Consider the following 72,089-nt stretch of genomic DNA (forward strand, 5'->3'; position numbering starts at 1 on the left):
GGATCCAAGATAGTATTAGCTGTGTGTATGAACTGCCTGCAGTGGATGCAATAAAGACTCCTGTTCAATATACTCTGGCCTGAGGATGCAGTTACTTGGGGAGACAATGAGAAGGTTCTATCATGGGGACTGCCTCCAGCACCCCTGGAGCATGTGGTAGATGGAGGCGCTCGCATAACAAGAGAAAGAACCATGACGTCACATCCTGTCCTGTTTCTCCACAACATTGCGGTACCTCAGCATCTCCTGGACACCAACAGGTTCATGCACCTACAGACACAGGTAGCAAGTGCAAATCTCCCAGAGGGGGAAAGGTGTGAGAATGGGGGTGGGAGGTAGGGGGGAGAGGGGGGGGGGGAAAGCAGTGCTACACGAGTTTAATATTTTCAAGTACTGCCAGGTCCCTATGGGGTTTGCTGAATTTTAAGGGAGCTGGTGTAAAATTGTTCAAAATTGAGAATGGTGGGAAAAGTTTGGGCAGAATCTTTCTTTATATATTTGTTTTTCTTAAACACTACTTACAAGAATAACATTTATATTTACTGTATGACAGTTGATTGATCCTCAGACATACTGTAGCCTGATGTGTTTCTATTACCTCAACCCATGTTTCTTGACAAGACATACCATGTGAGATTATGGTAGAAAGGGGGGGGGTGATAGATAGCACTCTGACACAATGACTCAGCAAGGTTGCAGGGTGCACGGAACAGGAAGGGACGCTAATTCCCTTCAGAAGTACTAACAAACCAAAAGATAGTACCAGCACTCTCTGTCTCACAGCTACAGATATAAACGAATACCAGTGTAGGGAATATGAATAATTTAATGACACTAATAATAGACGGAAAATATAGCAACAATATAGCAACAATAGCCAATACCCCAATGCAAGAATATATATCACCATAGAGAAAGTAAAAAAAAAAAAAGGGGGTAGAGGGGAAAGAAGGAGAAGGGGAAAAAAACATGAAAGAAAAGAAAAAATCACAAAAATGGAAAAAGGAAAGCAAACTAGGGGGGCGATGTTTCTAGGGGTGACCTCTTCATCTGGCCCATTCCCCTGGTCCCAAAGGGTCCAGAGGTACTTCCCTAAGCCTTCCCTCCCCACTGTCAAATAATCCCACACTCAGCTAATGATATAAATCTAAAGTCTAAAGAGGGCAAATCACATAAGCAGATATCAAATGTGCCTCAACAGGGCACCAGGAGCTGTTGATAGAGGGTTTGCTTATACTTGTTCACTGATTTACATCTGATATCTGCATATGTTCTGTGTCTTTTACAATATTCTTGTATTTACATTTACTGTTTGATATTTGATATCTGCTTATGTGATTTGCCCTCTTTAGACTTTAGATTTATATCATTAGCTGAGTGTGTGATTATTTGACAGTGGGGAGGGAAGGCTTAGGGAAGTACCTCTGGGACCCTTTGGGACAAGGGGGAATGGGCCAGATGAAGAGGTCACCCCTCGAAATGTCGCCCCCCTAGTTTGCTTTCCTTTTTCCATTTTTGTGATTTTTTTTTTCTTTCATGTTTTTTTCCCCTTCTCCTTCTTTCCCCTCTACCCCTTTTTATTTTTTGATTTTCTCTATGGTGATATTTATTCTTGCATTGGCGTATTGGCTATTGTTGCTATATTTTCAGTTTATTATTAGTGTCATTAAATTATTCATATTCCCTACACTGGTATTCGCTTATATCTGTAGCTGTGAGACAGAGAGTGCTGGTACTATCTTTTGGTTTACCATGTGAGATTATCTTCAAGTCATCTTGATGGTACCCAGATTACTTCCTTCCTGAGACTCTGAGCACCTATCATTGTGTTACATGAACCCCATTCATACACTCCAAAATTGATAAGTGGGCACCAACATGGTCCAGTCCTAACAACATTTATTAACTCCTTAATTTCAGAAGAATATTCATTTACTATTCCCATACTCCTTATACACAAACACCCTGAATGCCGCAATGATAAATTTTTGGAGTTTTAATTAAGTAATAATCCCCACTATCTCTTTCAGTCAAGTCAAGCTACTGATCAGTATGCCAATAGTTATCAGTAATTGCTAGGTAATTATCCTGCTCTCATTCCTGCCAACAATTCTGTTGCTTTTCACAGGTTTGTGATAAAGCCATATGCTGATAATTCAATATAAGTAATATGTACATCATGCACGACCGTGGACTATGCCTCTGTGTTCAACGGCTATCAGATCATGGCCATTCAAAGGCTCTTGATCCATTAACTGGTGAACAAAAGAAACAAAGTCTATGGTGGTCTGTCAGATAGAGACACCCCTGTGTGCACGTGACTTGTGTATGTGAAAGGGGTTAATACATCCAGCTATCCTGCTGACTCATTTACCTCACCTTGACAAAGACTGCATATGCAGTCAAAATGTTGGAATTGGATTTGCTAATAAATCATCTTTTTACAAGACTGTGTGCCTGGTTGCTTTTCTCCTGCTCCGTGATTCCTCTGGGGTAGTACAGGATCTCCCCCATCTCCACGAGCACCGTCAAATTGCCTTTATTGCTGCCATTATCGTGTGCCTGTGACCCTCTCTGCATTCTCTGGACTCATTTAGCTCCCCGCAGGGCTCTCAAAATGAACCCTATCTCCCAAAAACCATCACACTACACCTCAATACGCTGCCACCACCAAGAATGATTTAAGGTTTTACATTAGGAGTTCTTAGTATCCTGTTTACTAGAAAAACATATGTACAGATGCAGAGGACGTTATTCGAACATACAGTGGCGGACGCCTTTATCCTAATGCGGCCGTAGCGGCGCAACTCTAATAACCACGGGCAGATGCAGTATGTATTTTTTTTTCTCGAAATATGTTCTGGTATTTTAGCGCTCGTAATATTAGCATATTCTTAGTGCTGTCTGCAATACTGCAATACCGTCTAAAAACTCATGTGGGTGTTCGCGAGCTGTTGTCTTCAAAGTCTAATACTGTAGCAGTTCAACCTACGTCAGTACACAGTCTACGTGTGCGTGCAGTAATTGTAAATTTGCATATTTATACATGCATGTATGTCTCATTTGAACATTGTTGAAATGCATAGGCGTGTACTGTAACAGTATCACATTTTGGCGTATATACAGTAGCGCTCTTCCCTCGCTCGCCCCCGCACACACACAGGATAATGTACTGCACTGCAGTATTTCAACTTCTTATCTACAGTACACCTCTCCCACGCCATTCCTTTGAACGGATGGCTTTCTGGTTTCAATCACATTCCTGTCATCACATTCCTGCGTGTATAACGTTCAGTTTTGATTTACTGTATTCTTCTGTGTTGATTATTAATGCTCATTGAGGGAAAAAAGTTCGAGTGACCAAAAAAAATATATTTAAATTTTCCTATTGTTGGCTTTGTCACCTCTCTGCGCCTGCGTGTAATCCTCTTTGGGAAGGGAGCTGTTGTTGATTATTACTGCGCATGCGTGAATTGCTTGCAAAGTTCAAGAGTGACCAAAAAAAATAAAAATAATTTTCTCATCATTTTTTATTATTATTTTCTCAACATGAATGAACATGTTCCTGCCTCAACCATCTGTGCTGTAGCTTTTGACTGCGACACTGTGCGTTTGACTGCACATGATTGATTTGTGTGATTTTGATGTATTTGGGGGTGTGGGGATCAAATTATTATGATGACCTGCCTGTTGAAAATATGTCATGTCTTTGAACTACAGTACAGCTAATCCTTCATGCAGCTGTACCCTGTACCCCCTCCCCCACGCACACACACACAAGGCTCGCTCAAGGATTTGAACCTCTTATCGACACCTCTACAAAATCATTCATTAATTTTCCTATTGTTGGCTTTGAGTCACCTCTCTGCGCCTGCGTGTAATCCTCTTTGGGAAGGGAGCTGTAGTTGATTATTACTGCGCATGTGTGAATTGCTTGCGAAGTTCAAGAGTGACCAAAAAAATATATATTTTTTTTTCTCGTCATTTTTTATTATTATTTTCTCAACATGAATGAACATGTTCCTGCCTCAACCATCTTGACATTACGATATTCAATCTGTGCTGTAGCTTTTGACTGTGACACTGTGCGTTTGACTGCACATGATTGATTTGTGTGATTTTGATGTATTAGAGGGTGTGGGGATCAAATTATTATGATGACCTGCCTGTTGAAAATATGTCATGTCTTTGAACTACAGTACAGCTAATCCTTCATGCAGCTGTACCCTGTACCCCCTCCCCCACGCACACACACACAAGGCTCGCTCAAGGATTTGAACCTCTTATCGACACCTCTACAAAATCATTCATTAATTTTCCTATTGTTGGCTTTGAGTCACCTCTCTGCGCCTGCGTGTAATCCTCTTTGGGAAGGGAGCTGTAGTTGATTATTACTGCGCATGTGTGAATTGCTTGCGAAGTTCAAGAGTGACCAAAAAAATATATATTTTTTTTCTCGTAATTTTTTATTATTATTTTCTCAACATGAATGAACATGTTCCTGCCTCAACCATCTGTGCTGTAGCTTTTGACTGCGACACTGTGCGTTTGACTGCACATGATTGATTTGTGTGATTTTGATGTATTTGGGGGTGTGGGGATCAAATTATTATGATGACCTGCCTGTTGAAAATATGTAATGTCTTTGAACTACAGTACAGCTAATCCTTCATGCAGCTGTACCCTGTACCCCCTCCCCCACGCACACACACACAAGGCTCGCTCAAGGATTTGAACCTCTTATCGACACCTCTACAAAATCATTCATTAATTTTCCTATTGTTGGCTTTGAGTCACCTCTCTGTGCCTGCGTGTAATCCTCTTTGGGAAGGGAGCTGTAGTTGATTATTACTGCGCATGTGTGAATTGCTTGCGAAGTTCAAGAGTGACCAAAAAAATATATTTTTTTTTTTCTCGTCATTTTTTATTATTATTTTCTCAACATGAATGAACATGTTCCTGCCTCAACCATCTTGACATTACGATATTCAATCTGTGCTGTAGCTTTTGACTGTGACACTGTGCGTTTGACTGCACATGATTGATTTGTGTGATTTTGATGCATTTGGGGGTGTGGGGATCAAATTATTATGATGACCTGCCTGTTGAAAATATGTCATGTCTTTGAACTACAGTACAGCTAATCCTTCATGCAGCTGTACCCTGTACCCCCTCCCCCACGCACACACACACACAAGGCTCGCTCAAGGATTTGAACCTCTTATCGACACCTCTACAAAATCATTCATTAATTTTCCTATTGTTGGCTTTGAGTCACCTCTCTGCGCCTGCGTGTAATCCTCTTTGGGAAGGGAGCTGTAGTTGATTATTACTGCGCATGTGTGAATTGCTTGCGAAGTTCAAGAGTGACCAAAAAAATATATTTTTTTTTTCTCGTAATTTTTTATTATTATTTTCTCAACATGAATGAACATGTTCCTGCCTCAACCATCTTGACATTACGATATTCAATCTGTGCTGTAGCTTTTGACTGCGACACTGTGCATTTGACTGCACATGATTGATTTGTGTGATTTTGATGTATTTGGGGGTGTGGGGATCAAATTATTATGATGACCTGCCTGTTGAAAATATGTCATGTCTTTGAACTACAGTACAGCTAATCCTTCATGCAGCTGTACCCTGTAGCCCCCTCCCCCACGCACACACACACAAGGCTCGCTCCAGGATTTGAACCTCTTATCAACACCTCTACAAAACCATTCATTTATTTTCCTATTGTTGGCTTTGAGTCACCTCTCTGTAATCCTATTTGGGAAGGGAGCTAGCTGATGATTACTGTGCATGACTCATCCATCCACCCCCCCAACCCTTTGAGGCTTTGTTTACGGTAACGCTTGTGATAATCCCTTCTCGAATTTGATATGTAAATCTGATTTGCACAGCACTGTGAAATTGAGAGTTAAAAAAAACATAATCTGATTCATGTTTTTGATACAGTAAGTTACCAATTTTTGTCATTCTTTCTTTTTCTTTGGTGTATGGGGTGTCAATGATTATGATTATCATGAATGTAAATAAATATTTATTTTATTTTATCAGGAACAAAAAATACAAATATACAAATAATCATTAATAATACAAAATGCAGTATTTATTCAGTTCTTCTGTCAGTTGAAAATGGAGGGCCGGTGGATAATCATGAATAATGCACATTGAAAATAATATTAATTAATAATATATAAAATATAATAATATATATAATAATATAACATTTTCCGTCTTTATCTTCTTCCTCATTCTGTGTAGTTCATTGAGAGAGGGGAGGTTTTGTGTCAATCATGACTGCACTTTAGATACACTTTACTATACACACAGTTCACACAATGTACACATTATACCCCCCTCCCCCTTTCCATCCTTTTTTTTCTCTGAAAAGACAAGAAAATAAAAAAATTGTGCAGTTAGGTGCATATTATGGCATTGTGTACTGTATAGCTACTCCATATTGGACTACAGTATGCAGTTAGTACTGTCAAACTAGTCTATACGGGAACTACTGTATACTGTAACTACTGTTAAATACTTTGTAACCAGATGGCTAGTGCTGCTCTCTCAGGAAAGAAAAAAATTGTGCAGTTAGGTGCATATTATGGCATTGTGTACTGTATAGCTACTCCATATTGGACTACAGTATGCAGTTAGTACTGTCAAACTAGTCTATAGTCTAGTCTACTACTGTATACTGTAACTACTGTTAAATACTTTGTAACCAGATGGCTAGTGCTGCTCTCTCAGGAAAGAAAAATCTGTGCCATACTGACCTGTATCATACAGTACTGTACTTGGTGTGCCTGTACTTACCATACTACCTTCCTGATGCTTGCCCATTACTCTCGATCACAATGGGCAACACAGTAGCAATATGGTCAATATATTTATTGCATTGTTCCACGGTGAGTACATCGTTCCAAAAACTCATTATGCCTTGCGCCAACTCATCCTTTTTGGAGGGTTTCACGACTTTTCGGATATGATCCTTCAGCTCATGCCAGACCATTTTGATAGGATTGAAGTCTGGTGATCTGTCATTGGAGGGGAAAAAAAAGGACAATTAGTTAAAGAGATACACAATAAAAACAGTGGGAAAAAATGAGACACGGTTACCACACTTACTCCGCTGGAGTCTTCACCCAGTTGATACCGCGCTCAAGAATATGTGCTGTTGACGCGGTGTGCTTCGGATCGTTGTCCTGGTAGAAACGGTGACCATCTGGAAACTCACGTGTGATGTATTCCACAATCTCAGGCACAATTTGCTCTTGGAAAAAAGCTTTATTCATGATTCCTATAACAAGAAAAGAAAAGTGCTCAAAAAACTGTACACTAGTACAGTACAGTGCATAAGGCAAAAGCGTGTGACTTAATTTACCTTCAAAGATGACAATGCATCCTGGTCCACGCCAAGAGGTGGCACCCCACACATGCATCTTCACGGGGTGTTTTGGACGCGGCTTCATAGATATGCGACCTTTTTTGTGGAATGCAAAGGTGGCAAATCTCTCAAGCGATACAGTAGACTCGTCAGTGAAGATGCAATCCTGGAAAGTTTCTCCACTGACGATCCATGCCTGGGCCTGGACCACTCTCTTGATCTTGTTAACGTCCCTTATCATAGGGGAGGCTCTGTAATGACAAGGAATAATTTTATAGGTACAGTACAGTTTCTTAAACAACACTTTAACCTCCTGTACTGTCCAGTACTAACCTCACACGTCCATATTTCCATCCAATTCTGCGTCTCATCTTCTTTATGCTGGTCTCGGATACAGTGAGATCGTGATTTTGCAGCAGAGTGTATTTGACCTTTAAGGCACTCTTCTCATCATTCTCTTCACTTATTTTGTCGACCAGAAGAGTTGTCTCCCTACAGTGTACAGAAAAACAACAATCCGGTAAGTTACAGTGCAGTAGGCCACAAGTACAGCACATCATTTACAGTAAACAATAATAGATGCAGCAATATAAACAATAATAGATAGATATACTATATTATATAGTAATATAAATAAACAGAAATAACCATAATGTTAGATAGATCTATACTATATAGTTATATTTATATGCAGCAATATAAACAATAATAGATAGATAAACTATATTATATAGTAATATAAATAAACAGAAATAACCATAATGTTAGATAGATCTATACTATATAGTTATATTTATATGCAGAAATATAAACAATAATAGATAGATATACTATATTATATAGTAATATAAATAAACAGAAATAACCATAATGTTAGATAGATCTATACTATATAGTTATATTTATATGCAGCAATATATACAATAATAGATATACTATATTATATAGTACTATAAATATACTTACGCGTTAGTTACCGTTGGTGTCCTCGTGCGTTGTTTGGTCTTTCCGTGTACATGATAGCACACGGTGGTTGATGGCACAATGAGGCCAGAAGCAGCTAACCAGCGTTGGATATCTGCAATTCGTTGTCCGCTCGTGTACATCTATATATATATTTTCTTTAACTGTGCACGCAATGTCTTGTATATAATGTATACCTTGTTCATTTATGTAACTGTACTTGTAACCATGTATTATTTGTTTTACTCTGTGCCCAGGACATACTTGAAAACGAGAGGTAACTCTCAATGTATTACTTCCTGGTAAAATATTTTATAAATAAATAAAATAAATAAAATCTCCTTAATTCTCATGCTGAGATCCTTTCAAATCTTTTTAACAGGCATTGCTGCGAGTAGAAAGAAATACAAGCACAAGAATGTGTATTCGATGTTTAGTCGATGTGTATTCAATGTGCAGTGAATCCACAAAATGGATGGTATATTTATACTTTAATGACTCACATTAGAGTACACCCACTTTTAATACTTGTACCTTGTCGCCATGCATAAAAGGTTACACAATTTGCATATCCCACCACTCGATGATCTATATCTGAACTTTACCTTGTCCAGATACTGCATTGTGCCATCTGCTTCCATGGATCGACCCTTATTCTACGGACGCAGGAAGCCACTCACCTCTGCCGTGCCTGTCACGCAGAAAAAGCGAAAGGCAGGAGCCATTTCCAAGCCAAGTCCATAGCGAAAGGCTAAGGCTAATAAAGAAAACCTTCTGCTGACCCCAAAGGCTAAGGGTTTCAATACACGTAAGCCTTATTATGTCAAGAAGAAATTCGGTGATGTACACTCAAGGCAAAACAAATGGCAGCCAACCCATCGAACCCGCAGGCCACTTCCTCGATTACGCTTCGACGACTCTGCCGCTGCTCTCCCGGAAATCCACAGCCCATCTTCTCCACTACTCGTCCACGATGCTGCCGCTGCTCTCCCGGAAACCCATAGCCCATCTTCTCCATTACTCTTCGATGACGCTGCCGCTGGTCTCCCGGAAATCCACAGGTCCCTTTCTCCATCCTTATTCGACGACGCTGCCGCTTCTCTCCAGGGAACCCCCATCTCATCCTCCGTAGCACCCATCCACCCAGATGTCCACAGCACCTCATGCACAAGATCCAGCTCGTTAGACCGCATGCTGAATGGGTTAAGTGTCGATATCCCCGGGAACTCTACTATGCTGGTAAAGATAGATCTTCTTTTTAGAGACCATGCTAAATATGGATCAACGACTGGAGAAGATGGATCAACGGATGGAGAAGATGGATCAACGGATGGAGAAGATGGATCAACGGATGGAGAAGATAGAGACTGATATAGCGGGGATACATAATTTGCTCGGAGTTCATGCCCCTGTATCTCCGACGCCGGAGCAGTAGGGTGGCATGGATGGGATGAATGGGACCTTCGACCACCTTCCATCACCAAGCGCACCCCCTCCACCAGAAGAATATGTGTATATGTATGTTGTTGATGACATGTCAACCCGGTCAAGACCACGCCAGGAGACAACACGGCGACCAAGACAGGAGGAAAGCATCCTCTCAGACAACCTACCCTCGCCCGCCGCCACAAGCCTCACCCGCTCCCGGAAGAACACCCGCTGCATCGATACGGTGCCTGACATCATCCTGCGCGAGCTGCCCAATCCACTCAGGGAGAAGTATAGGGTGATGAGTGCTGGTTTACCCCAGAAGTATGCCATGTTCATTTTCAAGCACCACGTGTCCTACTTGGTGTACTGCGGGTGGGCCAACAATGTAAACTACGAAGGAAATCGTGAAAAAAAGGTCTCTTCCTGAAAATTTAAGAAGGACTATTGTGGAGGAATTGCGGCGCTATTTTTCAATTACAGATCCTGTAATGAAAATCGTGAGAGACGCCATTAATGGCATTTTGCGTCATACAAGGCATCGGCCCTGGAAGGACAATCTGGTGGGGATCGAATTTGCGTGACTGTTCAAATGTTGTTTATTTTTTGACTTGTTGCTTGTTTTAACTTGTATTAATAAAGAAATGTTTTTACTTACACAAGACCTGCACAACTCCAGTCCTCGAGGGCAGCAAACAGGCCCGGTTTTCAGGATATCCTCAAGGACTGGATTGGGCAGGCCTGACTTACTGTACTGTGCACCATCCTACTGTAAATCTTTTGACTTTCTGTACTTTAATAAAAGAGATGTTGCGTGTTTTAAATTGTATTAATAAAGAAATGTTTTTTACTAACACCATACAGGCATACCCCGCTATAAGGACACTCACTTTAAGTACACTCGCGAGTAAGTACATATCGCCCAATAAGCAAACGGCAGCTCGCGCATGCGCCTGTCAGCACGTCCTGAACAGCAAAACCGGCTCCCTACCTGTACCGAAGCTGTGCGCAAGCGGGGAGTCTATAGAGCCTGTTACAAATGCGTTATTTACATCAGTTATGCATGTATAGGATGATTGCAGTACAGTACATGCATCGATAAGTGGAATAAAGGGAGTGCTTCACTTTAAGTACATTTTCGCTTTACATACATGCTCCGGTCCCATTGCGTATGTTAATGCGGGGTATGCCTGTACTGTTGTTGCTGTACACTTTTTGTACTTACTCCACCAATAAAAGAAAATGTTTGTTGAAATTGTTCCATTGTCTCCTTTTATACTGTAACAAAATACAGTGTTTCTAGAATATACAGTACAGTCCAGGCATACTGTACTGTATACTGTAGGCATGCTCATTAATGTACATCACAAGAGTATTAAAACAATACATGCTGTACGGGTAGTAGAATACACATATGTACTGGAAAACATGTAGAATAAATGCATACTTTTTATTTTTCGGGGTTATTATACAGTATATATATAAAAAAAGTATTGTATACGGTCTGAAAACAACAGCATACTGTTTCAAGTTTTTTATGAAGCTCTCAGTTATAGTATTCTATCCTAATCAATAGCAACGGCCACTAAACTGTTGACTCCGGTACGTGGTTTTTTAAATCCGATTCAGCAATGTATTGTATTGTATTGTATGTCTTTATTTATATAGCGCCATTAGTGTACATAGCGCTACACAGTAGTGTGCAGGCATTGTTACGCAAAGCGATATTATCCATCGAAATCCCTCCATGTGTCGTTTTCCGCATGAGATGACAAAGTTTTCTTTTCTGAGGAAAAACAAAAGTAAAAGTTTTTACTGTAATGGTCAGGCAGTCTCCTAAAGAAGTTCCCACAGTCAGTCCCACCAATAATTCTCGGGGGCGTCTCCTGTTCACATGCGCATGCGCCTACTGTCGATGTGATGACACGCATATGCGTTTAAAGAAGGTTCCAATGCGCATGCGCCTAGCTTTCCACCAATTGTTCAGTATCTACTGTAGAAGCTGCTCAGCCAATGATATTGCTTACAGGAGAATCGCTTGACTGTGCATTGATATTTAAAAAACAGAATAAAATATGGCAACATTACTCACCATAGACTTTGCCAATCAGCTGGCGCCGAGCCACTGCCAGTCCCGTATTCTCGATCATACACGTAGTTGACAGGTGACAGCGGGACTACTACACCTGTAGTTGACAGCTGATGAGGCTGGAAATCGCTTTGGTACATGCAAGCTTGCTGGAATCTGTATGCAAAATCCGGCTCAGGCTGCAGGTATCCGGGCGGGGACAGACAGCAAGGGTTGCCAGTCACGAGGTTTTCACTGACGGTCGGACCGTTATTGGAAGCTGGCGCATTGCTTGCCAGCGACAGACGTTTCTTAGTTGGTTTTAACATGACCTTTTGCCTTTCGAAGTCTCCATGATCAAAGGTACGGGAAAAATCTGGTGCTACACACCAATACCCTCCAATAACACCGGGATCAATACGAAAAAAACATGGATCGATACATAACTTCCTCCTTATTGCATGCTTCCACAGATGAGCATCTGGTGAAAATTTGTAAAAGTCATATTTTTCGATAAAATACTGATAAATTTGACCAACTGTTGCCATCTTATCATCTGTTGCATTAATCGTGGCCCATATTAAATAAGCGTACGTTACATCGGGTTTTGGTACACGGACTGCAGCGGTGCACTCATCTCGGGACTCTCAGGACAATAGAACACCAGACCCTGCGCATTTCGTTTTTAATATGAAAAGCCTAAATTGATACATGATTGTAACTTCTTCAGTACCAAGGTCAATTTACAATAGACCACTGTGGTATTTTTTTAAACACCTGCAAGTCGACACATTACTGAAGCGCATGTGCATTACAATTCATGATATCTGCCACCTGGCAGATACGCGAAGAATTGCAACCAATTAAATCAGAATCATTATCAATAAACACATCAATAAACACATCAACCGCGGGTGACACCGGCATGAATCCAACATGAATGCGACATGAACGCGGCATGAACGCGGTGAAGTGCGTGGCATTCGGAAAAAATCCCTGAAAAAAATCGGAGATGTTGGAGAATAAAAGGGACCGCGACTGTATCACGCGTTGTATATCTCGGATTACCCATGTCATGGCGCGTGATTTCTTCCAACCTTCCCGCCCCATCCCGCCTTAAGACGCAAGTGCAGAAAATGGCATTTTAGTGTTCTGGTTTTTAAACACCTGAAAATTGACACAGTACACATTACAATTCATTTCTGCCACGGAAATGCAAAGAATTGCACCCAAAGAAATCGGGATCAATAAAATTCAAACAAATCAACCGCGTGATTGGCCGCATGGAGTACAGCAGCGCATACGAAAACGGCTCAGTGATATGTTCGAATAGCGGCCGCTGCATCTGTAATTAACACAAAACCCAATGTAGCAAAATGTATATAACAATGCGGTTAATCATTTAAAAAGGGTACTAGGTTCAATTAGAGCCCAAAGACAGTACTTATTACATTTTAGTTTTAGATTTAATATAAAAAAGCAGTACAGTGATTTGTTAGAGAAAACAGAATATTACAAAGACATACAATATCTATATGCAGACAGTTCATAAAATAAACAAGGTATACAATCAAAGAACCTTCAGTACACATTACAATGGAAAAATATCAGTTCAATCTCAAAGAAGACTTGGGGATTGAAATATGAGAATTCTCGTGATGGGGGCATAACACTCCTCAAAGTTGAATTCTACTTTTGATATCCAAATGCCTGGTTTTTATGTCCAAACTTTGCCTCTGTCACAAAGATAAGCCCCACCTTCTGTGGGGTTGTCTTTAACTCCTATTCATCAATCTATTGTGACATTTATGGCTGGAAGAGGAAATGGTTTTAAACATTGAAAATGTCTCAGAGTATAAAATACCCCATAGCTCTCTCCCTATAACCCCTAGAATACGAACATCTTCAACATTGCATTTGTATGATTAAAATACATGTTTCTACAACAATTTGAATAGGGCTGATTTTCATCTTTGAGGGACAAATGGATATCTGCCAGGTAACTTCTACCAACCAATCATGTTTGGTATCGTTTCAAACGATTAACTTGGCTCACCACAAATATATATTTCTTATCCTATTGTAGGACATCATATTTTAATTATCTTGCATAGTAAATCTGTGAAGATATGAATAGTGTCCTTTTGTTCACCTTTTTGGCCCTAGCCAGAAAGGTTCCATAAATCTGTACACTGTCCTGCTGTCAACATGGTTGTTGTTTAATTGTTTTATTGCCCCACAAACACAGACCAGGTTAATCCTAGATAATCTCACCAGTTACCCAGAAATGTTTGAAAATGCACGTTATCCTCTTGTTTGTTGTATTGTTCACACAACTGAATAGTTTAAGGACATTAACAAGACATGATTCATTGATGTAATGTAATTTTGGATTATAAATGTATCTGTGTTTTTAAAGAATTAAGTGGTTCACACTGATCTAGGTCCCTGAGTGCTTCTTTTCTTATTTGCTTTGATAACTTTGTGGATCTTCATTCCATAGTGGCAGCCAGGAGAATCTAGAGGATTCCCTCTCAAAGAACATTGTTGAAGTTCTGTGAACTAATATGAAAGCCATGTGCTGAATCGTTATTGCTTTTAACATCATTTTTTTTAAGGTTCAAGTTAATTTTTTGGAAACTGCCATCTTTTCTGTGCCCAATGTAGCACTACATCTTTTCACCAAAGCCACATTCACACTTTTACTACAGTAACTGTGCATCATTGCTGGAATCTGACCTTTCATTGATCATTCTACAGCTAAAACGTACACACTTGGCCTTATCCCCTACTGCAATGAATATTGCAACATTTAGTGGAATATGTTCTATTTCCTTTCCACTTTACTTCACTGCTTTCTATTCAAAATGATACCGATGTATTAAGCTCTCCATCTTTTAGATCACTATATGCCTGTAACATTTTTAAATCAGTTTTCTCGCTTCCCATTAAACTTCTCTTTCAAGGCTGCACTATTAAACTTTTGCCTGAAGCTTAGCTGCTGCATTTTGATATAATTGTGTTATTCTACTAGACTCTGCTTAAGACTTTCCCATTTCTGACCTGCTTGCCTCTACTACTGTTTCATCTCTGAAGTGTTTTTCTTCTGCTTATATGGAGTGAATAAATTAAACTGCAATAGTGCCATTTGGGACACTATCTCAGAGCATCTCATATTCAAGTCAATGTGAGTTCCCGTGCGAGAACACACTAAATGCCACTATCAGAGAAACCTCCCCACCCACTCTCTTTGTCTTTAGATTTAAAGATGGTATAGTTTGTGGGACATATTTACTAAACAGTGCTAAATCATAAGACACCTTTCAGCACAACTTGGTAAATATAGCCCTTTATGACCCATTAACATATACTGTGTCTTATAGTAGAGAAAGACTTTTATGTACTGTAGTAGCACGTATTGTTTAATGTGGCTCTGTATATGTTTAACCAAGTACTCGTTGCACAAATATAAAGAATGTATCTTTGAATCAAATTGAAATATACTTGACAAACTTTAAGAAATACTGTTCTTTGGACATCATATTCACTTTTACTTTAAACTATACTTTGATATTAATACTACCAACGTAAGAACCCTTTTTATTCCTCAGTAATGTCCCTTCTTCTTTGTACTTTCCCATTGTTGTGATGAATTGCTTTCTCATTGTGTTCATTTTGATGACATCACCTGGTAGTGGATGTTAACGCACAGCAAAGACGCATCTATAATAATTAAGCTGCTATTTTCATTTGTGTGGATGTGTCGATAAGAACATCTGTGCATTTTCCCAGGGAGTATATTATTTTTAGTAGTTATATTGGAGCACTGGATATGAAGGTTGGGAAAGGTGGAATATTTTTTTTTTTTTGCCATAGCATTATTTTTTTAAATTAATCCCCCCTTCCCACCCTACTTGAAAGGTTCACTACCATCCTTTACATTTATCTTTCCTCTGATGTACTCTTGATCTTTTATGGTTTTATCTCAGCATGGAAGAAGTATCACACAGTTTCTAGATACTTAAAGGTTGAAGGTCATCTAGTCATCTCAAATGATTTGGCATGTATTCCTGCTTTGTATTCTCTGATTAGCTGATTATGGTATTCCATTAGTGTGCACATCTGTTTCTCTTATTCAGTAGGAGCTATAAAAAAAGAGCAGAAATCATACTGTACTTTCTGAACTGTTCCAAATGCTACCGGAACATTGGCCCTTATTCTATAAAGTGTGATAATGCTGATTTGGTGCTATTGAGCTGAAAGCCCTACTGAAGTTAATTGGGGTTTCCGTGGCATAGCGCCGAATCAGCGCTCCTGCACTTTATACAGTATATGTAAGTGCTATCTATAATGTGCAAAAGCGACAATCAGGTGTTACCACATGGAAAGCTCCATTAAATTAGACTGAGCCGGCACTATAGCACTTTATAGAACAAGGCTCCTTATTTCTACATGCAAATTACAATAGTGAATGTATAATCAAGAGCTCACAACAGTAACTGACTTTCTCATAAGAATTACTGAAATTTCTACAGTTCATATATCATTTTCAGGGGCAGATGTCAAAATGGACATCTGATGAATCCACTAATACAATTTAAAACAAAATTCCACTTGTCCTGATAAATTACTATATTCGTTCTGCTGTCATTTAGTGGAATGTCAAGTTAATATGTTCATTTTCCAATTCGTTAACTATCTGCATGACAATTAATCTCTCTAAAATGATGGTAATAGGATTGTGGATAGTTGAAATCGGTGTACTTCAATCAACTGTTTAATGTGGTTTTATCATCTATGCATACGCATATCATACAGTCGTATTAGAAGGAAACAAATAAAACCATGATATATATATATATATATATATATATATATATATATATATATATATATATATATATATATAGATAATTGCAGCAACCAGCACAGCCCTGAGGAAGGTTGCTCTCTGCAGACCAAAACGTTGGCTGATGTGCCTGTATTTTCTACAATACATACTGCCTTTGAATTTACCCCTGGTGTGCTGTCTCCTTATTACTGGACTTCAATCTGGTAATATTTTTTATGTATATATATATATATATATATATATATATATATATATATATATATATATATATATATATATATATATATATATACTGTATGTGTACATATATATATATATATATATAAATATATATATACAGTGTTCGACAAACCTATACATTTGCTCGCCCCGGGCGAGTGGATTTAACCCCCGGGCGAGTAAATATTGGCACAAGCAGCACACGTTTGGTACTAGGTGGCGAGTAGATTTTTTTGTGTGGCGAGTAGATTTTTTGGTGATTTGTCAACCACTGTATATATATATATATTTATATATTAACGTAGTGTGCTCCTGTCCATGAAGCACTGTAGCCAGATGTACTGTTCCCAATATTGGGACAAGGTACAGATCCCACCCACGGGAAGATATGATTTACCGAAGCCTGAAAAACGACATTCCCCCGTCGTGTATTTCTTTTCCCATTGCAACTTCAGTATCTGTTTGCCAGATGCCACAGTGAATATCTTTGTTTGTCGATGAATGCAGTGAGGCTGTTGCATGGTAAAGATACTTTACACTACCAGGAAGCCACACCCAAGCTTCAAGTTCTGCCTAGAGTGCATGGATTGCACCTAATTAACTCCTGATTAAAACTGTAGTTTAAAAGAGAGCCAGAAGAAATTTTGGCAGAGAGATTCACAACCTGCCAGACAACAGGTTCCCATAGGGCTTATCTGGGGAAAAGCTAGAACTCTCACCCTGCACCAAAGCTACTGTAACTATGTTTGGTTTGTTTGGCAGATTTATGCTGTTTTGTTGACTTGCACTGCTTTTCCAAGTGTACTGCAACCTGTTTTCCCAGTCCGGGAAATAAAGGACAATCTTTGAAGAAAGTTGGTGTGGGAACGCCTTACTGACCTTATCTAGGAGGCCACCATCACACACCCAAATATTTTGAATGCTCGGTTGCTGTTATAGGATTCACTCTAAAATCATACAACTTTTTAAAGGGTGCCGGAAGATCTGTTCCACGGTATATTCAGTCTCTCAATACCTTCAGTCTTGTCCTCTGCCTAAAGAACATTATTAAACAATACAATTCAATGCAATGTTGCATTCACAATGATTTATTTTATAAACCACATTATGTGTAACACATACTGGATGTACATTTCAGGGAGTTGCATATATTCTCTGCGTGCTTACTGTATGTACTGCACGTACTGTAAGTGTTTGACCGTGGAACTTCAGTATGTGTGACCAATTCATCTGTATTCATTAGAGAACTCAACGTAAATGACAGCAGGTGACTTTAACTAAAAATGTTGACTCAGACAGTGGGGTGTTTGTACAAACAAAGAAAAAACAAAAGAGGGACAACACAGGCATACCCCGCTATACGTTCCTTCACTTTACGGACACTCGCAAGTACGGACATATTTGCAACAGCAACATTCCCTGGTGTCCATACGCTCGCTTCGCAAGTACATACACATATTCAGCCCTACAGACCGCCGTAGTTCAGTGATGCGCAGATTTCCCTCGCTCAATTGGAAAACGGCAACTAGCGCATGTGCTCTACCGAAGCTGTACTCAAGCGGGGAGACAATAAACTGTGCCTTGGATGATCCTCTGCAAAGTATCCAGCTTCTTCGGCCGTCAGCAGCTAACCGTGCCTTGGACAAGCCTGTGTTAATGTCTGAAGCTTGGAACCATCCGGTTCCATACAGCTGATTGCGGATATTTCTGGGAGCTCACTCTGCTTCCTGGAGTCTGCGGCCTTACCATTTCTTTGCCTGGATCACACAGACTTCACTGGCGCTTTTCAGAGCCATCGAAAAGGTTTCTAAAATGCATGGAACATACTCCACATACTGTAGCTGTTCACAGCATTTGACCTAATTAGGTTCACTAACAGCCCTGTGGACTTTACACTACCAAAGACACCCCTGTATTATTCTTTATATGTGTCAATGGGTCCTCTTGCACATTGAAGTTCTACTGTATAAGCATTTATTCCACACAATACAGTATTGTTTTAACAAAGTCCCTTAATAAATGTATTGCACCATGATGACCTTACTTGTATTTTGTTAAGCACAAGCCTCATTAACAACACCTCAGAATTCCACATGGGCTGCAGGCTTGCCAAATGTTGATCACTCTTCTTTTTCCTGTATGTTGTCTTATATGTAATGGCAGAAAAAAATGAAACTCGGAAATCTATTACCTTAGATATAAAGCTTAAAATGATCAGTTATGCCCGTATATGATGATTGCAGTACAGTACATGTATCGATAAGGGGAAAAAAAGGTAGTGCTTCCCTTTAAGTACATTTTTGCTTTACATACACGCTCTGGACCCATTGTGTACGTTAATGCGGAGTATGCCTGTACTGCTTGTCATGTATCCCACTACACCCCTGTAATATAGTTACACTCTAATGCAACATTGTAAAAGTAATTTTGCACTCCGTATCCTTCCATAAGGGGTATACAAGATGTCGCATGCATAAAAAGTTGAAGAGATGTTGAGTCTGGATGCAAGGAAGGCGACTCAACATGCAGTGAAGTCTAGTAAAGATAAAGGAAAGTCCAGTCAACATACTGTAAAGGATCTAGAGACCGTGTCACAGTGGGGTGCCATGCTGCCAAACATGTTGCATATGCAGCATGCTCACCCTTTTTCCACTTGGCCCTGTTATCTATAAGGACAATACTGAGGCCATGTGGAATGCACAGGTTATCATGGTAACGTCTAACTTTACTGTGTGTGTGTGTGTGTGTGTGTGTGTGTGTGTGTGTGTGTGTGTGTGTGTGTGTGTGTGTGTGTGTGTGCAGAGAGTACTGTGATTCTTTCAATCTCTTCTGCAGCTTTTTACCATTTCCAAAAATGAGAAAATCAAAGCCAGTTTTAATTAACCTCTGATTTCTAAAATACACAAGTTTATGTTTGTAATATGTTTGTGCCCATTTTCATGTCATTTCCCATAATCCCTGGCTGCAGTGGAAACACTGTATGCTAGGAGATAATGGTGAAAAGCAGGGTTGCAGACCTGTCTGAGACATGTAAATGTGCTCACAAGTGATAATTTAAAGGAAGAAGGCTTGCTACAGATCTGCCTGAGAAGACTTCTTTTGATTTGTGTTTGTCATGTGAATAGAAAGTATAAAGCAAGACACATTTTTGTATATGATGTGCTACTAATATAACTCTGTAGTATATACTTTTTGTATATGTGATTGTCAATATGATTGGGTGAGAGATATCCATGTGGTTCCCTTTAAAGGAAATGTGTTAAACCAAACAGTTTTGTTAATATTATGCAGTCTAAAAAAAACTGGTTGGTTTTCTTGTAAAAACAAACTTAAACTCCTAATTCTTGCTTTCTCTAAATGGAGATTCGTTCTTGCCATTATACTATACTGCTTTATATACTGTTACATATGCCTATAACATATATTATCTTTAACTGTTCATGCAATGTCTTTAAATATAATAATAGTAGCATGTTCTTGTATAGCGCTGCTAATTTTTACATAGCATTTTACAGAGACATTTTGCAGATAGGTCCCTGCCCTGTGGAGCTTACAATCTATGTTTTTGATGCCTGAGGCACAGGGAGATGGGGTGACTTGCCCTTGATCACAGGGAGCCAACACTGGGAATTAAACCAGATTCCCCTGCTTGAAATTCAGTGCCAGTCAGTGTCTTTACTCACTGAGCCACTCCTTCTTCCCCTATAACCCTGTTTCGTTGATGTGACCATGTATTGTTATCATAACTCTGTGCCCAGGTCATACTTGAAAACGGGAGGTAATTCTCAACGTATTACTTCCTGGTAAAACATTTGATAAATAAATATAAATAATATACCAACATTAACATGTCTTCATTGTCTTAACAGAAGTAAATTAGTGTGCAGCACCCTACCTGCAAGCTTCAGGAAGAGTCCCCAGCCTTTTATTTTATTTTCTGAAACCGTTTGAAATTTAAAACAAAATGTTTTGTTTCTCTTCAGACTTAGGAGTTGCCTGCCATTAATTTTGTTAATGAAACCTTTAAAAAGATATATATTTTATTATTTCAGTACTATATGGTGTTGTCAATGTTCTAAGCATGTTCTCCCTAAAATGGTGTAGATAGCCTCACTGACACTGAAGGGGTTAAAAGTCACTTCATTTAACCCTTCAGTGTCTCAACATTCCGGATTCCATATTCCTCAGTTGGATATTTAATAATGTATTAGTAATAGTACACAGTTTCCAATTGTGCATCATGCTGTATTCTCTTTTGCATTAGAGATTGTTGGAGCAATGAGAGAACCTCTTTATTATTTTTCTTTTAAATTCACTTTACTGAGGTGTTTTGCATATTTCACTTTACTGAGGTGTTTTGCATATTTCACTTTACTGAGGTGTTTTGCATATTTCACATGCTATTTGGTTGGTGTTTTTTATATTTATTAGATTACTTACGCTTTTGTATTCAGGTAAGGGTTCTCACCCCCCTCGCTCCTACAGGGTTCTCATGGCGACGGCTAGCCAATTACATTTCTGCTCGGTGAGTCTACTGCCTGGGGCCCGGCTCCTCTGAAACGTCCGACATCACATCACGTCAAGCGGGCACACTGATGTCATCACGTGGGCGTCGGCGTCCCGGCGAATGGCCGCATCGAGCATGGTGGGGTGGGTACTCAAGAGATATAAATATCAGTATTAGTGTTAATGTCCTGTAGCCCTCACCTTGAAAAAGGCAGCTGTATACTGTTTTTTCTGGCACAATACATTTGAATGCTTAAGACTGTGTGCCTGCTTCCCTTCTCTTCCCTGACATAACTACACCCCCACAGGCATCTAACTATCCCCCTGGCACATAACTAGCCTTCCTGGCACATAACTATCCCCCCAATACACATAATAACCCATCTCATGGCACATAACTAGCCCACCTAGACACTTAATTACCCCCTCTGCACATAACTACCTCCCCCCCCCGTAGGGACCTCCAGTGTGCTGTGGGGTTGGGGGATGGGGTTTCTCTCTTCATTTGTCCTGGGTCCCCTGGGGCTCTGATTAGATGTATATTAAGGTCCTGCCCAAATAGAAAAGGCGGATATAGATTAAACCTAGGTTTGTGGCAGTGATTTTTTCCATCTACTGCTTTAATGATAGATAAATCAAGCTTCTACTGAATCAAGAACCTTCTCAAGACTGTACCAGTTATACTGCACCGACACACTTTATTCGAGCAAATACCCGGTATGTACCTGGCAGATACCTGGAATGCGCCGCTCCTCACCTCTGACAAGCCCCGTTGCATTTGCCTTCCCAGCCACGGTTCATGCCTGGCTGACGGGCGGCTGATCTGTTAAATGATAATGATTAGGATTTAATAGGCTGCAATGCTTCGCGTGTCTACCAGATGGCATAAATTCATGAATTGTAATGCAGTATATATATATATACTGTGCAGTATTGCAGCCAGAGGGAATAAAATGCTTCAATCCCTGCCTGGAAAATAACTCAATGCACTCGGGCAGAAAACAGTCACAAACCTCAATACACCCGGGTATACCCGAATTCGTGGGACTAGCCGAGCTCGAATAAAGTGTGTCGCCAGTGTAGCACTTTAAACATCCTAAATCCATAATTAGTACACCCCATTATCCTGTTAATGATTGCATGTGTTCTTCATTCATATCTACATATAGTAGAAAAGCACAATCTATTCGGACCATCGTTTTGAAGCATTGGAATACTCTATCCTTAGACAGAGGTATTGCTTCTATATCCATGTGTAAAAATGGTGTACATCTCTTTCTCATGCTGGCAGTAATCCTGGTAAGCATACAGGGGTGCCAGCAACAATCATGGAGGTTTGCCCTCAAACCCTGGTGAGGTGTCATATGTAACAAGGGAAGTGACAACATGCTCTGTGTCCACTGTTAGTGACACAGGGGGCTGTCTGTTTTTCCGAGTCTATATAAGACACAGCACTGCCAAAAGTTAGTGGTGATGTTCTAGTTCAAGGTGGAGTGTCTGCAGCAGTTTGAGGCTGTCAGATTCTAGTGCTAGCTGACTACACACTGTGTTCAGGGACCTGACAGATGGTGATTTCCCTTAGGGGAGAGGTGAACCCACTCTATTAAGAGGAGAAGGAACCTTCGGAAGGGGGGACCTCAACATGATGAGCGGCTGAGCACGACCGCGATGAGGGGCAGTCTGCCTGATCAGATGCAAATAAAGATGCCCTTGTTCACTTCATCCCTTCTGTGTGAGTGTGGAGCCATTCTGCAGAAGGAGGTACCACAGAGGAGTTCCCCAACAGATACATCCCCCTGCGGCCGCAGAGATCCTGATGGGGTGGACGCGCTGCATCGTATGTGAGTAGGACTCAAAGCACACTTCCTCAGATGCCTGTCATGCTGATATCCCCAAACCAACCCAGCGGGAGACTCAGGAGTCCTGTAAGCCAGCAGGTGCACCACAACATACACATCCATGTAATTGGGGGATTTTCTACATATGGGTCAGGTTCAGAAGGGCCCAGGGGAAACACTGTTACACTTCTATTATACAAGGTGGCCCCAGGTTTGTTTATAAAAAAGCAAAAACGCTGGCATCCCATCTTTCACCCAGTCTATTCCATTATAGATCTCTTGATTCTCATGTACGAGGTATTCCCAATGGTTTTTGTGCTTGCGGAAGATATTCTGTGTGCGTATACTGTATGCTAAATCAATTAAAACAATATCTACTGATAATAACAATTTTTGGATTAGGAATTTTATAAATTGCCATACGAGTTTTGTTTTTTATCTCTTAGAGTGTGGCTGCAAGAAGTTATAAATAGGTCGTACCATCAGATCTCTAAGGTTAAGAATACAAGATCATATAAGGTTAATTAAAAAGAAGGATTTAGTACAGCCGGTAGCTCGTCACTTTTCATCTTGTCCACAGGGGGGCATCGCTAATTTCACATTCTCTGATGTGGAACATGTCCCATCTCACCCCAGAGGAGGTGAAAGACAGAATAAACTCAATACGAGAGAAATGTATTGGATCTATACCATGAACACGTTATATCCCGCGGGCATCAACATTGAATGGGAACTCAAACATTTTTTGACCAATTAAAGGGTTCATGGTATATACAGTACATCACTGATGTTTTGAATTTAGGATTATTGCATATATTTATTGTATCCAACACTGTTAACTTTGCAGTCAATTTTGGGTCTGTTTATAATTGCCTGTTATTGTTTATTATTATTTTTTTTTACTAAACTATTATTCTTTTGATTAATATCTATCATATGATTCAACATGTTATTTACATTCATTATTAATTATATATTAAAATACACAGATTCCTAACAACCACATAATATATATATATATATATATATATATATATATATATATATATATATATATATATATGCATATAAGTGTCAAAAGGAGTGCTAGTGGGCGTGGCTAAATGTATACAACAAAAAATAAAAATGCCCAAAGCTACTTCCAATGTGACAAAAATACACAGTGCAATACCTATACTGTATATCTCTTGTAAAAAGGGTCAATTAGTTTAACCCTTTGGCCAAAGCATCTTAAACCTGCTGCCACTAACAAGGCATGACCATAGCAGGGCCTAACACTCACCTGGGTTAAAATTCTTATTTACTTGTATAATTACAGGAAGAATAATCACATTGCATCTGTCGTAACCTGGCAAAATGAAACTGACCTGCCAACTTGGAAAGTGGGGTGAGTCAAGCTTAAACCTTGGGGGGAGGGGCCACTACCCTCCCATAAGCAACTGAGACCAGCTGCAAACAGTTAACAAAATACACAGATCCCCAACAGTGTTAGGCCCTGCTATGGTCATGCCTTGTAAGTGGCAGCAGGCGTAAGACACTTTTTGCAACCGCTAGTCCACAAACTTCCGTCATACCTTAGGGACTCCACTCACTTACTTAATGCTCTTGAGGATATCACTTGGTCCCAGATTATTTTTGGGTGACCTTAGATGTCACCTCATTATACACTATTATCGATCACTCACAAGTTATCACAGCTGTTCAACATTTTCTTAACAATTTACAATTGTCACCTGCACAAATCACCTTTATTGTAGAATCCATTTTATTTTTACTAACTCACAATTACTTTCTATTTGATTCACATTATTATTTACAGACACGAGGAACAGCAATGAGCACATCATTCGCACCGTCGTATGCAAATTTATTTATGGGTGAGTGGGAGTTTAAACCCATTTTTAGTCACACCAACCCTTATCGGAATAATATTATTTTTTTAGCGTCGATTTATAGATGATTTGATTTTAATTTGGGAAGGTGATACGAAGTCACTGATGGAGTTTGTGGACTATCTTAATAATAATCAATTGAATTTACGATTTACATTTTCATATCATTTTCAAAAGATAGAATATCTTGATTTACAATTATACATCGATTTGGATGGCTGTATACAATCTGATTTATTTAGAAAACTAAATTCAAGAAATAAGTTTTTGAAAGTAGACAGTGGACACCCTAAGTCCTTGCTTAGAGGTATTCCGAAAGCACAATTTCTTAGACTAAGACGTATATGTTAAAATATGGACAATTTCATAAATCAAGCTAAAGAACTAGCTATAAGATTTAGCCAACGAGGATACAGGGAGACTGACATTCAGAGGGCCTTTGAGCAGGCATTCCATACGCCACGTAAAGATCTTTTAACTAAGAAAAATAAATTTAGAGATGGCAATCAGAATGCACCATTATGTTTTATTACACAACATAGCAGTCAGGCCCATGCAATTCGAACCATTATTTCAAAGAAAAGAAAAGTTCTGGATTTTTTCAATGGACAGTTTAACTCCCAATGGCATTAATATTGATTGGGAGATCAAACATTTTTTACAATAATAACTTTTTGTGATCTTCTTCTTCACACATCACACTTGAGACATTATAGGCTATTTTATTCGACTATAGTTGACTTTTGTTGTTGTTGTTGTCCTTTTGGTCATAATTCTTTTTAGTCATAATCTTTATGTATCATTTTGGTCCTATTGATGGGGATTTATTTGGCACACCAATGTCCAATTACATGATCCAATAAACTATCCAGCCTAATATACATTAATTGGACTGATTCACTTCTTAAATCATATTTATTTGATTATTTCAACTGGAGATATATTTGAGCATTCGTAGGTTTTTATTAGTAAAGATCTACATATTATTTAACACTAGTAGGTATATTGTACACAACTACGTATGATGTTATATATACATAAAGAATTTTTACCAACAAGTACTGCACCGACACACTTTATTCGAGCAAATACCCAGTATGTACCTGGCAGATACCTGGAATGCGCCGCTCCTCACCTCTGACAAGCCCCGTTGCATTTGCCTTCCCAGCCTGGGTTCATGCCTGGCTGACGGGCGGCTGATCTGTTAAATGATAATGATTAGGATTTAATAGGCTGCAATGCTTCGCGTGTCTACCAGATGGCATAAATTCATGAATTGTAATGCAGTATATATATATATACTGTGCAGTATTGCAGCCAGCGGGAATAAAATGCTTTAATCCCTGCCTGGAAAATACCTCAATGCACTCGGGCAGAAAACAGTCACAAACCTCAATACACCCGGGTATACCCGAATTCGTGGGACTAGCCGAGCTCGAATAAAGTGTGTCGCCAGTGTATTGCTCATTATCTCTAAATGTATCCAAATATGAAAGTTACTTATATGGTAGACTGTAGGATAATATATATTTGGACATTTTTGATGCTAAATATTTACCATTCAGTGATTAATTTCATTTGTCTGCTGCTTTTGTTATAATTCAGTTAACAAATACCTTTATTAAATGTAATTATGTATCACTCTATACATTATATATATTGGAGTTCAATTCCAGTATATATATCCATCTTCACTGAATTTGTCTATGGAATTTCCAATGAATTTCTTAATGAATACTTGTATTAATTTTCTTTTTTATATACAATTTGGTTATGTATTTCTACACATTTTTGTATATATCTTTATTTATCATATAATTAGTTAAAACACTTATTCAAATATATAGTGTAGTACACATTTTTTAGATGAGTATATTATTTCATTCTTATTATTGTTCATATAGATTCCCCTGGCATTTACTTGATTTTAACAGTGTTTAGTCTAGGTTCTTTATACACTTTTCATTATATATAATCGTCGGTAGTAGATATGTATACAATAGATATCAGTCTATGATTGATCACTTTTTCCCAACTGTTATATGCATATATGTATTATTGTTTACGTGTTTTTAATTCATTTATGTATTTGTATTCTTTCTGTGCTGTGTGTTTACCAGATGTGGGTTCCCACTCCGCATGTGTGTAGAGTTAGAGACCTGATCCCCGGCGTGCATCACCTCATGACTATGCGAACCGCCCCTATCCCTTCTGAGAGGGTTGTACTCTATGGAGATGGACATGATGTCACTTCCGGTTTCGGGTCTCTACTTAAGGTATGTGTGTGTAAGTATTATCACTCTATGACAAAGCCCTATTAGGGTGAAACGCGTTAGAGCACACAGGGGATCCTGTCCCCTCTTTTTATCCTATATTTGTTTCTCATGGATTAAATAAAAGCATTTTTGTTTAGCACAGTCCAGCCTTCATTTCCTGCTTGCAGTTCTCGCTGATTCTCTTTCCCTGCAGAGAGGCCTTTTTTTGTTCAACTACATTAACAGCTTGGAGCACGCCTATCCGTATATTACTTCATGAAGTAAGTGATCTCTATTTCAACCTCCCAGGGAATTTAGCCATTTATGCGGGGTTCATGCTCATAGGGGTCAGTTTGTGGTCGAGAGACCAGCTCCGGTCAACCCTGTCCCCATCGCTAGGCACACTTTTTTGGGGGGCCCATCCTCCCCAATTGTTCTTTCTCATTTTTTAGTTTAGGGATTTAATTGTATATTTTAATTAATATTTTCAAGTTTATTACTTTATATCTACATATTAGTGTTTATGATAAATTTCTTTTTCCCTATTTCTGTTGTCCTTTATATTGCCATATATTTACTGGTTTTCTAGTGTTTGTTTTATGGATATTCATTCAAGTTGCTATTTATGTTATTAATAGCTGTTTTTAAATGTATGTCTTTTATGTGTTTGAACATATTGTTTTTCTATTTTTCATGTGTAGCCATTAGTGAATTATTTTTTGATTTACTCAGTTATCTATGTTAGGAGTATTTGAAACCATTTCTCCTATTGCATTATTTGGCTTTATTATGCATGAGGTGAGTCTTTGTTGACACACCAATTACTTTCTGAACCAATTAGATACTGAGTATCACCATATAAGTAACACCTGTGGCTATATCAGTTACTCTTTGACAAAGTCCTATTGCCAGGACGAAACGCATCAGAGTTACTTTGTGGCATGTTAAAGATTTCTAGTGCAAATTAAATGTCTATGTTTTACTAATTGCGCTTGTTTTTTGACCATATCCCAACGGACGGTGGTGAACCGACATTTCAGCATTTTTTTCTAGCTATTCAGGTAGCTTCGATATGTACTTCGCGGCTGCAACGGCAAGCAACTCAGGTTCTGTTCTCGCCACCTGAAGGGTGGTGAGATGGGATCCACGATGTGACTCTGAAGAAAAAAATGTATTTTTACTACATCGGATAGAAGCCGGGTGTGTCTCCAGGAGCCGCCCCAAATTAATATCAGCTCCGGAGACCCCCCTGCTTCCATCCTATGTAATAAAAATACATTTACAGGCAGCTTCATTACCTTAGCGGCTAACTGCTACTATAAGGTAATGAAGGCGTTAAATACCAATACCAGGTTTCTTGGGGGTAGAGGGGATGGCAGAAGGTGGTATTTGGCCCTTGATGGGTGTTTGTCTACAGGTAGGGTTGTGGGAGGAGTTAACCCCTTCATTACCGTAGCATCTTATTACTGCTTAGGTAATGAAGGGGTTAACCTCTCCTGCTACCCACCCAGTAGGCATAAACACCCACCCATGGCAACTCCAAGCTGCACCCACCCCATCTACCCACAATAAACATTAAACTGCAATACAACAACCAATACTATCCAATACACCCATTGATTGCCAGTGTGGTTACCTATGCCCTAAATGGGAGCAAACTCTGTTAAAGTGTCAGTTTTTTTCTTCATAGTCGAGGTCAATCTCTCCTGTGCTGCCACCTGCTTTTCCTGATTTCCAATAATGACATAGAGGACAGTATGTTTCCTTCAGGGGCTTTTTAATGTCATCCACATCGACTCCAAAAACTCTTTTAAGTTCCATCTGCTCCCAGAGGTATACTTTTTGTTCTGGAAGAAACACTCATCGGGGTCATCCAGAGTTGGCTGCAATATTTCAAAATCAGAAGTTTCAGCTCTTTGTTCAGGCACAGAAGATGCCTCCTCCCTTTGCTCAAATTGCTCAGTATTTTCTAACCCATTGAAGAGCACTGGGGACAAACGTGGTGAGCATGATAATGGTGAGTCATGTCATGATGCTCCTGGTCAATCAATAGTAGGACAAGGTTAGTAAAGGTTGATATACAATTGCCTGTAAATGCTCTTATCTCTGCATGAGATGAGAAATGTAAATGCCTTAAATTGTACCAATGAACAAAATGTTGTATGCTTTTTAGACAGCGAAATAGGTCCTTATAATGTTAGTGAAACTCATTGAACTAACAAATAAGGTAAAGTAAAAATGTGATCCCAAAAATATAAATACTCCTTTTTTGTTGTTCTACTATAACTAATTGTATGAGTATCAAAATGAACAAAGTTAAGAACTCAACTAATGATGCCTATAGTGTCACCTATAATGGCGACGTTGCCTTGCATGCTGCCTAGCTAGGCCAGAATGCCAATGTGAGGACAACGTGGAAGGTGGGTGGTCGCTGATTGTCCAGACCCAGCACTGGTCACCGACATAGATGGTCCCGATAGTTAGAAGTGAGGCCCCATCAACTCCATAGTCTACTGCATGACACAAACCAGCTTTTGTCGTAGATCGTTAGGGCATTAACTATACTGCAGAACAAGGTCATTAGCTCTCGTTGATTATGACGGAAGTTCTCGAAGATACACTGTAGTGTGGAGATAATGGCTTTGGCGAAATCACTCAGAGCAACACCAGTGCTGCGCTGACTTCCTGCCTCTACTGGTTGGTGGAGGTGGCACTTCTGAGGCAGCCCTGGGTGCTCCAGCTGGTGTAGAAAAGGATGAAGGCAGTGGAGCTGCACAGGGTGGCTCTACTAATTCTGCCAAATTCATAACCTCCAAACTTGGCTCTAGAATATCCACTGATAGCCCTATGTAAAATTAAGATTTAAAATAGGAATATTGCTACTTAGATGCGTGTATGTAAACCTAGAATTACCAGCAACATAATTCAATTACTTAGCTGTCCATTGTATGGTCTAACATGTTGTGCTCCTGAATATATGGCCCTTATTAATTTATGTGTGCAAAGCTTTACATAGTACAAACGGATATTGTTTGAAATGTGAGTTTGAGACTTGAAACCCACAGCACACCCTTTAGTCAATATGGTGGAAAGATGTGTGTTTTAAAGCTTCTCATTCCATAAACTATGTGTTCCCATGAGCACTTCAGCATCTTGAATTTTTTTTATGTAGGACTGCTACATACATACAGTGCAATAGCATCTATGCATTTATGTGAGTGTATAAGTTCTATTAAAAACTATGTGAATGTAGGTGAACTAGTGGCAATATTTCAATGTGATGAGTTTGTAGGTGATACCACAGTACTGTACATCATTCAACATTGTGTTGGCCCACACTGTATTGGGACAAAAAACCTTTGTAACTTGATCATGTCATAGTACTCACCTTGCTTTGGTTCAGATCGATGTATTCGATGGCACTGCCACCTGGCAAGCCAAAAATGTCCTCAGGGCTTCTTCCTTATCGGGATTCTTCTTTATAGGGCTCATTTTAGGGCTGAGAAGCATGTCTGTGGCTGATGGCCATCTTTTGGTGGACCTTCCTATTAATATCTGAGACTTTTTTGCAGTGCTCGGGGAAGTAGCATGATACTCCCAGACAGGATACATGGTAACAAATCTCCTGCTAGATCCTGCTCTTCTCTGAGGTTTTGGTCGTGGCTGCAGATAGGAGCAGAAATGTTGAGATCTTACTATACTGAGCGATGGATTATCGTGGATGTTTAGCCAGCTTGGCGACTATCGAACAATGACTTGCTCACTACACAGTACCTCATGGTAAGTGTATGTACTGTATGCTTTTTATGTTCTTCAATACAACTACTTTATTGCAACTTTATACTTACCTCCGGTGCGCTCCGTGTTCTTATTCATATACTGTAGGTTACTCTAGGTATACAAAGTGAAATGTTTAAGGAGCAGAAATGCTATAACTATTGTATCATGTATCAATGTGTTAATATTAAAAAGTGGTGTTACAGCGCTCCTAATATAGAGTGTTGCTTAGCGCTTATTAAATAATAGTAGTACAAAATGTACAATAAATGTGTGATATAATATGAAATAATACAAACGTGCAAATGAGAAAACAATAATAAGTGATAAAAATGCTGCTCAACCCTCTTGAAGAAAGGTTTCTGTTTTCCTCTTCTATGTACTTGGTTCTGAATTTTGGCGAGCGCAGGTGTCACCATAAAAATAAAAGAATAGAAGACTACATAGTGTAATCAGCTTCCCACAATTTAGATCTAGGATATCTGCCAAATGGAAACTCACCCTTTTCAGGATGTAAAAAAGCCTTTCCCACTTTGTATGTGGTTTACGCAATGAAGTTAAAGTACTCCTTTAGCAAGGGTCTTGATAGTGATGGTCACTGTGTGATGTGTCCTCGGTAAGAAAAATAGCACAAATAGTGTAACTGTATGAAATCACATCTATATTGAATACAGTAACGCACTTACATAAGTCACAAAAGTATTAGGCACGTAATAATTATAGGTGAGTGGCTCGATCGGTTTCTCCCCTGCCCTAACTAGATCAAGAATATGCTTTAAGGACAGCTGCATTGGATTAAACATAACTGTAGAGAAGACAGTGTATGTATTCAACAATCCGAGATTCTTATTAATAAATTTAGGGAACTCAATTATAGTGAATCTACCATAGGCAAAGCCATAGAGAAAACCAATAGGATACAAAGAAGTGAACCTATTGGCAAAATAATTAAACTCCAGGATGATCATCAAAATAATTTTAATATGTCATTTATAACCCAATATAATAGAGAGGCGATGCAAATTAGAAATATTTTATGCAAACATTGGCATATTTTAAAAAAATGATTCCATACTGAAAGATCATATACCAGAGAAACCAAGTGTCATTTATAGTAGAGCACCAAACCTTAAGGCCGTGCGTATAGAGCCCGCGACGGAGACGCGACGTCGCCCAAAAACAAATACATTGCCGCTGCCGCGTGCGCTTATAGTAAGCGCGACGGCGACAATACGACAGAGCGACGTCGCGCCGCCAACTTTGGAAGCTGGCAATATTTGATTTTTCAAGGGCTGTCGCCTTATGTGACAGCCCCTGAACAAATCAAATGCCAGTACGCCCGCGCCACCGCCGCAAAGCAAAATATAACTTTCGCTAGCGGCGACGGTGACGGGTGACGTCACCCGTCCCGTCGGGGGTCGCGGGCACTATTCGCGCGGCCTTAGAGTAGACTGCCCCCCACCACTTTTAAGAAGAAAAAGATAGATAGCAACCCCATTTGGCCCAACAAACCTAAAGGATTTTTTTTGATGCATTATGTGCAAGACATGCACCCATAAGAACAAGGATAAATTCAAATTCAGCTTCAACCATACCGGAGAATTGTTCACTATAGAAAGTTACATTAATTGTAAATCCACATTTGTTATTTACATGTTGGAGTGCCTGTGTGGCCACCAATATATAAGGCGTACTTCTACACCCTTACGGGTCCGTATCTTAGAACACCTAGGGAACATTAAAAAAGGTGTACTCACACTCCATGGGGACTGTTCTAGTAGCTTTGATAGCAGCAAAGCTATCTCGAATGATGTGGCATGTTCTCACCAAACGGTTTGTCATTTGTGTTATCACGGTATTCAGAAAGAATCTGAAACCATCTCAAACCGTGAGGTAGGAAAAAGCCACTACCGCTCAACATAGAAGTAACCTTATCTCAGCTTTTTTCTAAGTTCTCCCCCTGCGATCTTCACACAATCTGAGCTGTGTAGAGAGCTACACAGAGAGAGCCACATCTCCCTGCACAGCCCTCATAGGGGATCGCACTGTTTTTATTTCAATTTGAATACTAGTGTATTTCGAGTGTCAAGAGGTTTCTGCTGTTACTGATGGACTCTGAATCGTTGGGTGAAGATGACAAAAGTAAGAAAAACATTGATTGTATTTTTTTCAGTGCGTATTTTTGATTCTTGTTTTTTTTATTGTATTTTTTTTTCATCTTGATTTTTGCTATTGTGCTTTTTTAACTCTTGATTCTTGTTATCATCTTTTTTTATTTTTGTTTCTTGTTGTGTTTTTTTTTGATTGTTGTTATTGTGGTTTTCTTTGCTGATTGATTTTTGTTATTGTGTTTTTTTGCTGATTGGATATTTTTCTTTGTTGTGTATTTTTGGTGCTGTTTTTTTATTTGTTGTGTATTTTTGGTGCTGTTTTTTTTTTAGGTTGCCCATTGACTGCTATAGTGGCTAATCATGCCCATATTATATTGCCCTGGGGAGGGTGGTTAGACCTCTTGGGTAGGTAGCGGGGGTGCAGGGTTAACCCCTTAATTACTATAGCGGTAACTAACCGCTAAAGTGATTAAGGGGTTAGTGGCCATTAGTTTGTATTTTTATTGTACTGTTGCTGCCTACAGAGGACATGGACGTGGAGGATGGTGATGAGGACGGCCTTTATCCTGGCATTGGTAAGTACAACTTTTATTTACTTTATGCTGGCTGGATAATGTTTTATTTTTAATGGGCAAATGAGCTATTATCCAGATATGCCCATTACTGTACTCTATGTGTTGGGAGGAGGTTGTTAGGAGTAGCGGGGGTGACAATTAATTCCCTATTGGGGTTATTTTTGCTCCCATTGAGGGCATAGGTAACCACACTGGCAATGAATGGGTGTATTTGCTAGTATTATGTTTAAATGTTTATTGTGGGTAGCGAGGGTGAGTGAAGGTGGTATTTGGCCCGTGGTGGTTGTTTATGCCTACTGGATGGGTAGTTGGAGGGGTTAACCCCTTCATTACCTTAGTAATAGTAACTGCTGAGGTAATGAAGGGGTTAACTCCTCCCACAATACCCCCCGCAAGGCCTTAACACCCACCATGTGCTAAATTCCACCTTCAGCCACAAAAAACTGGACAATAGTATTTAATCCCTTCATTGCCTTAGCGGTTAGCTGCTAAGTTAATGAAGCTGCCTGAATATGTATTTTTATTGCATTGGATTGAAGCCGGGTGTCTCCGGAGCTGGTATTAATGCATATCAGCTCTGGAGACTCCCAGCATCAATCCGATGTAGGAAAAAGACATGATAAGCTCGCTCTTTCAGAACCCCGATGACATTCTCGAGGCTACAAGAATAGTGTGATCTTATCGAAATGGCGCTATTTTGCTTTTTGAGCTCCCGCTCGGTGTGTTTGGCCAAGAGCAAGACCACTTGGGAAAATGCACTCCCCGTACAAGTTTGGCAAGTCATCAATGTTTTCGGAATAGCAAATCTGACAAATCATACAGGAAGGGCCAAAGCTCGATTATTTAGTTAACAAATCTACTATAATAGGCCCCCACGTCTCTAAGCATTTTAGTTCACATCACCAGGCTGACCCTAAATTTGTATCTATTAAGGGCAATGAACAGATATCCATAAATTGCAAAGGGGGCAATAGACTAAGGGCCTCATGCAGTAAGCGACGATTATGTGAAATCGGCAAGCTTATCGATTAGTCATGTTATTGGCGTTTTTCCCTCTCCGTATGCAGTAAGTGCCGAATACATTCAAAATCAAGCCGAAAACAAATCCGCCCACTCTCACGATGATGAGCCGATCACACACAGGTGTATCGGCGTGCGTGGCGGGGTGCTGTTAGGTTGCACAATCACAAATCTTGCTGAATCAGGCGAAACAAGCATGTATTTGATTGCGCGCCATATTTAAAGGCAACGTGTACTGCTAATCATTCTCTGTGTTGTTGGGAGTGAGAGAGAGAGAGACGCACAGAGCTGGACGATTGAAGATTTGCATATTGACTGAGAGACTTGTTGTGTATTGGGAGAGCTTTGTCCTTTGTTGTTTTGTTTACATCTTTGTCTTGTTTTATATGTGGAAGTGCTTCGTGTGATTGCCTGTACATTTCTTGTCTGTTTTTTGTGAGTGCTGGAAGTATGCCCGCAAAGCGTGGGAAGAGTGATGCTGGTGGGAGTGGGACTGCTACTCGTGCGAGTACGCGTCGGAGTGAACGTTCTGTTCAGGGGAGTGATGTTGCTGGTGCACCGAGTGGTGTTGCTGGGAGTGGGAGTGCTGGTGCTGCGAGTGGTGTTGCTGGGAGTGGGAGTGCTGTTGTTGGGAGTGGGAGTGCTGGTGCTGCGAGTGGTGTTGCTGGGAGTGGGAGTGCTGTTGTTGGGAGTGGGAGTGCTGTTGTTGGGAGTGGGAGTGCTGTTGCTGTGAGTGGGAGTGCTGGTGCTGGGAGTGCTGGTGCTAGGAGTGGGAGTGCTGGTGCTAGGAGTGGGAGTGCTGGTGCTGGGAGTGCTGCTGGTGGCGCAGTTGCTGATGGGGTGTCTGGTGGTGGCGTGCTTGCTGGTGGCCAGCTTTTGGAGGCTCTTCCATTGGAAGAAGGAGAGTCCAGTCAGCACCAGCCAAGCTCTGACCCTAAACCTGCTCGGAAGAAACGTGTGGAGAAGCCACGTAATCCTCGCTTCAATGACCAGGAAAATAGGGCTCTTGTCACTGGCATTCTGGAGCACTATGACAGTCTCTATGGACATTTAGTAGGTAAGTGTACCTTTACATTTATTATTCAAATACATGTGATCCTAGGTCATCTGAGTTTTGTTCATATGCAAATATGGGTACACAATATCTTTCTATGTTCATTAGTGTGGAAACACAGCTTTTTATCATGCCTTACAAGGACAAATAAACACAGGCGGTCAATTTGCCACAACTGCATACAATATGAATGCAAGCTTGCTTACATGTATAGGTTTAGTAGTGAATGCTCATGTGCTTCATATATTACACATAAAACAGCATGTTTGCTATCTCTTGGAACAGCTAGCAGTGTAGGAAACTGGTGCTTATATTATTATTAATTTACCTCATATCTTTTATATGTTTTTCAAGGGCGGACAAGTGCAGCAAGCAAAAAAGAAATGTGGGACACAATAGTCATTGGTGTCAATGCCTGTGGGAATAGTGTCAGGGACAAGTATCATTGTCGGAAAAGATTTGATGATATTAGGTCCAAATTGAAAAAGAAAATACAAGACCAACGCGTGCATGCTACTGGCACTGGAGGTGGGCCCACACCACAACGTCTCATATTGACTCCATTGGAGGAGCTGCTTCGGCCAAAATTACTTACCGTCGTCGTGGAAGGCTTGGCTGGTGACCGTGACATTGGAATTTATCCGTCACAATTTCCAGCAGGTGATAAATATTACTGTACTAGGCGTGTTGTTGCTTACATTTATTTTGCATATTTACACTGCTTTTTATACTGTCTTCACAATATAAGCATACCTGCATCTATATATGTATATGTCTGATTCTGTGTATATATATATATATATCAAAATAGACATATATGTAGTAGTCCTACTAAAAGCAGTAACTAATATAGCACGTGCCATTGCGTGCTCATTTACATGTGAATTCCCAAAATGCATAGCTGCAGTGGAAGCAATTGATGGTGGGCGAAGATGGGGAACAACAGGGTAGTACACATGTGTAACACATGTTTATGAGAAATTATTAGTAGCTACAGGTACAGAACAGAAATATGTATCATATTATTGTGTATTTTATTTATTTTACTCCGACAAACATGACATTACTGCCTATTTTAAGCATGCATCAAAGAAATTGCATGTAACGGCCTACAAACATCACTGGCACTAACACATCTATAGTTGGTTATGAAAAGGTCCATTTTTGCTTTATGTCATATACAGACAGCATAATGAGGCACACGTATCATATGTTATGTCATTGTTTTCATAACTTAAACACTGCAGATGACTACTTAGCTCATCTACCATTGTGTTAAAGCAGCTGCAATTAATATCTCATCACAGCATACACTTCAACAGAGGGGGTGGGGTTCAGCACACACACTAATTACAGCCTCATTTCACGGTCAACTTAGTTCACACCATTTTCACCTGTTTCAAGTAATTGAAAGGTGTGGCTGATTAGGCTTTTTGGGGAAGGGAATACCTTTCTTACAACCTGAATAGCACAACTGAAGTTAATCACACTCATTTGAAAGCTTAACTCTAGCTACTAAATGCCCCAACAACTCATTACTTATCAAAGCGTACGTCACACATTAGTTCACTCATATCTATAGTTGAACTACTATCAAAGACACATTATCACACACTGCATGTGTTGTCTTGTTGAGTCACAGCCACATTCAGGTGTGCCACATCTTCGATTAATGTACCACACATATCCTCTACCAAAAACAACACTTTTTGCAATATGACCACCTTCATGATAACCATTGTGAATGGTCATCTCATGATAGTTATGTACATTATGATACTGATATCACTACACAACATATGATTTTTAGATACAAATTTAATCTATTTATCCTCACGCATTACTGCAGAAACATAGTATGTTGTATGTTAGGGAACTCAAAACTTCTAAGTACACAGGCATGTACAGTGTTATTACAACTATTTATGTTCACTTTCACACACATTTTCGGTTAAGGAACTGATGTTGTTAGTTAATCATAAATACAGAACATACAATAAGTGTTTGTTCAATATTTACACATGTAAATGTAAAACTTATGTTATTGTTATATATAGTTGCCCCTGGAGGACATGTGTCACCTGAGATGGAACAAGTGTCTTCACCTGGGTCAGCCAGCTCAACACAACTAGAAGGTGAGTGTATCATTTGCTGGCCATATAATATGTGCTCTTCTATATGTTATGTTGTCATGTTCATTATTTGTTTTGCACATCTTCTTTAAATAGGATTACTTAGTGTCAGTGAAAATTAAGTGTAAGGCAACATGTATTGTGTTAGTGATGTGAACTATCATGTAGGACTTCTGAGTTTAGAGCAACTTTTCATTCATTCATATTTCATACTGAGTCCAAACATTATTCGTAAGTCAAGGTAGTTTTTAATGTGAGGTTATAAAACGTATGCTAACATGTTAGGTGTTACTTAGGACACAGTACAATTACATAGTAACACAGCATACATTAACATGCCATTTAATAATGTGTACATTTCTTTTTAGAACATCATGGTGATGAGGATGATGAGGATGATGAGGATGACGCCGCAGAAGAGACTGAAATTCAATCATGTGACCATGAAGAGGTGCCAATAGAAACTGTTGTACCGCCAAATCGTCCATCAACTTCCACATACGATGCAATTGTAGCTTCAGAGGGAAAAATAGTGGACGCAGAAATTAGTCGCCATTCAGACATGATGACAGTGCTGGAAAGGATGATTGGACTGCAGGAAGAAACAGTATCACAATTGGCACATCTCCACAGAGTCTTCATTGAAGTGCCTAAACAGTTGCAAAAAATCAACACCTCATTCGAAGCATTAGTTGTTCAGCAAACCCAAGCTAATTACTTGAGAATGACTAATGTACCCCAATTCAACACCTCACAGGCTGGATCATTACATGCTGGCAACTTCTCACCACATTCATCTGATCTTCAGTCACCAGGTCCCAATGTTACCGGTCAAGTAGCACACATTGGTGTGCAGGTTCCTGACGACATCCTACCGCTGCCATCTGTACTACATCAGCAGCTGACACCTACAAAGGAGGCCACAAAAAGAAAACACAAGCAGTTACTACTGACCAGTTTTTGGTCAAAAACAAAAAAAGACTCACATGAAACAGACCGACCATCACTTGTGCAGTGTCTACCAACTTGCTCACATGTGTCAGTGGGCACAAGCCCTGTCGGTGAGTCACTTGCCACAAGCCCTGTCCGTGAACAGTCAGTACCCACAAGCCCTGTAGGTGAGTCACTGCCCAAAAGCCCTGTAGGTGAGTCACTGCCCACAAGCCCTGTAGGTGAGTCACTGCCCACAAGCCCTGTAGGTGAGTCACTGCCCACAAGCCCTGCCCGTGAAGTGCCAGAGGCCACTCAAAGTGGCTCTGTTGTGGCTAAAGTTGGTGGCAAACGAAAAAAAAAAATGCAAGAGACAACAAGCAGGCCTGTTACTCGCTCACAAAAGGAACAAAAAAAATAAATGTTATAATTCACTCAATATGTCTCTGGCCTTGTTTTGTTGACTTCACATTATCTAATTAATATTGTATGTATGCTGAAGACTGTGTTGTTTCCAAACTTTCAACTATGTTCTTGTACACGTGAAGTTTTGGAAATGTTAACACTCATAAATATTTATAACACTATTCATTAATTATGTATTAATCGTCTGTTCAGTAATGGTCCACCTGGAACCAGTTGCAAAGTTTAGAGAAGCTGCCATTGACTTTGCAGCAAAACATTGCATTTGGGTGTGTTAATTGATGTAAGAATTGCATATGCATATTAGTCACATGCAATTATAAAAACACCTAAGTAACTGCAAACATCTTTCTTGTACGTGTACAGCAGGATTATGTGTAAATTATTACTTACCTTTGCCTTGCTTGGGCATTCTAATTTTGTCCTTTAATCATTTGTGTGTTCTTGTTTCAATAACATCTCAGAATGTATAATAATATATATACACACACACACACAGTGAGTGTGAGTGTGAGTGTGAGTGTGTATATATATATATATATATATATATATATATATATATATATATATATATAGTACTATATAAACTGGTATACATGTATTTTACAAACTAATACACTTCATGCTTCCTTGTGAAAACACACTATTTTAATAATACAGGCCTAATGTTTGAGAAATATCCTAAGTATGAGACTCTAACACTATTGTGCTTAAACAAATGTTTATTACTTAATTCAATCATGTTTCTCACCATTTAAATAGGTTTCATACAAGGTATACTTACTGCCATCAATGTTGTGTGTACTCCTGCAATATTAAAAAAAAAAATATATAATATATAAATATATATATATTTTTATAAGAGAGATATATTTATATATATATATATACACACGTATTTAAACTCATGCAGACAGGGAGTTAACCAGACTTTCACATACACACAGAAATGTAAGCGGGGAAAAAACATTTCTTTTTGCAGGTGTGTGTTTATACTGATATGCCTGGCTAAGAACTATTTTCACACAGTGTTCTTTGTTAGTTTTCAAAAAAACACTATGTGAAGGAATTCAAAGTGTAGGGATGTTTTTCACAAACGAGATAAAAGAAGGAGAAATGTTTCTCCCACAGTCCCATATCACGAACCACAAATGTTAACCCAATTAGAAAAACAAATCCAATTGGCGTTTGAAATAAGGAGTCAAAGTAGTTAGTTTTGTTGACCTTGACAAGGAAAAACAGGAGTTTGTTAGCCATTCAGCACATTCATTTTGATGAGCAAATAACACAGACCTGCACACAGCTTTTGTGCTACTCAGACATGGCTGATGAATTCGTTAACAATATTAATCCCCTTTTAGGGTATAAGTACATGATCTGTGAAGCCATCTTGAACAGTCGCGGACAGAAAGCAAGCACACGCCAAATCGATGATTTCATTCGAGCAAAATATCCTTATTACCAAGACCGTAAGCATGCACGGAATTTTAATTCCTCAATAAGATTCACTTTATCAAGTAATGACTTTTTTGAACGTGACCAGGATAAGCTACAACACACCTATGGTTTCTGGAAAATTGCCCCGGAAAAACAATTTCTCCTGAAAGACGGCACTTATATTGTCGTGAAAGGCATATTTATTCCTAATGGCAATAGCAATGTATCCGCTACTACTGATCCGTTTGAATCGATACGTGCTGCAATATCTGCAGCCTCCATTCCTGAAACCCACATTGTACAAGAACAAAAGTACTATGATTATGTACCAAGCCTTTCAGCTGAAAATGCATTGGAATGGGAACCCGAAGAAATGAACCTACCTCCCGACCAATTATTTGAAGAAAGCAGTGGCGATTCCTATGAGCGCATCCTGGAGGAGATATGTGTCATACTGGATTCAGCGGTTGGGTCAAGCGTGGATGAAAATGCCTTGCATTTCTGGAGCGACCAGTTGCAGCCAGGCGAAGAGTTAATTCTAGAAGAATGGTAAATATAACAATCGTTATGCGTTGACTCTGCGTTTAAATTTTTTTTTTTTTTGTAACCACCATTTTCACTTTCAATGCGTGGATACAGCGTAACATTGCAGACTGCATAACATGTAGCGATCACAAACAAATTGTTTCCTAATACAATATAGTAGAACCTGAAAGAGTAGTACACATTGCTGACGGAATAAATATACGTACTTTCCTATCCCTTTAAACATATTAGCAACATTTATCCATAACTCTAACACATACCTGTTTTGTTATCATGCAACATCTACAACATTGAAAACCGGGTCCACCACGTATGACGTGGGACCCTTGTCATGGCCCAAGGCGTCCTTAAAAAGGATTACGGATGTAAGTCCCGCCCCCAAGCGACGTGCGCGCCTCAAAGCCTATTGGCTGTCATGTTTTGTTATAGTAACGGTAACTGCAGTGTGTGATGCGTGCGGCTCAGTGTTTGTAGGCGTACCCTGGGCGTTAGCCGAATGTTAATTGAGTGGGAGGAGTGTTAGCGTGCGTTTCACGCTGGCTTAACATGACGTCACACGTATTGCATTTGCGCATTGTGTTATCGGCCGTGCTTTCTGTTCAAACACGTCTGTTTAAAAAGAATACAGATGTACTCGTTTAGAACGAATGTAGTTTCGTCTTCATTGTATTTGAAATAAAGATGTTATGTTTACTGGTATTTTCAACATGTATTGAACGCACAACGTACGCTTTGTTTTGCGCATGCGCTAACAGTTAGTGGAGCCAAGCGTGAAGTGCGTGCGCACACTAAGATGTGCGCGCACATCTTTCAGTATACAGGCAACGTTCACTTCATATACATAGTTATGCCTGCTACAAATTTAAAGAAACATTGCATACTGATGAACACTTTTACTTCTAACATATAAGTGACTGACGTGTGTATCTACACAATCATATAGAGCTGCGTAACGCGTTGTCACGGATACATATCTAGTAAGGTGCCATCTTTGACCATCATGTGTTTGCTGTATTTCAGAGATGTCGGGGAAGATACAATCGGATGAATGTATGATTTCAGAAGAGTCTACCTTTATATGAGATGATTGTGAGGAGGAGCCACCGACTACTATACTACATATGGAACTAATTTTATATTGCTTGCAGCGCTTATTAACAAACAATTAAAAAAGTGATACCCTTATGCCTATATTGCATAAGCACTTAATTAACATAATGATGTTGCAAAATAGTGCCTCTTGAATTTTTCCTGAGTGTTCTTTAATGACTACTAACATTTTATGACATGGTGTGTTTTTTATATAACAACCATTCCCACTCTGCTAACACATTTGTGTATTCTATTGTGTAATGGAACGTATGACTGTCGAAACTATGTAACAATAATAATAATAATAATATGAGCATGTTCATGTATAGGGCTGCTAGTTGTACGCAGCGATTTACAGACACATGTTTCAGCCTGAGGTCCCTGGCCCGTGGAACGTACAAATGTTTTTTTGCCGCATGAGGCACAGGGAGATAAAGTGACTTGGCCAAGGTCACAAGGAGCCCACACCGGGAATTGAACCAGACTCCCCTGCTTCAAACTATCAGTGCCAGTGTGTGTCTTTACTCACTGAGCCACTCCTTCTCCCAATGTAAAGGACACTTACAACCAAGTAGCCATTTATTTTTTAAATCTCTTGTTACATGGGTATGTAGATAAAATGGTTTGGGACTGTAGCAAATAATGTTACTGGCCAGATGTTATGGTCCCCTCCAATGCATGATGTTCTGAATATGACATCACCATCATGTTATGAAGTACGTTTCTGTGTATATTTCATTAACCTAACTAACTATAGTTTACGGTGTTTATTAATCGTTTAAAAATACATAGTACAGTCAATATGATGATATAAGCTACCATAATAAAGCTGGTGTTATCATTTGTCGGTGTTATACATGGATCCTACACCAATTGATAGAGACACAAACAGTTGTCTTAAAAAGTGTGTCTATGCTAGTGATGAATGTGCTCCCGTAAGTAAACAAATAAGTATAGTTATCCCCTTTTCTCCAAACACCTCTATATTACATTAATGGAAATTATAAGGAAACATACATAAAATGTGATGAAATGTGAGTAATCATTTTCTAATACAATGCACATGAAACCTCAAGAGTAGCTAAATGCATATACAGTACATGATACAGAAAGTACATATATGTAACATTTGTGTTTAAACCAATATGTTGGGTTTTTATTTCCAATAATTATAGGAAGATTGAGGTAGCCACATCTTATGAGAGATGTCAGCAAATATACATACCATGATCAGTCATACTGCAAATATACCTATAATGCAAAGGAACAATATATAAATTGCAGTACACATGCTCACTCTGACTAGGTGCAATCAAAGCAACATGTGTGCAATCGATTGCACCCAGCACAGATGGTATCCCTGCTATATTATAAAAGCCAGTCCTGACTTCCAGCCACTCTGTTGCCTCTGTAGGAAAATGAATATAATTCCTAGCGCGTCTATTGAGTGCATAGAGAAACTGGGACAAGGCCCGCGAGAATGTAGATTGCGAGACCCCGCCCACTATGCCCACAGTTGTCTGGTATGACGCAGAAGCAAGATAATGTAATGAGCACAGCATTTTAACAAGCCCAGGGACTGCACGACCTCTGGCTGTGAAAAAATCTAAATCCCCCCTTATCTCCTCATAAAGAGATAAGATTGCTGCTGAACTCAAACGATAGCGACTTACAATCTCCTCCTCACTCATCCCATCTAACAGGGTTCTCTCCCTGTACAGACGCGGACGAGGCACAAGTTGTCTCCTCTGTCTTCTCCTCTGATCTCCTGTCCCTCTACCTGTCCCTCGGCCTGTCCCTCTCCCTGTCCCTGTCGTATCCGCGTCACTGTCACTGTCCCTCGGTGTGTCCCTACCTTGCCCTATATCATTCTCTTGATCAGCAAGCATGTCATAGAAAAGAATGTTCCTGCGTCTCCTAAACATTCGCAACATTTTGAAATGAGTAGCTGTGAATGAGCAGGTAATGTGCGTCCTTTAAATAGGTATGTGATGATGTCAGGTGACATAGTAAAATGCAAGGTGTTACATTAACATAATAAAGTACTTCTGTGGCAAGCTGTGTGCACTTGTTGTTCTAAGTATTTGTTGTGTGTATTCTGCAGGGAATGATGATATTTGGCAATGATGTGACGTGAAGCTTTGTACAAAGATTGCTTGCAAATAAATAGTTGCATGTGCAATGCATGTAACACTTGTGAACGCAAGAGTCAGTCATGTAATGAGACAAAAAGGCTGAGATTGACGTGGGAAAAGTTAAATAGTATTTAGTATTTTCCCTTGCCACATCATCACATGATGAGTAATGTGACCCGCAAATGCTGAAAACATGTAAAAGTCGAATGTTATGCAAATAAGACACATCAGCTGTGACACAATGCAGGGAATGCCCCCACACTGTAATGCAAATCCCCCTTGTATTGTGAGCAATGAAACGTAAACAGTACTATACTGTTATACGTCCCCGCTCCATTGACTTCCATTGATGTACAGAAGATTTTTTTTTTCTAAGTGCCGTTCCGGCAGCCTTAGCGATCGTTCTCCCGTCCAAAATGCCAACTTTAGTTGGCGGGAGAAATCGGCCATAACATCTCAATTTCGTAGTGCCGATCAGCCCCGATAAGCTGTTTTTTTTTGTTGAATCCAGCCGATTTAAAAAAGTGGCGATCAGTGTCGAAAACAGGCTTATCGGCAGGCGACTGGCCATAACCAAATTATCGGCTCCGAAACCTGGCGATATGAAGCACTTATCGGCGCTTACTGAATCTCAAACCCAATTTTGGCTATAAAATGGCCATATTTCCCTTATCAACGCTTACTGCATGAGGCCCTAAATGACTTAGCCAAACGAGAAACGTTTTGGATCCACAAAATGCATACATTAGTCCCCAATGGACTGAATATTGATTTTGACATTGGGGCTTTTAATATTTAAGTCTTATTATATCTGATTTTAGATATATTTTAGATTCATATAGGATTTAATGGATCAGTACCTATAGGCTACTCTGTTTGCACAAGTGAATTTTTCTTAGAACTCAGATTCCGATAATTGATATTTTTGGATATATTCACTTTCATTGGTGTATTTTTTCTTATATTCTCCTTTTTTGTTTCCTCCCCTTTCTCTCCATTTTAGAGTTACGTAATTTTTTGATGTGTTGTTTATTTAGATGTGAATACAGTAGATTGATTGTTACTGTGTATTTATTTATTATATTACGTTAGTCTTCATATGTATTTTTAGGACTATAACTGTATATCTATAGTCAATTGACTTCTATTATTACCTTAAGACACATTTTTAACCTGATGCATCATTCCATTTAAATATACAGTATAGGATTTTTGGGAATACCACTATGTAAAGACTGATATTGCTTTTAAATTATGATAGCATCTAGCATCTACATTAATTTAATGACAATTTAGATATTTATACAATTGTGTTGCTTGACTAATTAGGGTAGATGTACTTATATACCACGATTTGGTGAGACACGACATGACTCCTGAAGAAGCTCTGGCGAAACGCGTAGAATCTGCTCAGAGAACGGGAAAACTGAGTCCTGGCAACCGGACTGGCTGTCTAGCCGCTTCCGCCCTCAGATGAGACATCACTGAAGTGACGTACAGTAGGAATGCATAAGTGATACGAGTACCGACAGATATCTGGAGAGAAACGCCATGGACCCGCAGCTCTTACCTTGTTAATACGCATTATTCTTGTGCAATTCTGTACACTTTGTTACTTCATAATACAGTTTATAGACAAACTACACTATTTGAGTTTTCTCCGGCACAGTCGAGATCAACTGGAAGTCCACTGCAGCATCTTGAAAGAATAACACACTGAGGCAAACCACCATTGCTCCCATCAGAGAGAGGCTGCATCTCTTACATGTCATACTTATAAAGAGAAACTTGTATGTGGAATAGTCATATCTACACACATATGGGCTTATTGTGATATTGGTTGCACTATTGTATATTCTTTCTATTTATTTTTTCCATACATCAACGTTGTGAATTTCTTGCGTTCCCCTCACCTGGAAGACATCACATTTTTGCATAGACCTAGGAACGGTCTATGTAGGATTTTTGAGCTGCTTTACATTACTGTATATTATTGCACACAATTGACACTTTGGTGGTGTTTTAACACTTGCCCTATTTAGTCACATTTTGTGATAGCACCACTGTGTTTAATATATGTTCACTTCACTTTTACACATATATTCTATTCACGTTTATATCTGAACTGACTATACTGTAGCACTGTAAGTAAGTTCTGCACTAAAGTAGCACTTTAGCCCTATTATTCACCAGGAGCGCCCAGTTAGCTTTAACTTTATATTATCTATAAAACTGCTTATGAAATGTCTTTAAATATAATGTTTTACCCTGTCCATTTAATGTAACCTTTTACTGTAATCACAACTGTGCCCAGGACATACTTTAAAACGAGAGGTAACTCAATGTATGACTTCCTGGTAAAACATTTTTATAAATTAATGATAAATAAATAGTTCCATTACACAGACATCTGTTGCCATTTTTTGGCTGTAAATTGAACTAAACGGGAAATAAGATGTCAGAAGGAGGGAAAAATTGCAAGCACTGAAAAGTCACGTATTTTGTGCATATTAAGTAACATTTTAATGAAAAAAATTAAATAGTAATTTTGGATGCTTCTAGAACACATTGAAAATTGAAACCTTATTTTAAAATAATCTCGTAGTGCAGAAGAGCCCTACTGTATAAACCTGAGCACACAACTATAGTAGCTGGGATTCAATGTCTGCAAAGTGTGATTGTAAAACACATATTTGTATACAAGTGAGTGTTTGTATAGGTAGTGTAAATAGTTTTTTGTCCAAAGTAAAAAAAAAAATCTTCTGTTTTTTTTAATTTTTTAACCTTATTTCAAGTCTCGAACATGGTTTATCAAATACAGAAATAGAACAATTGCTTCTTGTTCTGCAGGTTTATTATCCCTGCACCAAAAGGGAAGCAGTCCAGATCGGAAGATCAGCACGAGGCAGATTTTCAAAAGAATAAGACGTTGCCACCAAAAAGAGTTCTTCCAAATGATACAACATGTTATGATGGAATCAACCACTTTTCATAAAACTTAGACACACCAAATCCTCCTATCCGCAGTGATTCTGAATGCACAGGACAAACATGTATGGTTCTGTTTTTGAGAAGTACCTAAAGATGCTCCACTTTTTCTAAAGACAGAATTTTTAAAAAAAAAGTTTCATTTGAAGTCATGGGCAATGATGTAATGTAATAAAACAGTTTATTTGGAAATGTGTTTTTGCCCGTTGAGTTGCAAGTAACACAATTGTGGAAATGTTTTTGCCCAGCGAGTCATAACTAACATAATTGTGGGTGTAATTATATTTTCTATAATTATTTAAAAAATGTAATCAACTTGGTAAAAAGCTTCATTAGGTGCCCACTGCTATAAAATAACCCCCAACTGAATTTATTTTAGCATAGAAAATAATTAATGACTGAATAGGTTAAATATAAATGGCAGTGTTAACATTCATTTGAATCCAGGACAGGAAGGGAGCTGGATCGTCAGGAACACCCAGAAAAAAACATACAATAACAAATCATAGTGTAGTTCTTAAGGACAATTATGGGTCAGATTTCAGGAAGAACTTGGCTCTTACGGATCGCCTACTTACAAGAAGCAGGATAAAAAAAATCCTTCGAAGGATTCGTTCCTGTTACAAGACTTTCGCTGGTTTCTTTGGTCTGATAGCCTGCTCCAACCCCAGAGGCACTGCTGCTGCGGCTCGGCGAGTCTTCCATACCCCCTGATCTTCCCGTCCTTACCGGGAAGGCGTCACTCCGAGGCCAGGAAGTGACGTCAGACGCCATCTATCCGGACGAGGGGGCACCCTCGAGGAGGGGATTTCTGAGTGGAGTGGAGGACATTTCCAACTGCCAAGCCGTTCGTGTAGCTGCCTGATATTCAAAGAAACCTTTATGTGAATGTGCTCACACGTTGCATTGTGAGTACACATTTCTATGCTTCTTTTATAAATTTTTAGTGTTACCTGGTACACACTATGTTTCCCTCTTTCTCTGTATGAATGCGGTTGCTGTTCTGTGAGAGCGAAAGCCCCGGCGATTACACTATCCAGTTTACAACCATCAGTGACTGCTGTATGCTGCTATCTTAGGCGGAGGAATATATTATTCAACTTTATTTACAAAAACGCTGTTTTTTATCCTGCTTCTTGTAAGTAGGCGATCCGTAAGAGCCAAGTTCTTCCTGAAATCTGACCCATAATTGTCCTTAAGTACTACACTATGATTTGTTATTGTATGTTTTTTTCTGGGTGTTCCTGACGATCCTGCTCCCTTCCTGTCCTGGATTCAAAGTTTTGTGAGGGAATCAGTGTATATTCCCTGGAAGGTTGAGAGTTTCTTTCAGTTACACAATATATTATTTACTATTATTTAAATATCACTATCACTGTGTTTTAGCGCCAGACTGAATCACTGGGTTTCACAGTGTTAACATTCATGCCATTTCTTTGTTTTCTTTTTTTTTTTTGTTTAAACATGTCAACCTTAATTTTTACGCTGTACGTCTGTTACTGGTGTTCTTATCTGATAAGCGAATACCCAGGTGATCGTGATGTCTAACCACATGGTCAACCAGGACTTCATTCACCTTGGCGGTAAATCGTAGGTTACGCATCCCTGACATGTTGTCAATATGTCGCATGATGTGACGCAACAGGCGGAGCCTCAACATTAGAGCTTCCAGAAATGTGCTGCTCACTTTCCCTGCCTGCCTGCACTCTCCGCCCAAAGCCCTTTAGCCGCTCCTATTCCCACAAGCCCCTACTGGACTTCCCTACGTCTGTTCTTACAGCTGCCCCTCCAGGCTTCTTCACCTCCACTTCTCTCACCTCGACTCCTTTCATGCCCAGTCATACTGCTCTCATGCCCACTCATACTCCTCCATGTCACCCATTACCCAAATTAACGTACAAACAGTGAAAAAAATAAAATAAAATGGAAGATACACTACAAGAAACCACACTGACATGACAATAACATTTGAAAAAAATAAACAAATATAAGGATGGAAGATAACTCACTCAAAATTCGCCAAAATAAATCGTACCAAATCCCTAGTCCAGTCTCTATCCCTTACTCCCCACCGCACTGACACACGCTGTCTAAAATGGCGACTTAATATATTGTGTTTGATATGTTCTAGCAAGGTTATGTTCCCTCTGCTTTAAAACAAAAGTACAACACCCGAGGATTGGCTGTTTTACAGCACAGTTTGTCATGTTGTATAGATGTGGTTTAAACGATACGATTTGTAATATAGAATACGACTAGTTGTCAAATTTTATTTTGCTACCTACTGTATGACCATGTGAAATCACGTGGCGTGACAAGGACAAAAGCCTAAGTACTAGAATATACCCCTATGTTTCTGTACTTGTCGTTAAGTTATGTCATAATTTTACAGCATTGAATAAGTGAAGGGAAGATGAGAGATGCTTAAAACAACTGGCACTTTTTTCATCGTAGCAAAAGCCTCAGAATACATTCAATTTAGCTTACCTGTACACTAGCTTCATCTATTCTTAATTAAATGAACTACAGAATCCGCAAGACACTACCAGGCAGCCACAGTTTAGCCTAGACTTTCCAGTCTGTGCCTCCCTGCCTTTTTTCCCCTCCTGCACGTGCCCACCTCCTTACCTTGTCTTCGGCGGAAAATGATGCTGCGGGGTCACGTGATGTCACGTTGCCACGACAACGTCATTTGACGCCGTTTTGCCAAGGCAATGCGTTGCCGAAGACAAGGTAAGGGAAGTTATAAAAGCTTCACGCGATCCACCGGCATTTAATTGAAATGCCTTGGGGAAGAGCACAGGGTCTCTGCAACCGTCACTCCCCCCTGGAAAACCTTGCGCCCCCCAGTTTGCGCACCCCTGTTCTACATCATGAGGCTGCGGCAGCAATTAAGTGCTGAGGCATTTCACGTTTCTACAAGTGGCCATGGGAACAGAAAATCTGGCTACATCATTCTATGAAGAGAGAAATGGCAGCAGGCAGCCCTCATATTTCTGTATTTTGGAGTATGTTAAAAGGAGTTAATGTTGTAAATGGCAAGTCCTAGCACAATAAAATTAAGAACACATTTTTGGTGTCGTTTGGTATCATTGACTGAGCCTCTGATTGAGCCACCTGTGCTGATGCAGGAATATCTTTAAAACCTGATCTGTTAGCTGCTCTTGAGGACTGGAGTTGGCCACTCCTGGCATAATACAAAACACATTGACACTTACTGTAAAATAATTTCAGCAAGGACTATCCAAGCCTGCAGGAAGGAGGTCACCTAAACGACAAGTGCCTAGGCCATTTCTCGCTGTAATTAAGAACTTTACAAAGTTGTATTGAGAAATATGTAAAAACTGCTCTGGAAGTTTTACAACCATTATTATTCTCCTTTTTAGACAAGTTGTAAAGAAATGACAAATGGCATACAGCAATTATAAAGAGAGTAATGTGCATGTCTTACACTCGGGTCTCGTTTAGCTGTCATATCACAGTAGAAATTACTTTTGTTTCACAAAGCAGTATTCACCATCTACCACCACCCTTTATTTTTCAGCTGTATTAGTAGGCAGAATATTGCCCCGGCTATCATCAATGATTATCTACCAAATGTTTCTGCGGCGAGAGGGATGAGGATAAGCTTCAAACATGTTTTATTTCACCAGTACAATCATACATATTATATAACAGTGTCTACATATTTAAAAAAAAATTCTATGTTCTTTAATGTTTTTATGTTGCAGTACATACATATCTAGCCTGGGTTCCTCCTGGTCCCCTGGTTGTCCCCTTACCTCCTGGGCAGTTGCGGCTGGCAGCGGAAGCTGGAGAGAGTGAGGGGAGGTGATCAGGTGCATCCGGTGAGTGCTGGGGATGTGCAGGGTGCGCAGTGGCAGGCGGGCTGGCGATCCGGTCACCGGAGCTCCGCCTAGGGCGCCACCATTTTGAATATATGTGCACATGCGCAATAAAGCCTAGCGCATGCCCAGAAGGGTCCCGACAGCCGGCGCCCATCTTGGTGCACCTCGCGCATGTGCAGTAGCAAGCGTGAGTGGTGGCCATTACAGATAGGTACCTCAGGGGAACTACAGCCCCCAGAAGGCCAAAGGGGTAGTTAGTCAGGTGGCTAGCTTAGCAAATCGCGCGGCCAGATTCCCCAGCTTCCACATGGATACATTTGGTGCTCCAGAGACCAAAACCAGTCAGAGCTGGGACATCAGAAGGGTAGGTTGTGCGTGTGCAGGGTGTCAGTGGCCCCTGTACTAGGCCAGAGATCCCCTTAGGCCCCAGCTAGGCCCTGACTCACCTCAGCTTGTGGTTGCTACAGGGACATGCCCATCAGTTAGGGACACTGCCCCTTTAATACCAGTGTGAGGGACACAGCCAGAACGTGGCTGCAGAAACGTGGTAACTGTGGTGCTCAACAGTTATGACCAATTCCATAAACGACAAATAAGAACATCATAATGCCATGATTGGTAGTCCATGTAACGATGGAGTGCCCCCACTAATATTGAAGAAACTGGAAGGGAATAGTGACTAGAGGAGTCTGCCTGACAACGACATCTGCGTACACTGTAATAAAAACCCAACCAGCTATATAATATAAAGGACAATGTCCGTGGTAACCAGGAAATATTGAAGCACTGCGGCTCTTTACCTGTGTTACTCCAGGGGCACTCTTGACATCATTGGCGTGCAATCCATCCGTGGTAAATTCAAGAAGGTAGTAGGTGTAGATGAAGCACAGCCGAGGAAATCCTTCTTCCAGTATCCAGATAGGAAAAAAAGCTAGGCCACTCCAAACTAACAAAAAGGGTTAATTTATAGCAAGACGAACATACAGTGAAAAAAAGGGACTAATAGAACGCACCTACGCGTTTCGTACAAGGAGTACTTTATCAACGTGGCTGCATCCTGGCCTCTGGTGGTCTGGGACCAGACCATCAGCTACATATGAGAGACTCTCTTCAGTGTGGGACCCTCCAGCTGGATACCACCCAACGTTGCTGGATCAGTGGATCCTATCCGTACATTCCGGCGTTACCGGGTGTTGGAGCACCCGGCAGATACCTCACCTCGACAAGTGCACCAACTGTACACACGCTAGTGGGGCAGCGCTGTCTCACACAATTGGGTGGGTGGCTACTTGTGGACACCGGGGTGGTGGGGTGCCCAAGGGCCCCTGGGTACTGTGGGGACTGAGTTACCAGGTGTGGACAGTGGGTTGGAGGGTACGACCATGCATGGCCTAGTTGGTAGGATTGGTACCATTGTTATTCTATGCATGCAGTAAACTGTTACTTTTATCGGTGTGTGTTTTATTGCATGAGATCCTGTAACGGGGTTATCCCACATAGTAGGATCCCATACAGGTAGAGGCGCTGTCACCCGACGGATCAGGCACACCCCAGGCTCCCAGCAGCGGAGGCTCGGCCCTCTTGTGAGCAACAGGTAACACACCACATACACAATAGCCGCCATATCTCCCTGGGGGTGGGGTGCTATACATATATTATAACAACACAACAATTTAATTTCATGAGTTTATAATAAACTTATTTTTAGAATGTAATACACACATAAGTCGTCTCACTTCTTGAAAAGATTGACATCATCCCCCCCCTGCAGCCAATGTGGGATGCAATTAAGAAATATAGCATTACTAATATTTTCTAGTCCTAAAAGATAAAGTACTGTGTCAGGTTGCCTCGTGTTTAGATCAGTAAGACATACTCACACAACTTATTTCACAGAATACCTTTGTTTATTTAGGCAGACAAGCGAGACGTCTTCTCTGGCACTTAAGTGGACAGTGCAACATCAAACCTGTTTCAGTCCTTACTTTAACATGGAGATAACTTCCTCCTGACTCCTTTTTTTTTGCAGGCTGTGGAGTCTTGCAGTTCCTAGGAAAATCCCTCTAGGCAACTTGAACCCTTCTGCTCTCTCCAGCTCTCTCAGGTTCAGTAACAGGAAGTACAGTACTGTACCTAAGCAACTGCCTGTCGTTTAAAGGGCTATGGGTCTCAGGACCTTCTGTGATTGTCAACAGCCTAGCAGTTCACAGCCAGGTTGTGGTCTCCTGAGCCTGCACAGTGAGGGAATTAACGCTTCACTCTCTCACATACCTTTCCCCTCAGTGTAGTTCTGCCTACGCTCAGCCATTTACACCCCCACCCCCTGCTTTTCGGACAAATATTGGCTTTGTAGCTGAGTGTTCTGGGCTGCGTTACGGGCAACAGCTCCCCAGACATGTCAATGCCATCGTCCAACTTCAACTTCTTTTCCCCTTTTTTTTCTTTTGACTTCCAGTCCATCAAGTCCTCAAACTTCGCTTTAATCCTGTTTGTGTCTTTTACACTCTTGGATAATTTCTTAGACTTCAGACAAAACCCATGGAGTTGGTTCTCCTCTTTTCTCAAGACCATCTTAACTCCTACCAGCAAATTTGTTTTTCCCCTTTGGGGCAATTATCTGGTACTCGGGACATGAAGCATAGAAATTCACTAACTCTTTATCAGTTCACGGCCGTTACATGTAGTGGTGGTTGAAGAGGACACCGGTCACAAAGTCATTGTAACCTGTACACTCCAACAGTGTCTCTTCGAGTATTCAGTCTAGTTCAGCACACTTTCCCCATTCTTCCTCCTCTCTGACTTTCTTTGCAGTTAACTCGGCCATCCACTTTTGCTCGAGTTGATTGAACCACTGCTTTCCCATGATACGCTTAGCTTCCTCAACCATGTGGAGGACTTCTCGCGTAAGCTCATATTTCCATTTCTCCAACTCTTCTTCTACTTGCTTGGCAAACAACTTTTCCACATGTTGTGCTATCCCCTCCTATATGTCACTGGCAAGATCACCTCATGCATGGTGCCATTCACATCAACTCTGACTATAACGAGAGGCATCTCTCTTTTGCAGTTGCTAAACCTGGTTCTTCTATTCTGCATTTTGTGGAAATTAGACTGTAGAACTGCATGCAGATGCACTTATAGGAACGCATATCTAGCTTGGTACTGACGTACGATATATATCCGGACTGAATCACGCAATCTTTTTTCACATCCCTGTAGCATCTTTGTTGCTGACAATTTCTAATATTTGACTAATATTTGACTGGAGCACAATCACACATTGCTTTATATGTCCATACTTCTTCCTTTGTTATTGCATTCTCCAAACTGACTGAAGAATGCAGGCTGCTTTATTATGGCGATAAAGCTGAATGCCTGTATGCCGAAAGTTGTGGAACGTTTAAGACAATAGCATTCTCTCTCCATTCTTCATTGGATATAAGCTTTGTAGTATTTCTGAAGTGTCAGAATGCTTTTCTTCTTTCTTTCAGAGTCCGATTTGATCTGAGAAAGTTTTAACTGAAGACATAGGATTTGCTCATTTCATGCTCCAAAGCGCCCTCTGCTTCTTACAGTGCTATTTACTTTTCTTGTTCCACTTGTTTCTTCATCTTTTCTACTTTGTGGAGCTTCTCATTTCTTTCACTGACCTGGTAAGTTAAAATCTGACATCTCCTCTTTCAGATTTCTGTTCTCTCAATTTACAGTCTCTAAAATGTAGACTGTAGACACATCTACATTTTGGCACACATACCTTGACACTTTACTTTGAACAAAACATGGTTGAAGACGAGTGAAGAAGGGTCAAGTGGACCCAAAATGTTATGGATTTGAAAATGCACTGTACACATTAACCCATTTGACAAACCTTTGAAACTGATTTGAGGATTTTAACCCCCAGGGTAAGAAAACCAATTATCTTTCAATTATATTGCTTATAAGATTGCTTGACTGAAATCAGCATGCTAGAAGAGACAGTCTGTTTTTTTGATAAAACCATAAGTTCTATGTGTGATTGCAAATATAAATAAACCTGCTTTAGAAAGGGCTTTAATTGATATGCTGGGGCCTTCCATGTTTTGTATTGATTTTCCTTTTGTGGTTGATAGCCCCCTGGTTTTCATGAGCACTCTTGATACTACTTTTTCATTCCCTTTATTTTTATTGACATTTTGCTTTTTATTTTCTTGGTATGTGTGACAGGGTCTTTCCCTGGTTTAAAAAGGCATCACATGTATAGCCTGTCTGTAGCTGATGAGTCCAGCAGGGAGCTGGTTAATTTCAGCTAGAGTCAATTATCCAGCCTCCACCTGGCTCATCAGGTAGGTTTAAAAGTGTGCTGCACAAACTGCAAGGAGATCTTGGGCACAGAGGGACTGTGCTGCAAGAGAGATTTCTCTAGCATTGCGGAAGTGTGTGCGGCCAAAGAGAGATCCCAGGGAACCAGGTCCTCTATTCCAGGATGCAGTGGACCTTGGAACTCAGTGCCCTCCCTTCCCACGGACACAATCGCAGACCCAGACTGATAGAAAAAGCCCCTGCTTACAGGTACCTCTTTGGACTTTGTGGTCAGAGGTTGTTAAGAGGCCTAGCTTCTCAGCCCTGCAGATAGGGACTGGGAAGTATGAGTTAGCCCTTGCAAAGGGTTAGGCAAATTGTATTGGTTGTGCATGCTGACATGAAGCTTTACAGTTTAAAGCCGCAAGCTAAATAAAAGCCAATGTTTATTTTAAACATCAATAAATGTAGTAATGTATGTTAAAAGGAAATCTGTTAAGGAAGTCACTTACACCTTCAGATTTACCATCCTCATTGTTCCTAGTAATAACAAAAACCTATCCCATTACAACTCATATTATATCACAGAGTTTACATAATCTCCAATGACAGTGATGGTGCAGAATATCCAATCATTTCCCACCAGATGTATGTATGTCTTTATTTATATAGCGCCATTAATGTACATAGCGCTTCACAGTAGTAATACACGTGATAATCAAATACATAACAAATAATAAAAATAACAGATCATGGGAATAAGTGCTTCAGACATAAAAGTAACATTTTGGAAAAGGAGTCCCTGCTCTGAAGAGCTTACAATCTAATTGGTAGGAGGAAAATACACATGCGGCCGGGCTAAATCTATAGCGGCTGCCCCCGCAGTTTAAAAATAGCAGCGGGCGGCAATCGGCTGTCTTTGGCCGTTTCTGGCCGGTTTTCCCGCGCCTCGGGCACTTTCAATAGTAAGCGCCATTAGCGCTTATCTATTGAAGCGGCCGCTGCGCGGGAAACTCCGTTTTTAAATGGCGAACAGACCCGCGGCTAGCCCGCTATGCACCCGGCAAGCTTTAGAATAAAGCTTACCGGGACAGTACAGATACAGTAGGAGGGCATACTGGTAAATGCGTCGGTAAGGGTGCAAGCTTTATGTATCATGTGTATAGTATTAGCCACGGAGCTACTCATATGCTTCATTAAGCAGGTGTGTTTTAAGGTGGGTCTTAAAGGTGGATAGAGAGGGTACTAGTCGGGTATTGAGGGGAAGGGCATTCCAGAGGTGTGGGGCAGTCAGTGAGAAAGGTTTAAGACGGGAGAGGCTTTAGATACAAAGGTGATAGAGAGAAGACACCCTTGAGAGGAATGCAAGAGTCGGGATGGTGCATAGCGAGAAATTAGGGCTGAGATGTAAGGAGGGGCAGAAGAGTGTAAAGCTTTAAAAGTGAGGAGGAGAACTGAATGTGAGATACAGAATTTCATAGGTAGCCAGGAGAGGGATTTCAGCAGGGGAGGTGCTGAGACAGATTTAGGAAAGAGTATATAGATTCTGGCAGCAGCGTTTAGGATAGATTGTAGGGGAGACAGGTTCAGAGGCAGGAAGGCCAGACAGCAGGAGGTTACAGTAATCGAGATGAGAGAGAATGAGGGCCTATGTCAGAGTTTTAGCAGTCGAGCAACAGAGGAAAGGGCGTATCTTTGTGATATTGCGGAGAAAAAAGCGACAGTTTTTAGATACGTTTTGAATGTGAGAGAAGAAAGTGAGAGAGGAGTCGAGTGTGACCCCCTAGGCATCGTGCTTGTGTTACTCGGTGTATGACTGAACTTCCAACAGTAATGTGGAAAGTGGTAGTGGGGCCAGGTTTGGGAGGAAGTATGAGCAGCTCTGTTTTTGCCATGTTAATTTTAAGTCGGTGGAGGGCCATCCAGGATTCTCTCCTAGACCCTCTACAATCTGGCTTCCGCACTGCTCACTCCACGGAAACAGCCCTCACTAAAATAACTGACGACCTCCATGCTGCCAAAGACAGAGGTCATTACACTCTGCTCATATTACTCGACCTCTCTGCAGCATTTGATACTGTGGATCACCCTCTTCTCCTTCACATTCTCCATTCTCTTGGTATTCGGAACAAAGCTCTATCCTGGATCTCATCCTACCTCTCCCATCGTACTTTCAGTGTCTCTTCTGCTAACACCTCCTCCTCCTCTATTGATCTTTCTGTGGGGGTACCCCAGGGCTCTGTCCTGGGACCTCTTCTCTTTTCTCTGTACACACTCTCTCTAGGTGACCTAACAACATCTTTTGGGTTTAAATATCACCTCTATGCTGACGACACACAAATATACTTTTCAACACCCGACCTTACACCTGCTATACAGACCAAAGTTTCTGAATGTCTCTCTGCTATATCATCCTGGATGGCCCTCAGTCGCCTTAAACTCAACATGGCTAAAACAGAGCTCCTCATACTTCCTCCCAAACCTGGCCCTACTACCTCCTTCCACATTACTGTTGGAACTACGATCATTCACCCAGTAGCCCAAGCACACTGCCTAGGGGTCACACTCGACTCCTCTCTCACATTCGCCCCTCACATTCAAAACATTTCTAAAACGTGTCGCTTTTTCCTCCGCAATATAACAAAGATACGCCCTTTCCTCTGTTGCTCGACTGCTAAAACTCTGACTCAGGCCCTCATTCTCTCCAGTCTTGATTACTGTAACCTCCTGCTGTCCGGCCTTCCTGCCTCTCACCTGTCTCCCCTACAATCTATCCTAAATGCTGCTGCCAGAATCACACTACTCTTTCCCAGATCTGTCTCAGCATCTCCCCTCCTGAAATCCCTCTCCTGGCTTCCAATCAAATCCCGCATCTCACACTCCATTCTTCTCCTCACTTTTAAAGCTTTACACTCTTCTGCCCCTCCTTACATCTCAGCCCTAATTTCTCGCTATGCACCATCCCGACTCTTGCGTTCTGCTCAAGGATGTCTTCTTTCTACCCCATTTTTATCTAAAGCCCTCTCCCGCCTTAAACCTTTTTCACTGACTGCCCCACACCTCTGGAATGCCCTTCCCCTCAGTACCCGACTAGTACCCTCTCTATCCACCATTAAGACCCACCTTAAGACACACTTGCTTAAAGAAGCATACGAATAGCACTGTGAACATTCTGAACACATGATACATAAAGCTTGGCCCCCTGCAGACGCACTTACCAGAACTCCCTCCTACTGTCTCTGTACGTTCTCCCTACTTACCAATTCGAGCAGGGACTCCTCTTCCTTAATATTATGTTTATGTCTAAAGCACTTATTCCCATGATCTGTTATTTATATTATCTGTTATTTATTCGATTACCACATGTATTACTACTGTGAAGCACTATGTACATTAATGGCGCTATATAAATAAAGACATACAATACAATACAATACAATATCACAGAGAGAAACTTTGGTCTGTACAGCAGGTGTAAGGTCAGGGGTTGAAAAGTAAATTTGTGTGTCGTCAGCATAGAGGTGATATTTGAACCCAAGAGATCGGATTAGGTCACCTAGAGAGAGTGTGTACAGAGAAAAACGCAGAGGTCCCAGGACAGAGCCCTTGGTACCCCCACAGAGAGGTCAATAGAGGAGGAGGAGGTGTTAGCAAAGAGACTATGAAAGTACGATAGCAGAGGTAAGAGGAGATCCAGAATAGATCTTTGTTACGAATGCCAAGAGTATGGAGAAAGTGAAGGAGAAGAGCGTGGTCCACAGTGTCAAATGCTGCAGAGAGGTCGAGTAGTATGACCAGAGTGTAATGACCTGTGTCTTTGGAAGCATGGAGGTCATAGTTATTTTAGTGAGGGCTGTGTCAGTGGAGTGAGCAGTGCGGAAGCCAGATTGTAGCGGGTCTAGGAGAGAATAGGTGTTGAGAAAATGGAGCAAGCGAGAGAATAGAAGATGTTCAAGGAGTTTAGAGGCAAAAGGCAGGAGGAAGATAGACCAATAGTTAGAAAGACGGGTAGGGCTAAGCTTGCTGTTTTTGAGTAATGGTATGACTGTTGCATATTTGAAGGAGGAGGGAAAGGTACCAGAGTAGAGGGAGGAGATAAAAATGTATGTGAGCATAGGCATTATAGTAGGAACAAGAGGTTTTAGGAGATAGGAGTTAATGGGGTCAAGAGGGCAAGTGGTTGATGGAGAAGAAGAGAGCATTAGTGCCACATCCTCCTCTGTGATAGCAGAAAAAGATTCAAGGAAGGCAGGAGAAGAGTTAGGAAGAGGTGTAGGATGGGAGGAGGAAACAGAGGGATGTCTTGACGTATAGATTCCACCTTTTCCTTGAAATAGTCAGCAAAGTCCTGAGGTGAGATGGAGGAGAAGGAAGAGGCAGCTGAGGGTGGTCTGAGTAGGGATTCAAAGACAGAGAAGAGTTGGCATGGGTTAGACTTGTGCATGTTGATTAGTGAATAAAAGTAGGATAGCATACATTTGTAGTGAAGGAAGTCTGCGAGAGTGTGAGATTTCCTCTAAAGGCGTTCAGAGGAACGAGTGCAGGAACGCAGCATGTGCATGTGGGAATTTAGCCAGGGTCTCGGGTTAGAAGGGCGAAAATGGCAGAGAGAAAGCGGGGCATGTAGATCAAGAGAGGAGGAACAATGAATGGAACAATGAATCCCACTCTGAGTAGCTACTTTGTTTATTATGCTGTTGGTGCAGAGATCAGCACAGTCTTTCCTAAGATATGCCCAAAGTCAACATACAGTAGCCCAGGACATACTTGAAAACGGGAGGTAACTCTCAATGTATTACTTCCTTGTAAAACATTTTATAAATAAATAACAGGTTTAAGAGATGTATTCATAGGTAACAATGCAATCACCCATTAGATCATAAGGTATTTGTGCATAAGAAAAACAATTGCAATATATATTGTATCCAAAATATATTGAAGCAGAAAATGTTGGAGGCCCCAGAAACATTTTATTTTTGGGAACATGGACATTTGTTAAAAATCTAAGGAGATCACATACAGTAACTGCACATCATTAACCACATTCTGCTCATGTCTTCACCTTTTCAGTTTCCATTGAGCTGTAGCTGATCATGATCATTGTGATTGAAAAGTCAATTTGTAATGTAAGTTATATTGCATTTCATGTGTCTTTTAGGATATACTTGTTACAAAGTGCCCCCTTCTGCATTTCTGCCTGCGGACTGATGACCCATACATTATACAGAGAGTGAATTGCATAAGAGCTTCGAGACATTCATGCAACCAGAAAGGGAATCATTAGGAAAATGCAGATGCCATCTGAGGTAAGACCTTAAATATGATTCATCCACACTGAACGCACAAATGCAAAGTAACTATTTCTGTCCTAATGAGCCATCAATACTTCAGTGCTACAGGGTATGCAGACCTAATGAAAAAAAGAGGGAGCCTCTTTACCTACATCTGTGCTAGAAGGAATAACAGCGAGAAATGGAGGAACTGAAGGGAAAGAGATGCACCAGGCAGAGAAAATATGTATTTAAAAATAAGCCCAGAGTCCTTCAATCTCTATGATTGGAGAGTGCATCTGCTACTTATATTAAGCTTCCCTTTAAAGAATGCCTCATTAACTCAAAATGCAATGCACCTTACCCATCTTTTTATAACCTCAAGGTATTTCAAAAACCCACATACTATTTATACTTTGAGGAACCTTGATCAAAAATGAACTCCTCCTGGAGCCCATGAATAATAAAAATCTTGTTGATGAAGGATCTTGGACTGTGGCAAAGTAGTCAATTTTTGTGGAATAATATACTATGATAATTAGGGGGTCATGCAGTAAGTGGCGGAAAATTGCATTCGCCAGGGTTTTGAATTCGCCATGTTTTTGGCGTGTTGCCCTCGCTGTATGCAGGAAGGGCCGAATCCCTGGTGAATCACAGCGAGAGCAACATTGCCAAACATAACGAGTAACCGGTGGCGAGAAAGTCTGCCTGGTGAGAAGCTGCTGAAAAGCCGTCCCCTGCCTAGATGTGTCTGCAGCAGAGAGAGATCCGCCGCTCTCTTGGCGCATACATCGGCACATTAAAAAATCTATTAAATACAATTTTATTCATAGTGTACATGTGCAGGGGGTCTCCGGAGCTGAACCGCATTGGTTTGAGGTCCGGGGATCCCCTGCTTCCCGAGATACAGGCCCCGTTATGAGGTGCCGGTATCCCTCTGCATTTAAATGTCCCGATCACGTGACCGCGGAATGTAAACAAAACAGAGGGATACCGGCACCCCATAAAGGGGCCTGTATCTCGGGAAGCAGGGGGTCCGCGGACCTAAAACCAAAGTGGTTCAGCTCCGGAGACCCTCTGCACATCTACACTATGAATAAAACACCCATATCAATAAACAATCATTCCTTACCTTTGCGTCTACCTGCTATGGTAACGAAGCAGCATGAATGTATTTTTAATAATAGTGTACTGTGAGCATGGGGTCCCCTGAGCAGAACCGCATTGATTTGTGGATCAGGGACCCCCTGCTTCCCGAGTTACAGGCCCCGGTATGTGTCATCGGGTGCCAGTGTCGCCGCCATCTTTATAGCGTCCCATACGCGACGTGCCCGGTATAAAGATGGCGGCGACACTGGCACCGATGCCCCAAACTGGGGCCTGTAACTCGGGAAGCAGAGGGTCCCTGAGCCACAGATCAATGCGGTTCAGCTCAGGGGACCCCCTGCTCCCGCACAATATTATGAAAATACATTAAAGCAGCTTCATTACCATAGCGGATAGCCGCTAAGGCAATGAAGGGGTTAAGGCATAATAGCATGTTTATTGGGGACAATTGCCCCCAATAAACATTGCAATAAACAACATACACCCCCTGTGCCCCCAACAACCCCTATACCCCCATTACATATAGAACATTTTTGGGATGCACAGCAATGATACCATAGGCCGGCGGGGGCCCTCGGGTGTTCCCCGCAGGCCTGCAGTACCAATTCAGTGCACCCCAAAAAAAATTACAACACATAAATACACCCCCCTTAACACATACAGTATAGTAATGTGCAAAATTCATATTATCCACATATGGATAATAGTGAATTTGCCCATTTAAAATACATAAAGAACAATAAATACAATAAATACATATTGCACTCACCCATGTCTGGCTGGCACGATGAAGGCCATCCTCATCTTCATCACAGTCCATGCCCCCTCCGATGCTGCAAAACATGAACAAGAATAAAAACAGGCAATGTAATGTCCCCTACCCCTTAATTACCATAGCGGTTATTAACCGCTACAGTCATTAAGGGGTTAACCCACCCTCACCCACCAATCGGTAGGCCTAAATACCCTCCCCCACTACCCCCACACACCGTGAGGCCTAACCACCCTCACTCACCCAATACCCATCCGGGATGCCTACCCACATACCCTTGGGCCCAATACCCGCTTTCCCCATCCCCAGTACTCACAATAAAAACAATACACAGCCCCACAATAAACATCATTATATTTATTAAATACATAACCCACCCCCTGTGTCCCCCCATATATACATGATTTATTATTTTACTTACAGAGTTAATATCCCAGGCCCACGGGAGTCTCCGGTGGGCCTGATGGGTCACCTCACAGACATACAGTAGCCCAGCACCATGTTTCAAACAGGGTCTGGAGGCCTACGGGTGGTCCCCGCCAGGCGCCGTGGTCCACCAGGTGGTCTCCGTGGGTCACCGTGGGCCACAATGGGGTCCCCATGGGTAGGCCCGTGGCTGTCTGGGGGGCCCCGGGTAAGACCCAAAGGTGTCTGAGGGGCCTCGGGTGGTTCCCACGGGGCTATGCAATGAAGCGAAAGGATGGGTTTAATTGCTGTGTGCTGGGTGATAATGGTGAAAGGCGGGGTTGCAGACCTGCCTAAGACATGCAAATGAGCATACAGTATATTTACATTTGCTATATGCTTTGCTGTGGAGGGTTTTTGTCACTTTTTTTACTCACCATAACTTAACTCAGTATGGTAAACCCCATCCTTTCGCTTCATTGCATAGCCAGTTAACCAACCCCACACTGATGAGACCCATTAAGGTCGAAACAGCTGTCTGTGGGTGGGTTTTCTGGCTATGCATCTTAACCCTGGCTGTGCTCAAAGCTGTGACCATGCAGCAAGCTTAAGCCTATAGGGAACCATGTATAAAATGGTTTTTGAAGCAAAAAGTGGCACTGTGTGCTCATTTGCATGTCATTTCCCAGAATCCCTTGCTGCAGTGGAATTGCTGTGCGCTGGGTGATAATGGTGAAAGGCGGGGTTGCAGACCTGCCTAAGACACGCAAATGAGCATACAGGATATTTACATTTGCTATATATATATATATATATATATATACACATGATGTACATATATATGTACACATGATGAACCAATATACAAAGAAATGTTTAAGGGTTAACAAAAACATGCACAAATAAAAATACCACTTCTCCATATCAGCCACAGTCAAACAAAATCCTATTTCCTAATAAAATCATTATCATCTGCCAATCAAAAGCATCAAATGCCAATCAAAACATTGAATTTACATTGTATACACGATGCATAAAATCTGTGCACCATGTACACTCTGCCAATTAATGTTAACAATAAAATATTCAAAAGAAAATACAATGAAATCCAAACAAGTATACTATTTAAACCAAGCAAGGCAACCTAAATAAATTACCATTAATTAATCAAATCCCAAAACAATTAAAATACCATCCAAATCAATTACACAATTAACTCTTTTAATTGTTAAACAAACCCATTATCCAACAAAGTTAACATCTGACAAAATAGTAGTACCAACAATAAACCACTATAAAAAAGCAAGACTCACCCTGACCTAAAGTGCATACAACACCAAAAATTACATCTATCTAATTAATAATTACATTACACACATTTAAGAATAGCAGCATATCAAAATACATTTACATAGTGCAAAACAAGCATTCTCAACCAAATCATTTCTTACCCTGTAAGTATATATCGATAGAGACATACATACATACATACAGTGGCAAGAAATGATAATGGGGAAAAATTGTATGACATATAAAAAATTACAAAAAACAGTTCAAGTAAAAAAAAAATACATTTCTTTTGTTCACTTACCATTAGCTGCCCCACTCATCGACTCCCGTTGAACACCAAGCTCTCGAACAAATCCACACACAGCAACAGGAACCCATAAAATAAAAAACCATAAATAAATAAACCAATACTTTTTTTTATAATCCAAAGCGTCAACGGGATCTTGATCTGTGTTCTTCTGTCTTCTTTCTTCTTCCTCTGGGGTTTTCTGGGGGTCTTCTTACCGTCTTACACGCCCCGGTCCTCTTCTTTCTTCCGGAGGTCCGTCCTCCTCGGCGTCTGGCTTAAAAATGAGATGACATAGGCTTTTATAGGCCTATGACGTCACATTATCGTCATATGGTTCCCACGGCCCAGATTGGGCCGTGAAAACCATGTGATTTTGGGGGAAATTTTTTCATTTTGATGACGTCATTTAAAGGCAATGACGCCAGCCAATCAGAATGGCTGTGCTTCAATTGCCTTTAAGATGACGTCATGAAAAGAAAGATGGCCGGCCTCACATGGTACGGTAGCCAATCAGAGCGTGGGAACTACATCCCAACTCTGATTGGCTCTAGTACCATGTGACAGGCTTTAAATGACGTCACATCCGTTCTTCCCAAAACCTCTGTCACATGGTCTACTAGAGCCAATCAGAGTAGGGATGTAGTTCCCACGCTCTGATTGCCTACCGTACCATGTGAAGCCGGCCATCTTTCTTTTCATGACGTCATCTTAAAGGCAATTGAAGCAAAGAATGAGAAATTAATTTCTAAATGGTGCTTCCAATATCCAGGTTTAGGTGGTAGCAATATAGCTTAAGAGTCCAGGACACGATATATATGCACTGAAGAGGATGTGATAGGGTATACAGCTCACAATTGAAGACTAACAAGGACAAGCAAACAGGAGGCACCACTCAAAGTGAATGCAGGGAAGAGCCCATAAATAAAAGAACTCCCCCTATAAGCACCCTTAAGAGGGGTAATCTACTCATCCATAGACAGGAGCCCTGCAAAATACCTCTAAAATCACAAGCAAACATGAATAATCAATCCGTAGGAGTAAGTGTAATTTTACTCACAATACTGCATCTGTGCTGTTCCTGGAAGTCGCGTGCATCCGTCTGGTAAGTATCAGGTAAGACAAGGAAAAAAATGGTAGAGCACTGCTGCAAATAGGGCTGGAGGCTGATTGCAAAGGTAAAATATGCTTTGAATGAAACACAGAAGCGCACCGAGGGTCAAGATTTAATTAAAACATGTTAGTAGTAGTAACAATAAAAACTTACATATAAGGATAAGTACATCCAGTATTCAGGTGCAGAGGAAACAGTCCTGGTGGTGTCCTGGGCATAAAGAGATGGTGCAGAGGCTTACGAGGTAGACCCACGCGCTGGTGCTGCCTGGCTCAGCACCATATAGTTCTTACTTCCGGGTTGCGGCTTCTTGCCTGATGAAGCACAACACTGTGTGAAACGCGTTGCGAAAGCCCTACGGTGCAGTTAGAAGTCAGCCCACAGGTGTACCTACCCCCAGCTGTCCCATTAACAACCAGAGACCCTTCGGCACGCCGGAGTGAGTTTCTCTGGGGAACCGGCATTTGAGGCGGGCTACTATTCACGGGTCCTGCGAGAAGCCGCAACCCGGAAGTAAGAACTATATGGTGCTGAGCCAGGCAGCCCCAGCGCACGGGTCTACCTCGTAAGCCTCTGCACCATCTCTTTATGCCCAGGACACCACCAGGACTGTTTCCTCTGCACCTGAATACTGGATGTACTTACCCTTATATGTATGTTTTTATTGTTACTACTACTAACATGTTTTAATTAAATCTTGACCCTCGGTGCGCTTCTGTGTTTCATTCCCTGCTATTGCCCGAGTTTGGAGCCATCCTGCGATGGGACCTGTGGAGGAGGGGTGCCTTCACATCACATCAGCTGCAAGAGGGAAGAGTTGATCCACTACGAGATCCTGTTAGGAAGCAAGAGCGCGGTTTGACTTTCTTATCTATGGTAAAATATGCTTTATTAAAGATGCATAGTAGCAACAGCTACAAAGGAGGTCCTCTGACGCATTTCACGCCTAAATGGCGCTTTATCAAAGAGTAACCTGTGTTCGTGCTATATTCCCTTTAAATAGCAGCTCCAATGAAGGGGTGAATTCGCGCCAAACCAGCCAATCAAGTCAGCTGGTGTGGAGTCCCTGTAGGTAACTACGGAAGCCCCACAGTGAAAAAACACCTCTACATGGGATTTAGCAAACCCGGAAATACATGAAAAGAAAAAATAAACAATATGACATGAAATTTGCTACTGTAATGATGAATAATTCATAAACGTTTAGTACTGGTACATCCTTATTATTAGTAAATTGATCTATAAATCTGTAACTAATAGTTGCCTCAATGCCTTAGAAATATTTGTATCCTTTTTCTAATAATTTGAATGAAAACTACCTGAATTATTGCATATTAACAGCTGCATCCAAAAGTGAGCAATGCATTAAAACTTCTATTTACAGTATGTTATTACATCTCCCTCATTGTATGTTGAGCTGGACATTCACTTCCTAGCTGTTATCTCACTTTCCCTTTACCCTAGGGTTGCCAGATATCCCGTATATACAGGATGGTCCCTTCTTTCATTGGCTTGTCCCGGAAAGGTCTGTCTTGACACATAATTGTCCTGTATTTTTGCGCCTCGACGTGAAATGCCTGAGCTTAAAATTACTGTAATTAAATCAGTCATAACAACATAATAGATTTCTACTTGAGTGTAATAGTTACCTTTTCCGATAGATGTCTCCTTACTAAATTATTAAACTAATAAAGTTAGGACACGGCCTGGTCATCTCATTATTATGACACCCACCCCTATAGGCATTACATTTTCTCCCACAGCTACTTGTTATTTCAGTGCATGTCTTTCCCCACCGTGCCAAAAACAGAGATGATAAAAACTAAAGCAGGAAAACAAATAGTTGCAGAGACATGCAAATGTATGAAACAAATATACTCCTGACGAAGCTGAAGGTATCACGTGGTGAAACCGGTTGAGTGGGTGTCCTTTCACCATATGGAGCATTCTTGGAGAGGAGCCGCAGGTCGCGAGGTTGCTACCTGAAAACCGGATCTGACGTCAGACGCCCAGACCCGCGGAGACGCGATGGAGTAAAGGCTGGAGACAGAGATCTTATGGTGGCTGCAGGACGGTGAGCTGGCGTGACAAGCTGTCTCTTCAATACACTATTGCAGTGTGATATGCCCAATTTTTATTGATATATTGTAAGTGCGATTTTTACACTGAGATTAAAACCTTTTAAACCTGGTTGATCTATGTAGCTTTTTCCTCTCTCTATATTGGGGCTACATCTTCTTGAGTACTGGAGCTGCTTCTCCCTCAATCCGTGCTGAGCTGACACTCACCTTGGATAGACTGCCTAAAGCCTTGATTACACACTGCTGTTGATATTCTTACAGTTTGTAAGTAGGCCTTTCTCAAGAGCCAAGATTGGAGCTGACATTTGTTTCACTTTGTATTTCTCCTACACTTAGATTTTCTGTGCATTTGTGTTTTTCCCTCTATGCTCCCCCTGGAATCTGTGAATCTACTACAACACTGAGGGACAAGTGAAAACATATCCCACCAGAGGGTTCGAGCAGGGGGTCAAAACTTAATTATTCTTTTCACCACATTTTTTTTGTTTTTATATCTTCACAATATCTATGTGTTATATACTATACGTGCACTTTAATTAATTAATTTTAAGAGTGTTGTATTCACTTCACTGAATTTACAGTGATCACCTATTAAGTTTTTTGCACCGTTTTATCACTTTTCACCAGTAATTTGCCTATGTCTTGATGAAGACATTTATTTGAATAGACATTCCCAACCTTGACCTTTAGGGTATGTTTTGTCATTAAGAAGAATGCAAGACTTCTCATCACTCTGAACTTTTTCCCACACTGTGATAGAGTTCTCTTCATGTGTATTTCTTATATTATTATTATAGAAGATTCTGGTTTAATGATATCTCCACCTGGAACTACTTGAGCAACTCACCACCCCTTTTTTGACTATACAGTAGAGGCAACGTTTATTCTAACATTTGTCGTAAACTAGCCGGGTTACATTCTGGGTATGTGCTGGGTATGTTCTAGGCTAGTTTGAGGCACGTTTAAGGCATTTCTGCATTGACTAACGACCCATAGGATTAACACAGCAGGGATCCCTGGCAGTCCAATTCAGTTTGAATGGGACTGCCAGGGACCCCCGCTGTTAATCTGATAGGCCATTAATCAATGCAGAAATGCTGGGGCTAGTTTAAGGAAAGTTTAAGGCATGTATTCAGAATATACCTGGGTGTTTCCTGGGTTTTTTGGGGAATTGCCACTGGTTTTTGTTCGAATAAGAGTTGCCTCTACTGTACCTACATTTGTAGGATGTTTGCCAAAAATGCTTGTTTGTAAGCTACGTGGGACCACTCTTTTAAAAGCGAGGCCTAATCAGTTCAGGATTTTTACAACGTCCAATCTGAACTGTTTGGTGTTGTTTGGATAAACTGGAAGCAGGTGGCAGTGGCAAGCACATGACACAAGAATAAGCAAATACATTCAAATGTTCACAGCTACAGTACATTACTTTTATTATTCTGACTTGAGTTTTAGTTAAAAAAAATAGTTCAGCTTTGGTCTGTCCAGTTTCTTTAGCACAAGCAGCATATTTCATAAATGCTCCAACTATGAGATTCATCTTGAATACATATTTGAATAGAGCTCAAAGCTTGACGTATATCTTCAAAAAAAGGATGTTATGAATAATACTGGTTTGGTAACTCTACTACACAGGAGGAACCAATACACTTTTAATGTGTATTTTAGTTAGAGTGTACACAGTATGGCTGTGGTTATGTGGTCCTGAAACTCTACAAAGGACAGGAATCCCACGGGAGAACTGTTATGTATAAATCCCAAACTCAAGTCTGTTCGTCTGAAATATCCTTTGAAAACAAAATGTTGTATTTAATATTTATAGGAGAATGTGATTTCTCCATTTTAGAAAATGGACATCTTGCTTATCTATTAATAACGTGAACTCCATGCACTTAAATTCAACGACAGATTTGATCTTTAAAAAAAAAAAGCAATGTAAATTAACTTCAGTTCATACACAAACCTGGAATATTGGATTTATGACATGCAATGATAAATCATTGAATGTTTCCTTAATGTTTTCTTTACATTTACTAGACAGCAGTGAGTTGCTTATAACTGAAAGGATAGTCACTCTCCTCTCTAGTGACTTTTCTATTGGTGTTTGTTTAATGAAATAGTGGATGGAAGATAGCATCTGTAATTATTGGGTTTCTCCATTAATTGCGAAGGACTTTCCAATTGATACAGAATGTTCACTGGGTTTTATATTACAGTCACTTTTTTGTACTGTGTTCTTTTTTTATTGTATGTTTCTTTCTTATTCGTTGTTGTGAGTCTATAAGAACGTTCCATCCAAAAATACTGTTTCCACAGTATTGTTAGTAGAGGTTTGGGGACTCTGCTTTGCTGTAGATTTTAAATGATTTGAAATTGAAATTATTTATAAAATCAGCATTACGGTGACCTTACAAGTTAGCAGTTTCATTTAATATTCTTGACTACATTTATTTTGGAACGCTTGGTGCCTTAAGTGTCTGATACAGAGTGTACGTGTTCAATCAAGTCAGCATCATACATCGTGTTACATTTTTAATAATGTTCTGATATGAAAATTGAATCTTTCTTAAGTAAGAAAGTAGCAAATCAATAGTTATACAAGCTTCTTAGTCACCCTTACTGCTGGTGTGTTACACTCATTCTAAAAAATCTTGTACACTTTCACACTTCTCTTGTCCTTGTGGTCTCCTTGGGATTGCACCCTTGAAGAAATCATATTATTTCTCTATTTTTATCAGTGCTTCTCGTTTTTAATGTAGAAACATTTGTTTTTTTTTAAAAGCAAATCCTATTAAGCAACTTATGTCACGTTTTAAAATGTTTTTAGTATATAAGTGCTTTGAGCATCTCGTATTTTGTGTTAGAAACACTTCACTATACATTTCCCCCTATAGGAAACTGCAAAGTTTGTGAATTATGATTGCTTACCACAAGTATCTATTTTGGTGTGAATCTTTTAAGCAAAAATAAGGATAATAGGTTAATTAGTGATCCCTTTATATATCTACCCCTTCATATAATGTGGTAGAAGACTGTACATATTACCGTGCTACTTTAGAAGTATGTACTGGTAAAAGGATTGGCCTTAAATATATGGAAAACTAAAGAACAATTCCAGAGCACCTACCAAATTGGGCTAAAATATACTAGTGACATGTTTCGTATAGAACCTAAGTCTGTGTGACAAAGGAGTCATTTGGTTGCATCTTTTGATCAAAATATGATTCAAGCCTGCCAACCTCATCATAGTAGACTCAGTTTAGCAGGTACCCACACTGAATATATGTAATTTCTTAGTGTCATGTGGACTAAGCTTTGTGACATATGTGAAAAGGCCCTGAAGGGTTAAGTAAATGAAGAATATGCTTTTGGGATTTAGTGCAATTAAAAGCTGGCCAAGGCCAGTATCAGAGTTCCCTTATTATTAAGATGAACTGTGGGTGCACACATTTCCTAGTGTGAAATATTAAAAATTACACTTATTTCTGTCAGCCTTAGACATTTAAACCGAAATATTAAGTGCGCAACTACTAATATCTACTGTATAATTAACCCAGTAAACACCAGTTAGTGAGGTGAAAAAATATGTAAAATATGCAACCTCTAAATTGACGTCTGCAGCTGAAATGATAAGGGTAGAGGAACCCCTAGAGCAACTGAAAAAAAGAAACAAAAGCGCAGACGCACATAGTGAAGTATGCAAAGTAAATATATATATATATTGTTAGGGTAAGATATCTGCGCACATCAGATTAAAAGGTTACCAGCATTTCATGTACATATACATGGGTGAGTAGAAGTCATACAGCTGCCGCCAACCATCAGGGGATCTTCTTTACTGCATCAAGGCAAACCCCAGCATCTGAAGAAAAGCCACAGTTCGCATCCGTTTTGGGGTTGAAAGAGTCTTTGTAGAGCTGTGCGTTGGGAGGCTCCGTTCAGCTCTCCTTACCGCCTTGCAGGGCGCCGTCAAGGATGAAGGTTAGCAGCTTCTCCGGCAAGCT

The sequence above is a fragment of the Ascaphus truei genome, chromosome 5, assembly GCF_040206685.1.
Source record: "Ascaphus truei isolate aAscTru1 chromosome 5, aAscTru1.hap1, whole genome shotgun sequence".
Classification (NCBI taxonomy): domain Eukaryota; kingdom Metazoa; phylum Chordata; class Amphibia; order Anura; family Ascaphidae; genus Ascaphus; species Ascaphus truei.